This window comes from Pteronotus mesoamericanus, unplaced genomic scaffold (assembly GCF_021234165.1).
Source record: "Pteronotus mesoamericanus isolate MK-2021 breed Mesoamerican mustached bat unplaced genomic scaffold, CSHL_Meso_final contig_220, whole genome shotgun sequence".
Classification (NCBI taxonomy): domain Eukaryota; kingdom Metazoa; phylum Chordata; class Mammalia; order Chiroptera; family Mormoopidae; genus Pteronotus; species Pteronotus mesoamericanus.
In genome coordinates this window covers 3,006,459-3,078,547 of record NW_026555091.1, presented here as the reverse complement: position 1 = coordinate 3,078,547, position 72,089 = coordinate 3,006,459, and positions in this window count along the sequence as shown.

The window sequence follows — 72,089 nt, the reverse complement described above, 5'->3', positions numbered from 1 at the left end:
ATAAACCATATATTAGATTTCTAAACAATACTTTTAGTCTGGTCTCCGGGGAAGGAGAGTCGTCAAGACTTACTTAAGTCACCCCTGCAAAGTGTATGTAAAAGAAGCCGCCTGCTCCTGGCTCCGTTGCTGTAGAAGCCGGAAGTCTCCCCCTCTCTTCCAGGGATGGGAGAGAGGAGACACTGCTGTTCCCACACGTCCCCTTTTCTTGTTATTTCCCAATTTCTCTTACTTTGACAGAGGTAGGAGAGGTGACAGTCCCCAAGGCTGCCTCCTCCTGGGGACCCTGACAGGTGTGGGGGGGCATGGGACATCTCTAGGGAAAAGTAGCCCAAAGCAGGCGGTGGTGTGGATGGGGAGGGGAGAAGGGGCAGGGGCCAGAGAGGAGAGGAACTTGGGGGAAAGAGGTGACATTATTAGCAGATAAACTCAGGATGGGGAGAACGACCCTGTTGCTGCCACTACTTGGTGATGTTTTCATGGGGTCCCTTTCAGCAGACTGAGGAGTAATAGCATATGTTACAATAAGGACTTGTACCTGTGTGGCCTTACTAGCCAATGGAAAGAACAAGCTCAGTACCAGAAGCCCGAGGACTTTGGACTCTTGGACTTTGATGAACAGTAGTATGGCTCTGTGCCTCAGTTTCCTTGCCTGTCAAATGGGAAGAGGTGGAAATTATGAGGGCAGAAGGAGTTCGTGCTAGTTGGGCGGAGCCCCAACGAGCCTGCCGTGGCTGCCCGAGTAGCCTGGCTGCAGCCGCTGAGGACAAGCAGAGGGTGACCCTGGGCGGGGAGGTCCGGGTGAGGGTAGGGAGTCCCGGGAAGGTGAGCTGAGGGCCATGACATGTTAACATGTTCTTTACCTGCTCCACGTCCCTGATGACGACACTCTGAAGCTGGGAAATAGGACTATGGGATTTCGGGATCGTTGCTAAAACCTGTCCTGACTCTGTTGACTCCTATGGCCCAAGCAAGTCCTGGCTGCGGGCTGGAAGCGAGGGTGGAGTGCCTGATAGGAGCTCCGTCTCCGCCACAAAGGGCCTGCTGATTTGCAGAGTGGAGAGACCCCAGGACGAGGCACTGACAGCCAATGGCTGCTCCGCTAAACCTGCCAGATGTTCTGGATGTTCTACCTGCTAACGATCAGCTCTAAAGGTAAGTTCCTTGTGAAGCTGTTTTTCTACAGAGAGTGGGGATGAGGAGGTGATGGACAATGATGTGACCTTGGGTGAATTTCTTGTCCCCTAAATGTTGGTGTGTGTGAGCCACCTGTCTTAAAGATCTGCCGTTGACACACACAAGACTTGGATCTTACAAATGGCTGTCATTTTATGTCTCTGTCTTTGAGCTCTTGAAGATCAGGGATCATGTTTTGCTCCCCTCCCCCTGCCCCCGCCCCCGCCCAAACCAAGCACCTACATAAATAAGGAAGGAAGGAAAGAAGGAAAGGTAAGGAATGGAAGCTGGTTATCTATCTGATTTGGCAGGGAGGAAGAGGTCAGGATTTCTGCTAATCCCTCATGGCCTTCAGTGACTTTAGAGGCAGACCCATAGGCAGTGAGGCTCAGGGTTCTTATCTGGATTCTTGGGAGTAGTATCCGCTCTAGGGAATGTGGGGAAAACAGGATGTCCTCCCTCCCCGCTCCATACCCTCTCCACCTGTGCCTCCTTCTGAGCTGGTCACTCCACCAGACGGCTATCTTGTCAACAGTCAAGGGAATTGACCATCACTCAACTCGAGTGACAGACTGCTTTCTGACCTGAGGCCCTGGGGCCCACCTATACGTCAGGTAACCTGAAGTGACACACAGGCCCCAGCAGCACCGCCCCCTCACAGCTGCCGGGTGCTGACGACCTCCAGGCATCAGGGAGGGCAGGGGACCTGGCACCCTGGGGACTTCAGGGTGCTTTAGGTGTGCAAACAAGGCACAGAGGGAAAGAAAGAGGGCTGCACAGACACAGGGGAAAGTGAGCACAAGCACTGAGGGAGGAGAGGCTGGGGGCGAGACTTTTAGCCGGCGTCCTGACCTTGGTTCTAGTCTTGCCATCGCTAAACTCTGTGACCTTAGAGAAGTCACCACGTCATCCTGAGTCTCTTCCCTCCTCTGCACAGTTAGACGGTTGGCTGTTTCGGAGTGGACAACCCATGCTTTGCATGCAAAGTCAGTCTTTAAGCACAAATGAGAAATGAACTTGAATCAGAGGTTCTGCTTCGGAGTTGGCCTTGAGGACCCCTGTGAGCATTGATTCAAGTCACTGGTGGGTGCATAGCAAAGCATGTTCCTCTTAGTGACTCGTTTAGATGCGGTTCCCAGGAGGCTGGTGTCTCAAACAATCTCAGGCATAAAAATACGAACTCTGGGAGAAGAGGCTTTACTATATATATCCCTTAAAAAAAAAAAAATCCAAATTTGTATGCTATTTTCGTCCTTGACAAAACAATGCCACCTGAAGGTATTTGCTCTAATTAGATTCCTGCTGAACAACAAGTCCTATGGAATAGCAAGTGCATTCAATAAGTCACAAACGACACACTTCATAGAGCAACTTGGGAGTTTAACTGTTCCACCCAGATCTGCCCTGGTGGAATCGGGACGTCTAGTTAGTTCATCCTGCCTAGAAATGACATGCTCTACAAGTCGTTGTGTATAACATTGGCTTTGACAATTTTGATAGATTACTATAGAATGTTTGGGAGCATGCATTCTTTTAGAGACCTTTTGTTCAAATTCTGAAAAGTCCCTCCTTTAGGAGAGCGAGGAAAACAAGCTTCTAGCCCTGTGTCTGGGCTGTCAATCTGAAATTCCATCCTGCCTGTGCTCAGAGGGTCAGAACATGGGTGGACGTTTAATAACTAGACTTGGACGGGATCTAAAGGGTACTGCCACATGCAGGATAAGGACATTCTAGGTCACGCTTGCACGCATGGAGCAAAACCAGAGAAGACCACCTTTTGGGATGACGACCCATGGGGTGACTTGAAGGGACTCTCCAGGTGCCTCAGACCAGTATCTAAGGCTTCTCCCAACACTAAAATATGCCCATTCTATGGGAACGAAGCACCGAGTGGCCTGGAGAGAGGAGTGTCTTTCAGGAGAAGTGTGACACAGTGGGCACTCCATAAAGGGACAGGTAGGTCACACCATGAAGCACAGGGCTCCTCTGAGCAGGTCTGCGCAGCCCCCAGGCCGAGCCCTGGAGGCCCCTGTGGTTCCCTGCCCACCGGCCCAGGGAGCCAGCTCCAACTCCTCAGCTGTCCTCCTCATAGGGCTCCTCTCCTGGCTGATGGCCCTGCTCCATCCTGTGGCCCCACCCTTGCCCTGTCCAGCCCTCCTGAAAGGTCTCTTGTGTGGGTGGACATGTGGAGCGTGGCTTCCTTCTGACCCCTGGTTATGGACTTAGTGGTCCATGAACTCCTCAGTCTGCTTCTAAGGCCAGTCCCAGCCCCCTGCTTCCTGCCCATGCCCCCAGTACCTCCCCAGCCCTCCATGCAGCGATCCAGCCTCTGTCATAGGACTGCGGAGAGACAGAAAGGAACTGACAAAAAGGTTGAGACAAAAAAGGAGAGGGAAAAAGGAACTGAAGGAATGAAGGGAGGCTGGGTTTGACACCTAAAATCACCCTGGTGCTTGTAGTGGTGACTACTGTTTTCTGCATTCCATTCTTCAATGTCAACAAAAATGAAAGCTTAGATACTTAGCTAAGCCTAGATTCCTCTTGGGGTTGTGGACTGACTTGCACCTGAAGCATCCTAGACTACCTGGCCACAGGGCCTCTTGATATTCTGAGAGGCATTCTTCGTCTTGGCCAGGAGAAGGACCTTCCGTAAAAACTGGTCAATATTCCTTAGGTTACTCCCAGTCATCCGGGTCTCCTTTCATCACAACAGTGCGAGTGTTGTAACAACAACGACGCTCATCAAGCTCTGTGTACCAGGCATGTGACATGCTTTTTTTTAATCCTCCCAGCAGCCCCATGTGGTAGGTGTTATTGTGGATCCTCCCTCTTTACGGGTGAAGAAATCAAGGCAGAGGGATGATCTTTCTCCAGGTTGTAGAGAGTGACTTGGCAGGGTTCAAGTTTGGGTAGAGATAGTATGGCACTGTTCTCTCGGCAGCAAAACTGACTTGCTTGGCAAGGCAGGGCTATGGGGAAAGCCGCTTTCTTTTGTGGTTAAGAGATTTCAAGTGGAAGATGTGTAGTTAAGATGTGGTGGCGGAGGGAAGAGGACTGTAGTTCCAGAAGCTGGTCCATTGTCTCAGCTTATTTCTGAATCCTCAGCAGCAGGTTGGCCTGGGCAGTTCTTTGATCTGGGAGCTTTTCCAGCCTTGGCTGCCAGCTCGCTTCAGGCCCCTGAATGGGGAGAAAGGCTAGGAACGGAGAAAATGGGCATGGGGTAAGAGATGACACCACACGGCTCCAGCTGACGAGTTAATGTTTTAATTTAATGGATGGCCGCTGTCCCATGAGAGCCCACTGCCGTGTCAGAATGGCATCTGTTGAGCTTGGCAAAGAGACAGACCATGTCTGTGTGGGCTCCTTCGTCTCCCAAACCAGCACTTTTTTCTTTATTGTCCCTTTGATGGGTTAGAGATCCTAATGAGAGCAGTGCAATAAATCAGGCCCTTGGGCACTGACACTTCAACACACACGGCTGAGCTTGCTAAGCACTGGTGGATATTAACCAGTTGTTGGAAATTCACTGAGACATTCCTCAAAGACGCATCTAGGGAGGCAGTCCCACCAGAGGCCCCATACCAGATTCTGGCCCCGAGTGTATGTTCCCAATAATCGATCTCAGATAGTCCCTGACTAATCATACCTCTCCAGGCCTTCAGTGGATTAGGCTATTGTTTGTCTGAGCTCTAGGACAGACAGAGATATGCAAGTGTTAAGTGGTGGCCTCGTGGCTCCAAGTTTCCTGTGGTTACTGCCCAGCCTTCAGGATTAATTTGGGGCCTATCTCTGCAGGGAGTCAACTGTCCTGTGCAATCCTCATTCATAACTTCCTGCCACATGTGGCCAGACGCCAAGACACTCATTCTTTGTCTACTAGGCTGAAAGGGGGAACGAAGCGGGTGGGAGGAAGGGAGTTAGGGAGGCCTTATCTTCAGAGAGCTCCCCCATGCCTTCTCTGCACAGGATGATGAGAAGAGCAAGTCAGCCTCCTTGGCATCCTGGTAACCAGCTGGGATTGAACAGGAAGGAGGCAATGCGTGGGGGAGGGGACACTCCCTTCCAACATGGGCTTCGGAACTGGCACCTGGAGACGTCAGAGGACAATACCAACACATTTCTGAGCCTCTCCTAAAGCTGGGCTCTGTGCTCATGACTTTAAAGGCAACATTTTATTTAAACTTCCCTTCAGCCCAATGACCTTGTTTGAAGTAGAAACTCTTATAGCTTAGATTTTAGAGAGGAGGAAATGGAGGCCAGGAGGTTCAGCTCGGGGCCTATCACATAGCCAGGAAGACGCTGACGCAGTCTGACCCGGACCCCCCGTGCTGTGTGGGAGGGGCAGTTTCGAACATGTCCTGGGCAGCTGTGAATGTGACGGTTCTCTTTTTGAACCCCTGCCTCCTGGGGAGGGTCCTGGGTCATGCACAGGCTCCAGAGCGCCCGTGATGGAACTGGCGCCCCAAGGCCAGTGAAATAAAGCCGTGGCATGAAGTGATTATCACAGAGGGCAAATCCTGAACCTGCTCTAATCGATGTGTAAGAGGTAGATGATTGGCAAGCTTTGGAACTCGTAGCTCCTATTCGCCAGATGCCACCTGCACTCCTTTGCATGGCTAATCCCGGTCTACCTGTGGACCTAGCTCTTCATTGTGCCTCATGCGCACAGTGCTCAGCTTCCTTCTATGATGTTAGGTGTTGCTTTGGCTCTAGCCCCGGCCATCCTTCCTTCCGTACCCACCTCCTAGGTTCTTGCACATATGTCGGGTCCTGTGTGGGTGGACTTGGGTAAGGGGAGAACAGGCCGTGGTTCCTTCATTGTGTGAGCCTAGGCTGGGATGTGGTCAGCAAAGATTGTGTGAGGGCCTAGGTCATATGTCTAAGTTCAGCATCCAGCTCCGCCAAGTATCTTAACTCTGCTGAGTCTTGGTTTCCTCTTATATAAAATGGGGACAACAATAGGACCTGCTTCACTGGGATTAACAAAGATTAATAGCAGAGATAATTTCTGTACAACCTTGACCCAGTCTCTGTTGTGTAGTGAGCTCAAATAGACATCAACAGTTACTATTTCCTGACTTTCTGGGTTTACTACCTTTTCATGGCAGCCAGAGTTTCTTGGCTTAGTGGCCCTGGCTCTTGAATCTGTGTTTGGTTGTTGACTCCCTGACCACATGGTTGCAGTTTTGACCTGGCCCAGATTACATGCCCCCAGCAAGTCCACACTGGGGCAGCTGGCTGGGCTGCACACTCTTGGGTCCAATCTGAATAGGCATGTTATCCAAGAAGATATTTGAATGACTAATCAGCACAGGAAGATATGTTTAACATCATTAACCATTAGAAAAATCCAAATCAAAATCACAATGTGATGCCCTGACCAGTGTGGCTCAGTGGGTTGGGCATCATCCTGCAAACCAAGAGTTGCCTGTTTGATTCCTCCTCAGGGCACACTCCTGGATTGCAGGCCCAGTCCCCAGTTGGGGGGGCGCGCTAGAGGTAACCAATCCATGTTTTTCTCACACACTGATGTTTCTCTCCTCTTTCTTGCTCCCTTTCCCCTCTCTAAAAATAAGTGAATAAAGTCTTTTTAAAAAACCCACAATGTGGTGTCATTCACACCCACTAGGGTGGCTATAATTGAAAAGACAGATAATAACAAGTGTTGATGAAGGTGTGGAGAAACTGGAACCCTCATGAATTGCTGGTGGGGATGTAAAATGGTATAGCCACTTTCAAAAAAAGTTTGGCAACTTCTTAGAAAGGTAAACAGATGTCTACCATATTATAAGCCAAAAAAATTCACTTTTGTATGTATCTACCCAAGAGAAAGGAAAACATATATCTACACTAAGATTTAAATGTGAATGTTCATAGGAGCATTATTCAGAATAGGCCCAAACTGAGACAATTGAAATACCCTTCAGCTGGTGAACAGATGAACAAAATGGGGTATGTTCATAAAATGCAATCCAGTTCAGCAATCAAAAGGAATGAATGTACACTAATACATGTTACAACACAGAAACGTGGATGAAGCTTCAACACATTCCTCTAAGTGAAAGACACAAAAGAGTACATATTGTATGATTCCATTTATGTGAAGTTTCTAGAAAAGACACATCTCTAGAAACAGAAAGCTGGCCAATGGTTGTCTGGAGCTGAGGTGAGAATGAGGATCAAGGGCAGGTGGTCATAAGGGGGCTTTTTGGGGTGATGGAAATGTTCTAAAATTGGATCGAAGAGATGTTTATACAACTGTATAAATTTAAAAAACAATTTTATTAAACAGTATACTTACAATGGGTAAATTTTATGGTATATAAATTATACCTCAGTAACAATAAAATGTACTTGGCCAAGATCACGCAAGCAGCAGAGTAGGGATTTGGACTCAACACTCCTGGCTCTTCTTGATGGCCTTCCCCATCTGTTCAGGTGTATGGCTTGTCTCCTTGACAGATGGGCAGCTTTTGGAGGCCACGCAATGTGCCTTTACATCTTTGGGACTCACCTCACAGTGTTCTCAACAAATTCGTGGAGCAGAGCTGATAGGCCCTCCTATTATGACGGGATTGCTCTGTGCTAGAGGGAACCGAGCAGGGCTGCTGTTTCTCCAAACGCTGCCCTGGGTGTTGAGACATGAGGGGTAGATAGTCCATCAAAGGCGAGCCGCCTGAGGAACAATGTAGTGACAGGGCTGGCTGACAACGAGAGACAAAGAGCTGTGCTGTCGAACACTGCCCAGAGCAACCTGTCTCTTCCTGCTCAGCCCAGCCGGCTGTTAAAAGGACCACAAAAGGCTGCTGGGGAGATGACAAGAGCTTAAGAATTTGCTGAATGTGTTACCCTTGATAGCAAGAGTAAACCCGAATGACCTTCCCGGGACACACAAGGGAGATTATTAATATAGGCCAGACCGGAGTCCGGGCAGGGGGCGGAGATCCGTGCTGGAAGACCTCACCGTGGCCTCGCACATATTCGATCCACTCAGGACAGTTAATGACTTTGTTGGAAAAAAATTGTCATTTTGTTTTTCACAATTTAAAAAGGTGTTATCAGGAAAAATTATCCCAAACTTGAAAAGGGTACAAAGAGACTACTCGGTGTCCTTTCAGTGGCTTGCTGGGCGTTGTCTAGCACACCCTATAAGGTGTGCAATTTTCAACCAGCTTTCTCGTCATGGCACTATTTTCCAACAATTGGGGTAGCAGTTAACTTGTAGAAAACTTGATAATAATTCAAATGTTTCCTTTCCACTGCAATGCAAAAGAATTTCATCCAATAAATACAGAAAAGATAACCAAAAACATTACACTTCTTTGACCTTTCAGATATTAACCAGTTTTGCATCTATTCGCAAATTTATTTCAGAATTCCTGGTTGCCTATAGAATCCTCTGTTCAAACTTTTCATTGAAATAGTCTTAACATCTTGTGGGGTTTTTCATTAATTTATGAGTCAAATAAAATCTTTGACACATTCTTTTTATGTCTGCATGAAGGCCATATTTTGAACTTTTTGAAGATCCTTTAGCAATGTTCATAGACACAGTTCAGGGTCAGAGCTATGGCGACTACTGTCCACGAGCATCTGATCAGATAACGGAAGGTGTTCCTCCCCCTCCCTCTTCCCCTAAAATCCCCCTGTTCCTTCTCTGTCAGGCGCCGTTCTCTGCAGCGGGAGGCTCTTTAACCTGCACACGGGGCTAGGTGTCTTTGATCAGAGCGCTTGCAACACTCTCTGGACTTGCTTTTCTCATAACACTGTCCCAGGGCTGTCCAAACGTTGGGCATCTCTGGGCCACGCTGGAAGGAGAAGAGTGGTCTTGGGCCACACGTTAAATACACAAGCACTAACAAAAACTGATGAGCAAGAAAAGGTTTGAAGTAAATTTGCAATTTTGTGTTGGGCTGCACGCACAGCTATCCTGGGCCGCAGTCCGGACGGCCTGCTAGGCACACCCACCCCAAAATGGTACAATCCAAACAAGGGCAACAGTCAGACCAGTTCTAGTGTGTGGTTTCTAAAGAAGTAGTGGGCAGAGTAGACCCTGCTACCCGTTCCGGCCATGGTTACCTGCCGCGAGCTAGAGCATTATCTCATGGGGGTCGGCAGACAAGCTTGAGGACCAGGTGGCAAGCATGGCCTGGGTACCAGCTTGGAGCCCCTCTGCACGTTTTGTAACATTGCAGGGCAGGCTGTTTCCACCTGCGGTCAAACTGCCCAAAGCTCAGGTGGCTACACCTGGTCCAAGGAGCTCAGAAACCAGTAGGGGTAACTTTTTATGTCAAGGTTAAACAATACTTCGCCTTGGGAGGGTTGCCCCGTGGGTAGGAGCATCGTCCTGTGTTGATCCTGTCATGACACTTCCCTTGCGCATTCCATCCCTGGTGGAAGCGCACATGGGAGGCAGCCGATCAATGTGACGCTTTCATATCAGTTTTTCTCTCTTCTCACCCCACCTTCCTCTCTCTCTGAAATCAATAAATATATCCTGGGTGAGAGTTTAAAAAAAAAAAGATTAACAATACTTGTACACTTAAAAAAGTTGTTGAGGGCAGACCTCACGTTCAGCGTTTTTACCACAGCAAAACAAAACAGCACTAAACTGAACTGCAGAAGGGCATGAAGACCCTTCGGACGTGATGGATCCGTTTAGTTAGTGCCTTGACTGCGGTGACCATCTCACGAGTATAAGCACGTGTCCAAACTCATCAAATTACACACGTTAAACATGTGCAGGGTTTTTTTTTTTTTTGTATTTCAGTTATATCTCAATAAAGCTGTTAAAATTTTTTAATATGAAATTTTTAAAAATTAATAGTGTAATTGTGCTCAAATAGTCAAGGGTCCTGAGCAAATAGAACTTGTTGAACCAATTCAAACCCATTGCAAGTATTCAAATGAACATATTCTAATTCTTACATAGGCACTAGCACTGCTTTTTGCTGTCAAAACAAAGTCTCAGAGAGAGAATGCCTTTCCTGTATTTTAAAAAATGAGTTTATAATTTCCTTTTTCTAGTGTTCAGGTAAGATTTAGCTTAATATGAGCACTCTTGTGAAATACTGACACTTCACTTGGATGACAATGGCCTAACTATTTCCCCAAGCTGAGTGAGGATGGCTTTGTACATTTGTAGAAAATGGGAAAATTTTCATATTTATAAAATGCTATTATTATTTAAAAGCAATGGGAAAGAAAGGCACATGCATACATGCTTACATATACATAACAGAAAATTAACACAATAACAAGATTAATAAGTTCACACTAATAATGATTTTTAAACTCTCATCACAAGACAGGTAGTTAGAATTAATTAGAAATAATTTTAGTCTCTATATGTTGAATCACTTTATCATACACCTGAAATTAATATATACCAACTATACTTAAAATAAAAAAATTTTAAATTTATATTCTGTTCACAAGAGATACACATAAATTGATACAGAAAGTTTAAACATAGAATTTTAAAGGAAATAAAAAAAACCATACCAATGCAGGCGAAGAGAGAACGACGTTGTCGATATTAATATCAGACAAAGGAAAATTAAAGGGAAATTAAATGGAGCAAATATCTGAATTAAACAACATTAAAAATAGTTTGCAACAATTATTCATATTTCTTTAATTGCTAATGGAAGTTGAGAGGTTTTCATTTTTCATTAGTATTGCATTTTTAAAAATAAATTGCCTCTCAGGCACATCTGGTGGGCAGATGCTGTCCTCCCAGAGTAATGGTCAGTTGTGATCTAAAAAGCCAACATGTAAAAGTCATTTTTACTACATTTTAATATTGAGCAACATAACATCAAAACATCTACTGGAAACTGTTAGAGATAAAGGGAGAACTGACTAAAGTTTTTGTTGTAATAAAACTTTAATACAGTCGGCTCAATCACAAACAGAGCAGGTAGGGAAAAATACATAAGGATATAAAGAGAATCTAGATAATATGTTGAATAATTTTTGCTTAATAGATCCGTAAGGTATAATAGATCCATTTATAGATCTATTTATAATAGATCCATTTATAGATCCATTATAGATCCACAATAGATCCATAATAGATCCAAATAGGAAAAAAAGTATTTTCAATGTCAATGGACTATTTAATAGAAGTTAATCATTTACTAAGACAATAACTAAAGAGAATTCAAGACATTACAAAGAGTAGGCATTGTATGGGATATGTTCTCTAGCCACCATGTGATACAACTAGAAATAGAAACAAATGTTAAAAAGTTTAAAGCAAATGTTTTAAAACTTGAAAATTTAAAAAATGCATTTCCAAACATTAGTGAATGAAAAAAATAAAAGTCATGGTTGCAATCTACTTAAAAAAATGACAGTAAGAACATTATCTCTCAAACTCTAGGACATTGACAAAGTTTTGTGGTAGACGTTCTTTCCAATTATTCACTACCTTCCCTGTGATGGTGATTTGATGTCCCTCCCCCCACCTGACGTTTGCTTGGCTATTGGAATGTGATGGAGTAACATAAGTCCTGTCCAAGTAGAAGCCTTAGGAGCCCTGCCTGCTTCAGCCACTACCCCTCCCCTTCGGTCCCTGGCCCAGCACCTCCTGGGGAAGGAGGCCCCTTCCTGAGCTGGCATCTCAGAATGAAGACATTGGTCAGAGCTGCAGCCACAATGCAAAGAACGTATCAGGTGGAAAAGGAAGAAACTTTGGATGTTGTAAACCAGTGAGACTGGGGGATTATTTGTTCCTGCAGCGTAACCTAGCAAATGCTAATTCAGCTATACACAGGGAAGAGAATCAGAATCTCAAGTGCGTTTATTATTAAAAGTAACAACAAGAACAAGCATCTCATTCTAGAATAAGAGAGAAATATAAGGGAAGCAGGGAAAGCTAGTGTAAAGTTTAAAGCAAAATTAATTAGAAAAGTGGAGAAATGATAAATCCAAAATCCATTTTTTTCAATGGGGCCAATTACATTGGCAAACTCCTCACAAGTATAATCAAAGTAAGAGGTAAGAGAAAAGAGAACCAACCCCTGAAATTGAAAAAAAATATATCAATAATGAGAAGTGGATTTGGGCAAAGATACAAAAGAGATGATGAAAACTTTTAAGAAAGTGCAATGTACATCTCTATGCTGATGAATTTAAAAGTCCTAATTAAATGTATTTAAAAAAATAAAAATACAAATGATCAAGTTTGTATAAAAGAAGTTGAGAGTCCATAAAAAACCAAAAGCAGGGGAAAAGTGGGAAAATTGTTACAGATCTATTGTTAAAGTACTGGGCCCAGAGGGGTTTACTGACAAGTTCTTTCATATCTTCAAGGCACACATAATTCCTGCACTATTAAAACAATTAAAAAGAAGGAAAATAAAATCTTCATAATTTATTTTAGAAAACTAGTATAACCGTGAAATCAAAATGACATATCAGAATCTAAAAAAGAGGCAGCTATAGACTAAACGTACAACTGTATACGCATAATGACCCCATGTGAAATATTAGAAATCGAAACTAGAACTATATTTAAAAATATACTTGTCCAAATGACTTTATTCTAGAGGTATATGAATGATATAATTTTAGGAAATGTATTAATATAATTAATCATGTTAGTGGAAAAAGGAGAAATATTAGTGGCAAAATATCAAAATATGAAAATATTCATGTCAAAGAACATTCAATAAAATCCAAAATCTATTCCTGATTTTTTAAAAAACCTCTAACTTAAGAATTTTAAAATTAATATCTTGAAATTAATAGCAGAGAAATAAGAAACATTTTCCTTTAAGTCAAAAAACAAGACAAAGATACCTACTGTAACCATTATTATTAGGCAATATTCTGGAATTTAAAGAATGGCCATATGAAAATCAAATGAGAGGTATGAATATTGATAGGAAAAATTTTTTTGCAGGAGACAATTGCCTTTCTGGAAAACTAAGAAAACCAGATACACTCTAGAATAAAATAAAGTCCACATGATTTATAAAAATAAAAAAAATGAAAAGAGTTAGAAAAAAAGTGTACACACACACACACACACACACACGCACACCAGAGTCTTGGAGTATGCACAATAATACCTGATATAAAGAGTGAAAACATTGATATATTCAATTCTCAAAAAACATCTATGTAGCAGAAGACACGAAATAAAACTGAGGGAAATATTTAAAACCCACCCAAAGTATTAACTCCCTTGAGAGATAAAAACACTAGCAAACTGTTGGACACTTTCATACATTCAGCCACTCTCTGTTGAGCACTTACTCTTTGCCAAGGCACTGCTGTAGGTGCTTGAGGGGCATAAATGAACAGATAGGAACTCCTGCAACTACAGCTTATCTCCTCAGGCAATTTATATTAAAAATTGCAAATACTAATAAAAAATGAAAAAAATCTTGACCTCTATTAGCATGTAAAGAAACATGAGTGAGCCTGGCTGGTGTGGCTCAGTGAACTGAATGTGAACCAAAGGGTCGCTGATTTGATTCCCAGTCAGGGCACATGCTTGGGTTGTGGCCAGGTCTCCAGTAGGGGGCACGTGAGAGGCAACGATACATTGGTGTTTCTCCCTCCCTTCCCGTCTCTCTAAAAATAAATAAAATCTTTAAAAAAAATTAAAGAAATGTGAATGAAAATGTTTTATTTTAATTTTTCACTATTTAAATCAGTAGAGATTTAAAAAAATCGATTATATTCACTGTTGCAAAAATGTGAGAAACACCTCTTATATTCTTTGGGAGGACTATAGATTAATGGAAACTTTCAGAAGGCTTTTTGACAGTCTTAAGAAGATCAACTAGTGGTTCTTCTTCTAGGAATTTATACCAAGAAAATAAACATGTAATTGCAAAAACAATTTAACTACGAGGATATTTATTGCACAGAGCAAAAATGTTAGACACAATCTAAATTCATTATACACACAATGGAGTAACACATAAGAAATTACATTGTATAGGAATATGTAATGCTACAGAAGTATTATTAAATAAAAATGCAGGTTACAGTATGCACTGAATGATTCAATTTTAAATAAAAAATACATATACACATATACAACTTTAAAATGTTGAAAGAATAGACGTTAAAGTATTCTGGTTCTTTCTTAGTGGTATAATTTTAAATACTTTTAATTTTCTTTCTTGTGACTTATGTAGTACAGGTTTTTTTAACTTTAAAGGAAAACATTGTTTTTCTTTAAAGCAAATGTATAGGTTAGAGATATCCGTATGTCTTAGAGGTTTTATATTTTGTTGGCTTGTATTTAATTATCGTGGACCCACCTCCCAGGTTCTGAATTGGCCCGCCTTTGACGCGTTAATTCTCGTAGGCCCTGGAAAGGCTCTCAGGAGAGACCGGTTCTCACAGGGTGGGATCAGGGTGAAGCAGCGCAGGTGAGTTGTGCAACCGTGGGATTGGATCCCATCTTTAAAAATGTTTTTTTTTTTTTTTATATTTTGTTAATTGTGGATTTTTGCGTTAATTTTAATTTTTAAAATATTTTATGAAAATATTACCTTCCTTGACTACCGTTTTTGACACCATCCCTCAAACTTGGCACGTGAGGTGAGCACCTCCCTCTCTGCACCCTCCTCCCAGCCCAGCTCCCCGACAGCCCTTTACCCCCCCACCACTCTGCTCCACAAACAGCATCTCTACATGCCCTGCTCCGCCTCCTGTGGAGCAGCTGCAGAGCCCTCCTGGCAACCTAGGAGCAAAGGTCCGTGCTGTGGGGGGAGGGGGTGGGGTGAGAGGTGGGAGCAATCCCAGCCATTCCGTGAGCACCTCCTTTGACCTGCTCTCTGTGCAAACGTTATTTGAATGCTAACGATGGCCTGATGGATGGGTTGGGGAGCAGAGAATCCTGTGCATCGCTCAGAACCACTCTTTCCTCGCATTAGCAGACTTTCCTAATGGCAGCCATACACATGGCCACATGTCCCAGACTCTCTCGTAGCCAGGTGTGGCCATGCTTAAGTTCGGGACAAGAGAGAGCAAGGAGGAGGGCTGTGGAAGTTGCAGGACTTGTCTATGAAGGGGAAGGCCATTGCCTTCTTTCTTTGCCTTCTTCCTATGCATGGAATATGGGTGTGAGGACCGGAGTGGCAGCATCCATTTTGGACTGAAAGATGAAAGCCACCATTGAAGGCGGTAGAGACTGGTAGTAAAATAGACTTCTAAAAGCACTGTTATCTTAGGGTTCCTGGTATCTGAAGATCAACTGGATCCTAAATCTGATTGACAATACTGTGATGTCCCCCTTGTAGATGAGGAAACTGGATTCAGAGAGGTTAAGTATCTTGTATGGTTTGAACAGCTATTAAGGGACAAATCAGATTCTGAAACCAGGATGTCTGACTCCAATGCCCTGGCTCTTAAATCCTGCGCTCTTAAAGTTCCCAGCTCCAGGAAGATTTCCGAATCTGAGCAAAGGGCTTCGAGTCCTTGATATCAGATGCTCATTCTTATGCTCTTTTCCAGCCAAAGCCCTAAACCCCTCTGGGACTTCAGCATTGGAAATGAACAGGAAGAGAGAACAAGGGAACAGGAATTCTTCATAAGTGCGTTCTGAGTTATTGCCATACCTTGCTGTGTCCCTGGTCCACTGCGTGACACCAAAACGGTGCATTTGCATCTGTCTTCAGGGATCAACTATTGCTACTCAGGATAAAGATGCAGACTTAGAAGCCGTCCCCCGGATGTATGGGTAAAAAAGCTTTTACCAGCTCTCTTCCCCGACGAGTGGCCAGTGTCTCAGCATTAATGCATCTGATGGCACCGAGCCTTGGTGGCCTGAGCGAGGACAGTCGCCAAGCAGGGATCGAAATCACATTTTTATTTACATTATTACTTTTCCACAGCTTGGTTTCTTGTGGGCTTTTGATCTATTAGGCCACACTATTTGGTCTGGACAGAATCCTTGAATTACTTTATTTTTTTCTACTAAGACACTCAAAGGACTTGATAAACGTGTAATCAAAATATTCATCTATTGTGTCACTATTTCAGGTCTAAAAGTGAAGCTGCTTCATGTGCACAGCATACAAGACAATTATACATTTTCAAGGATAGACTGTAATTTTTTTGGAGAAAAATGATCATTGTTATTTTAGGAAAGACCTTGTTAGAATGGGTGAGCCTGGACCCTTGCTGTAAAATGGAAGCATGAAATCCAAGCCTTCCTGTAAAGTAAACTCATATTGTTGTTAAAATGTGCAGTCATGGCATTAGTAAAACAGACTGTCCTGAATAAAACACAGGGTTATCCTGTACAATAGATGTGGAAAGAGGATTATAGGTCATTGCTCTCCTTTATTGTAAATATGAGGTTGTAGTTACTGCCAAACTTTTTGACAGCTTCTAAGGAGTCCATTGTTAAGCATCTTGCAACTTTTCTTACAGTCCCTGCTGCCACTGCTGTTCCATGGTGCTCTGTCCTCCTCACACACTGATGACCGCGACAGAGCCTGAGCCGTCAAAACAGAACCCCAGGGATTTGTCAGGGCACAAGTTCCGAGTCATTCCTTCTGATTTTCACTTACTGTCACACAGTGAGAGAGTAAAGATTCACCGAATTTCTCTTTTGATGAATAAAACTTAAGGCAATGTTCTTAGAGTGGCAGCTTAGTTTCAGAAGAGCAGCCCCATGCGGGCTTCTGGGTGTAAACTCTGTGTGATCTCCTGTGGGTTTCAGGAGCAGGGGACAGGAGGATGGCCCAGAGGAGAGTGCAGTAGCTGTATCCATGGTAACCGAGCTGGAGGAAAAGCAGGTATCCTCCCTTCTGGGCCAGCTGGGTGTCATACAGAATTTCCCAGAATTCCTTCCCTAGTGTGGTTCAGAGTTGGCAAGCCACCAGAGATGTGCGTAACAGTGACACTGCAGTCCTCACATCCCTGAGGCAGCTGTGCACCTTGTTGATGATGTACGGGCTCAGCTTGTTGGAGTTCATCCGCCAAGATGACAGAGCCTTGCGGTCCCACAGGATCTCCCCCTTCAGCTTTTTTGGGCTGCAGGTATGTGTGGTCCTGAGGGGAGTGTCTGGCTTTTTCTGCAGATCACTGGTGTCAACAAGATGAAAATCCTGAGAGATGGACATGGACCCCCATTTCCCCTTGTAGTACCATTGGCTACTCAGACAACTTTTGCCACTTTTGTCATTGTTTTGATGGGGGAAGGATTTTCAGAGGTCTTAACTCTACCTTTTTCTCAGACATCACCCAGGAATGACATATGATAAAGATAATCTCAAATTATACTCCCCCTCCAAAAAAAAAGAACAGAAAAAGATAAAGATAAAAATAAGATGAAACCCCTCAATCATCAGTTTAGGTATCCCAACCTTACTAACGTTTGTTAAATAAGGGGTAGTAATTAGGGCACACTGCTGTCTCATTACATAGACATTGAGGAATCTCAATCTTGCTGTTTTCTCAATTGTTTAAGTTTCATAAGGGCTACTTGCCTAGGACCAATAAAGGTGCCTCTTGAAAAAGTGTAAAAGACATTGAGACAAGCAAAGAGGGCCAGTCCCCTCTTTGGACAGAGTTGGGTACCACACAGAAGCATTCACCAGACCTTTTCCAACAGTCACTCTTTCTTCCAGGAACATACTTCCCTGGCACCAGCCAAAGCTTTGGGGGAAGGAAAGTAGAGATGTTTTTCATCCTTCAGTCTTCCTCCCACTTTTTGTCATCTCCTTACTCTGTCACCTGAGGACTTAGGACCCCCTTCACCCTTCAACTGAACAGTCTATGGCAAGATGCTCTGGAAAGCCCAGCCCTCCCCACATGTCAGCCTTGGAAAATCAACCCCACTTGTCCTGCTGCAATGGAATTAGCTCTGGCAACCCTCAGCAGCTCCTGGGTAATGGGCTGCATGTTCATTATCCTGGACTTCTCAGATTCTGTACTCTGTGAATGCCAAGATTATTTTTATGATTGAATGTCATAGTCCATGTTCCCAGTTGCAAAGCAACCAGACTCTACTCTGATTAGTTTAAGCAGCAGGAGGATTTAGTGAAGGATATGAGGGAAGAAAGAGAGTAGATGCTCAGTTGCAAGGAGCTCAGCTCCTTGTAGAGAAAATGGCCTGATGAAGAAACCACTGTCTCTGCTGCTGCCAAACACTAAGTACCATAGATTCATCTTTACTGCACCAGCTTCTTCCACTTGTGCTGAAGCCGTTTCTGCTACAGGATCTAGTAAATGTAAATTTTGCCCAGGTGGCCTGATTGGTGGACACCTAAGTCACATGCTATGGTCTAGCTACAAGGGAAGCAAGTAACTTCAACTGTAATTTCTACTCTGGGAGATGTAGACATTTCAGCTAATACAGGGAGGTCATTTAAAAGTTGATTGGCAGCAAGCATATGACAAATGTCCATTACAGGCCTGGCGTTCTTTACTATGACAAAGCTGTGCTTTCCTTAACACCTAAGCCTCTAAAATGACAAAATTCATGTTAGACGAACATGAATGTGGTGCTGAGAAAGGCTGACAAGTCAGATATTTTCAATCAAATTCTCACCAAAAGTGTTATATAAGACTTCCTACAATCAGCGCATGTTCAATCTTCTCAAACATTTAATGTGTTAATAGGTGAATAAATGTTGCTATGTAAAGTGTCCTTTTCCCTTTAATGAGAACACCAAAGACTATTTTAACCCAAAGTTTTGGGTTGAACTTCTAGGTTATCATTTTCACACCCAAAGGTGTCTACCTTCTTACCCAAGAACATCATTTATTTGTTGCTATGGCAACTTTGTTTCCCCATGGGCACATTATTCCAAAAATATTTTTTTTTGGTAATTGTTTTTGGGCATAAAAAGCAAGCAGGTAGTTGACACTCAAGTAGTAAAATGGCCATTTTGATGATCAGTTGGAGACATGAGAACAGAATAGTTCAAGTCAGGACTGTTCCAGAAAAGTATTATATGATTTTGGTATATACCTATACCTATGGTACAATGGGCATAGCATTTGCTCCAAGAAGTTTTACAGACATTAACAAATTCATCAGGCATTTATTTTTCTATCATTTCTTGAGTGTCTACTATGGGACAGACACTGAACTAGGCTCTTGAGTTATGCTCCACAAAAACTTTGCAGTTTAATAGCAGGAGACAAATAGGTAAGCAAAACAATGCAATAAAAGTTAGAGGTTCACCCTGGCCCATGTGGCTCAGTTGGTTGGAGCATCATCCTGTAACTGAAAGGTTGTGGGTTCAATTCCCGGTCAGGGCACATACCTAGGTTGTGGGTTCCATCCCCAGTCCAGGTGCATATGATCCCTGGTTTGGGTGCATCAAGGAGGCAACCGATAGACGTTTCTCTCGTGTATCAATGTTTTTCTTTCTCCCTCCCTAAAAACAATGATAAAATGTCCTCAGGTGAAGATTAAAGAAAAAAAAAAGCCAAGATAGGGGAGTTCTGAGTGGAAGTCACACTGACCTCCCTCCAGGACCAACCTGGAATTACAACTAAATTGTGGAGAAATCATGTGGAACAAACAACTGAACCACACTGAGAAAGAGGAGCCTTATAACCTCGGAGGCAAAAGAATTGGCTTTAGTGCAATCTAACTGGTGAGGAGTGCGGTAGAGACTTGAGAAGGTGGGTGGGATGCCCACAGGTGGCGGCGCCAGAAGGATAGTGAAACGGCCAGTTGGATCCCCCTGAGAAGAGTGGGGTCTAAACCAAAAGCAGGGATCTCTAGCCTACAGCACCAGAGCCCAAAAAGTACACAGAGAACAGCGAGCTGTGAAAAGCGGCAGGATTGCTCTCTGCCAGAGGCTGGTGGCTGAGACACAAAGAACTGTTTAAAGGGCCAAAGCATAAATTTTTATTTGCAGCCACTTACCCTGGTCTTCAGCAAAGGCAGGGGCAGAGTGGGCTAGAGATGCCCGAGGAGAGACTGGGGAAGGAGGCTTTGGGGAGAGAACTGAGAGTAGCCAGCAGGATCTCTGTGCTGACTCATCCCCCACATGACAGCAGCCATCTTGCTCAGGCAAAAGCCACTCCCCCTGAGTGGCAGCAGCATCAGAGGACCCAATAACCTTGCCCCCAGGAGGGACTCTGCCCCACCCTGAGCTGTCTAAGGTAGCCTGCTGAGTGCAGAGTAACTAGATTAACAGCTGAAGGAGACAGCCACAGACAGTAGATTCCTGGAAGTCTCAGACTGCCTAAGGTCAGACAGGGACGACATCTGACATCATCAGAGGCAGATCCAGAAAGTAAAAACAGTGGTCTCCTACCATAGAAGTTCACACTACAAAGTCAGGAAATCAAGACAAATCAACTTTAGAAGCAGAAGCAAAAAAGAAGAGTCTCACAAATAATGGGAAGACAAAGAAATGCCCCCTACTCAAAGGAAAAGGAGGAATCCCCAGAAAGAGAACTAAATGAAATAGAGCCAGGTAAACTATCAGATACTGAGTTCAAAACAATGGTTCTAAGGAAACTCAATGAGCTCAGTGAGCTCAGAGAGAATCACAAAATACTACAAGGAAACTATGAGGAACTCACTACAAACTATATCAGCATGAAAAAGGACATAGAAATTACCAATAAGAGACAAGAGGAAATAAATACAACTTCTGAATTGAAGAACACAGTAGAAGGAATCAAAAGCAGGATAGATCAGGCCAAGGATCAAATCAGCGAGCTGGTGGACAAGGTAGAATAAAGCTTCCAGAAAGAGCAAGAAAATGAAAAAAGACTGAAAAAGAATGAAGAGGTATTTAGGGAAATTCAGGACAACCTGAAACATAATAATATCTGTATAATAGGGATACCAGAAGGAGAAGAGGATGAGGAAGGGATAGAGAATCCGTTTGAAAAAGTAATGATGGAAAACTTCCCTAATTTGAAGAGAGAAAAAGTCACACAAGCCCAGGAAGCACAGAAGGCCCCACTCAAGAGGAACCCAATGAGGCCCACTCCAAGACACATTATCATTAAAATGGCAAATATCAAGGACAAACAGAGAATCCTAAAGGCAGCAAGGGAGAAAGAGGTAGTAACATATAGGGGAGCCCTGGTACAGCTAGCAGCTGACTTTTCAACAGAAACACTGCAAGCCAGAAGGGAATGGCAAGAAATATTTCAAGTAATGAAAAGCAAAGGCCTGCAACCAAAACTCCTCTACCCAGCAAGGCTCTCAATTAAAATAGAAGGCAAAGTAAGGAGTTTCCCAGAGAAAAAATGTTTAAAAGAATACACCTCCACCAAACGAGCACTGCAAAATATGGTAAAGGGACTGCTTTAAGATGAAGAGAAAGAGTCTATGAATACCCAGTTCCTTTCACAGTTGCCAATACTTGATATTACCAATATTTTTTAATATGTATTAATCTGATTGTGACAATGATGTGTTATTTTAATTGTTCCTTTATTATTTGTTGAAACTAAACGTGTTTTTGTATATTTCTTGCCTATTTCTAATATTTTTTAAAAGGTTTAAATGACTTTTTGGTGTCCTTTATCCATTTTTTGATTAAATGTTTGCAGAATTTTTTTCCCTAAAAAAACAAAACAAAACAAACCATTAACCCTTTTTTAGATATGTTGCAAATACTTTCCTATTCTATTACTGTCCTTTAACTTTTTTATATGTATATTACTGTACAGTCTTAAATGTTTAATATAGTCATATTGTCAATATTTTACTTTATAGCATCTGGGTTTGATTATTTTACTTCAGGGTAAGAAGAATATTAGTTTGCATTTTCTCCTAAAACTCCTTAGATTTTACATATTGATTTTTAACTCACCTGAATATTTCTTGTATAATGTATGAAATAGGGCTCTATATTTGTTTTATTTCAAGTAATAGTGGTCCATGCACCTTATTTGTTGAATAAGCCTTATTTTGCCTGCTGATTTGAAATATCAACTTAACCATATATTACATTGTTAGATATATATGTTTGTCTCTAGAATGCTCATCATATTTCATTGATCTACTTGATTATTTCTATGCTGGTGTCATGTTGGTTTAATTGTTGAGACTTTATAATGGTTTTAAATTTTTAAATATTTTATAATGGACTTTGACACTTAAAAAATAAATAAAATCAATCTACATTTAAGAAAGAAAGAAAGAGAAAGAGAGATGGAACTCCTACCTTTTGAGACAACATGGATGGAACTGGAGAATATTATGCAAAGTGAAATAAGCCAGTTGATGAAAGACAAATACCGTATGCTCTCACCTTTAAGGGGACTCTATTCAACAAAATAAACTAACGAACAAAATAAACCGCAGGCATGGAAACATGGAGCAGACTGAAAGTGACCAGAGGGGATGGAGGAAGAGGACAATGGTGGAAAGAAGGGGAAGGGACTAGAAAAAGAACATGTATGAATGACCCATGGACATGGACAACAGAGTGGGAACTGACTGTGGGAGTGGGGGTGGGGGTGGGATGGGGGGAGGTGGGTAAAAGGGGAAAAGTTGAGACAACTGTAATAGAAGAAACATGATTTATAAATTAAAAAATAAAAAAGATCTCCAAAAAAAAGAAAAAAGTTCTAAGAAATCTACAAGTCTACTTAACGACACACTGCCTTATAATTAAACAACAAAAGTAAATACAACTCTTCCCTTCTTAAACACAGAGTAACTACAAAAGTCGTTAATATCTTGCCCCAAGGCATTGCAGCTCTCCATTGAGAGAATTTTAAAGTTTCCTGTATCTGCTGTTCTGTTTAAGACTTAGTTTTACTTTTCAGCAGTAAAATGTCTATATGCTCCTAGAGCCCATGAGGCAGAAGAGTTCACATAAATACACAGGAAAGCAGTGTGATTATATGAGCTTGTGCGCATGATGGATTTGTAAGGAGAAGCTCTTAGCTCAGTCCCTTCCCCATTCTCTCTCAGGCATCTAATCATTGACAAGGACTTTTTCAAAAGAAACCAACTTATACCCTAAAATCTTCTGGAAAGTCTAAGAAAGACACCTCTCCAGTATTCCTCCTGAATTTCATTCATTCCCCTGTCCGTCACCTTAATTCAATGGCATAGTGTTTACCAACTTTCTTCTGTCTCCTGCCCTGCGTTGAGGGTTCTGTTCTATCCTCGGCCCCTTGGCCCTGGAAGATAAGCCACCACATGAGAGTGAATAGACAGGAAACAGACCAACAGAGTACACAGAGCAGCTTCCTCAGTAGGACTGCAAGTTTCAGAGTTAGATAGGCTGCCTGGGTGTGGAATCTGCCTATGCTACTTACAGCTTATAGGAACCTGAACAAATCACAGACTCTCTCTAGGCTGTAGTAGTTTCATCTGTACAATGGGCGTAGTTAAGGGAATGTGTCCCACAGGCTTGCTGTGGGACGGCGGCTTGGGACAACGTGTGAACAAGATGTAGCGCACACTCGGCAACACAGCGCCAGGCCCATGGCTGGTCCTCAGCGAGCGGTGGAGTCATCGTGATGGATGTGTCAACGGAGAATCATGTGCTTTGATGCAGTGGGCACCCTGGTAGTTTGGGGGGCGCTGGCATTTCTGGATCGAACAAGTTGTACACTTGGCCTTTGGCTGCTATTTGCCTATCTCTCATGTTCCCTTTCATAATATGGAATCAGTGGCTCTACCTGTGCCCAAATCTCCGTGCATTTTTGACCCTTTGAGATGGTGTTTTTTTCTTACTGCTGTAGTTCAAATTTTTCTTTCTCTGCTTCCCACTACCCTGAATGGGTATTTGGTAAGAAAATACCCCCAGCTTAATTGAAAAGCCCAGCCTTTTAATTCATCGTGAAACATAGAAATCTGATAAACTGGCCTCATTAAATTAAGAGCCCAGTATCTCCAGGCTGCAGTTTGGGGAGTGGAGGGAGTGTGGGCAGGTGGGATGGGGGTGGGAGGTGGTGGGGAATGGCAAAAAATGGCCCCACGGCACCCCAAACACAAATACAACGCACTGTCTTAAAATGGCCAGTTTCTTTTGTTTCTGCTCAAGTGGAGGCTCATTCTGAAATTGGCCCAAGTGGGCAAAATGCAAAGCCCTTCCAATTTGTCCTGCTTTGTAACATTAAATTGGGAGGGAGCACGTGGTGGGGGTGGGGGTGGGGGTAGTTTCATAATATAGTAAGTGGAACCTTTTAGCTTCAGTAAGTGAGTCTGACTCAGGAATGTAGGCGATTGTATCTCTAAAGAAATCAATATTAAGATGCACAATTGCTCCCCTGGTATCGAAGGAATTAGATGATCTACATGCTAAATGACAAGCCTCTTGATAACAGGGATTATGCGACCTGCCTTCCCAGCCAGGGCTGCTGGGCTGGGCCTTCAGGTCCCTAAGGCAGAGATGATCTAATTAGAACAACAAAGACCAGGTCCGTTTTCGGAGCAGGCAACCCTGGTGGTGGCTGGGTGAGGGGTCGGGGGCTGTGCTGGGTTTCCCGTTGGCGGGGAGGGGCTCCCCCAGACCAAGAGCGCCCAGGTGGTGAGTTGCTGGGCAGCGAGGAGGCCAGGACAGGCGGCCGAGGATGCCTGAGGCCAGCGCTACGACAAGAGTTAATCTGCACTTTGGCCACACTGGCTCCTAGGCCCCAGCCAGACTTACCCGGAGGAGCGAGCAGGCCTCCAGACGAGGCCACACTCAGAGGCTGTCCCGCTAGTCGCAGGAGAGAAGGAACGTGGGCCCTGCACGTGGGCCGTGCAACCAGGTCCTCTACCTCCTCTGTGAGTCTCCAGCCTCCCCAAGGCCCAGGCCCAGGCCCCGGTGGAATTTTCACCCATCCATAGCGAGAGAGACAAATATGGCCATGAGCAGCAAGTTTCAGGAAACGAAACTTCTTTCATTTCCAGATCTGTCCTCTGTTCCGATATTGTATTCTTCTCCTGTTTGGGGTGGTAAATACTCCCTTTTAAAAAGTGAAATGATGGTGATAGTAGCTGGGAGAATTTTTCTTGCTTTTGGTGTTTTTCCTTTGGCGTGTTTTTAAAAAGATTTTACTTCTTTATTTTTAGAGAGAGGGGAAGGGTGAGAGAAAGAGAGGGAGAGAAACATCAATCTATTGCCTCTCCATGTGTTGCCTCTCGCATGCCCCAAACCAGGGACCGGTCCTGCACCTGCCCTGACTGGGAATCGAACCAGCAGCCTTTCAGGCTGAGGGATGACATCTATCCCACTGAGCCACACCAGCCAGGGCTCCTTTAGTTTGTTTTTAATGCTCTTACCTGGTATGGCCAGAGGTTTCTATGGATTCAAAAAATATTCGTTTTTGAAGTTTTGTCAGACTTTGAAAAACAAAAATCTAGGAAACCGTCTTCTTAAACAGATTTCTCAACAAATATTTTTAAAATGTAGCCTCATAGGTTCCTTTTTCTTATGGAACAAAAAATCAGCCCTCATTAGCTTTGCTTCTAGTTCCTACACCCTCGACCTCTTTCGGCTCCCAGGGCGGAAGCTGCTTTCAGGCCCGTGGAGTTCTCAGGCCATGAGGCTTCATCAGGATGGCAGGTTCCCATTTTTTAAAAGCAGAAGGGCCCCTTCATGTACTCAGATCACGCAGAACCTCAGTAGGTACCACAGACCTGGACTAGGGGAGCTCAGAGCCCTGCCTTCCAGGTCTCTCTGTCAAATGCCCTGCCCCTCAACTCTGGGGACCTGGGTCCTCTGTGGGGTCCCGGGCTGTGGAGGGTGGGGTGCTCAGTTCTGGATGAAGGGAAGGCCCTCCTTTCTTCTTGCTGGATGTTCATGACGTGGAGAGGCTGAACTGGCCCATCACTTAAACGTAAACCTTCGAACCCTAGAAAGTTGAGTGTACACAAGGCAAACCTTTACAGACCCAGGGCAGTGGGAATGATGGGTGATTTACCCTGATTTATTTGAGGGACCTTTCCACTCATCTAGGGGACTACAGGTAGCATCCCTGAACACAGCTCAGCCCAAAGGTTCTGTTGATACTGCCACTCAACCTGGGCAATAAAGGAATGGAGCTGAGGAAAGATGGAGAGGAAGGGCTTCGCTTATCTGCTGACTAGTTCTATGGGTAAACAAACACCAAGAGTCCTACCTAGAAAGAAATTAGAAAAATGTGTGAGGGAGCCTTAACGATGAGAAAAGGTCCTGAATTTTTATGCTTCCTGTCCCCACCCTCTAACACCAATTCCTGAGTTTCTTAGAGAGGGCTACTGTATAATTAATACATTGATTTGGTATTGTTTTTATTCAAAATTACATTACTGATAATTGTGTTTTCTCTTTTGGTAAGAACAAGCTTGCAGGATATTGCTAAGGGAAAGAGATTACAAACATTTTTGGATGGAGAGAGAAAGCAAGAATCTTTAGGGAAATTATCTCTGTCTGACTTCCTTGCTAAGTTCTGAAGACCTGCTTCTAGAATAAATGACAGTTAACATCTGTGCAGCTTGAGTGAATACTGTACTCAGAAGGCTTAATAATCTCTCCTTAGTGAAGTGCCAAGAATTTATATTAAATTAATTTCCGTAAGCATCCTGTTGGGTTTGCTTTTCAGAAAATACTGCTGTTGTCTGACCCTCACTATGATTGAGTTTAGAAGGAGGTCACACCTGAGTGAAATGAGAGGGGAGGAGGCAAAGCAGAGGGGATCCCCAAGTTTCACTTCTCCTCTAACTGTGATAAAATAGACATGTCTACTCTAAACATGCAAACTAAATTTGTTATTCACTTTGGCTTCTGAGGTCAATTGTTGGAAACCTATCGTGTTTCTACTATTCTTGGGGGTACCAAGGAATCTTTCCTAGTTGGGGAGAAAGGGCCAACACAAAGAAATAGAGCAGATGCTGAGCAAGACTGTAATTAAATGCTAAATCGTGTGGCCTGTCACAACATAGTTGATATCTGTGTGGGCTGTACTAGTCTGGAAGGCTCTGCAGAGCAATAGGCCTTGCGATTTCATTTGGTGGATGGGGAAAATCACGGAGAGTATTCCAGGCAGGAAAACACAAAAGAAGAAAGCTCAGAAGCAAAAGTAAGAATGACATAGATGTGGTTCAGCGGGAAGGTGAGCCAGAGTCTGACTCCAGCAAAGGACCCTTGTTTAGGAGATAAATAAAATGAGGTTAGACGAGTAAGACAAGACCAGATAAGGGTAAGCCTTCCTGTCCAAGCCTGTGGCCCTTCATTCCTTTGTTCACGAAAGATATCACTATTCACGGGTGGCACTATGTCCTTTGTATTGCTCTTCAGGCAGCCACTGACAACTGATCAGTTTGGCCTCCAGGATAAAAGCTATTTTCTATTCCCATCCCTGGCCAACACCTTCAGGCTCAATACATAGGAAATGGGGAGCCATTGAGTGAAGAATAGATGAAAAAAGAAGGCATGAGGCCCCAAACTTCCCAGATCCCCTTCGTCTCAACCTTTCCTAACCCAGGTATGTTGCACTGGAGCTGGCTAGATGTGGTGGGAAGAACACTGGACTAGAAACCCTGGGACTGGAATTCAAGGTCCAATTTGGCCACTAACTCCCCCAACTTGTGCCTTTCCTCATGTGTAGAATGAAAGATTGAAGTGGACTGATGGGTAAGGTCTGTCCTGGCGTGGACTCTTCAGAATCCTACAAATGCCAACAGAAAGGCAGCCCAGCTGTGCTCTGCTCGGACCTCCCCTGGGGAGGAACTGGAGGGTGGGACACTCCAGGCCAGCCATGCAGGGGAAGAGGGGGCTGAGGACCTGGAGAACGCACACCCTGAGTGAATTGCGCCGGGGTGACTGAGCCTCAGTGTCATTAGACGCTGTGGGTGTCAGATGACCCATATGGTATGGACGGTGGTTCAGGCGCCGTGAGGTCTCTCAATAGGAAGTTGATGAAAGGCCTCATCTGGAAACAGCTTTCTGGGAGGTTCAAGCCTAGTGGAAAATTTTTGTACATCATTGTTTGCTTCCCTCTGGATCACATGTGCATGTCCTCAGCTTCCTGTGGCCAGTTGGCAGATGTCCCCACCCAAAGGGACCTCACAACAAAGCAGCCTTTCTCCCTGACGATGTCCCCTGCCTCCCTCCGAGGTATGCATTGTGGGGACATGGGCTGTGGCGGGATGACGTCATGGCTCCGTTTAGGGGGCTGCACGCCCTCCATCCGTGGAGCGGACCGGAGGTTGTGACTCCATTTGCCATCTGGATATCAAGACATCAGCTCTTGGGAACCAGCTTGCCAGTAGCTTTGGTTAAACTTCAAGAATGAAGATAAGGCGGAGAGGCTTGGAGCCATGGTATTTGACTGTCTAGCTAGGCATTTTGCAGGCCTGAATTGGCTTAATTTATTAATGTGTTTGTATTCAGGCAGGGACACCATGAGATCCTGTGTTTTCCTCTTGAAATGTGCTTTTTCTCAAGCTCCCTGCATACCCAGCTGAAGGATTCAACACGGCAGGAGTGATGTCTGTCTTTTCATTTGCTCACTTGTAGAAAGATCTTTGATGGATGCTTAATAAAACAGATACCCTTTGTCTATTGTCACTTTTAAAATAACATCTTGGGACACGTGGCTAGAGATAATAAAGGGGAAAACGATGTATTCGTTGCTGACATTGTGCATTTCATAGCTCTGGGATACCCAGTAGTCTTGGACAGGAATCAGGAGCTTATTTAAAAGGAGCTGAACTTGTTTCTCTCCCTCTCTTGAGTTGAATTTTGTCCTATCCATCCATCCATCCATCCATCCATCTATCCATCTTTGTCTTTCCTCCTGTCTACCTGTCTGTCCATCCATGTGCCCATCCATCTATCATTCCATTCATCTACTCATTCCGTTGTTTATCAAACATCGCCTGAGTTTGCCATGGAAAGTAAGACAGGCCTGGCCCCCGCCTCCATGGGCTCGCAGCTGGAGGGAGCCCTGTGCAGGCCAGCTGTGTTGGTGGAAGCTCTCACAGGAGCTGGGTCACAGGCGCAGCCAGTTTTCTGTAGGTAGGGTAGGCTCTGCCTGGGGGTCCAGTGCTTGTTGCCCAGAGTTTCTGGTCTTTCAAAAACCAAGGAAAATTGTTGCAGAGCCATGGAGTTTTTGACCCTACCTTTGGGATTTATATATCTAAGCCACCCGACTTAGATATATTCTTTTGAGAATAATGAACAGAGTTGGAGTCTTGTAGACCCTCTGTCCTTCAGTGTGGTGGGTAGAGCATAGGTTTGGAGCTGTCCAGCCGGCCACTCACAGTGGCCTCCCTGAGCCTGAGGGTCTCTTCCCTCCATTGCAGGCGATAATAGCCTCTCATCTGTGTTGTCATTGTGAGGACCACACGAGATAAACAGCAGTGGTGATAAGCACAGGGCCTGCCATGTTACAAGCCCTCAGCAGACAGGAGCTCTTACTCTTTTTTTAAAGATTTTTATTTATTTATTTTTAGAGAGAGAGAAAGTGAGGGAGAGAAGAGGGAGACAAATGTCAACATCTGGGAGAAACATTGATCAGTTACCTCTCACACACCCCCAACCGGGGACCTGGGCTGCAACCCAGGCATGTGTCCTGACTGGGAATCGAACTGGTGACCTTTTGATTTGTGGGATGATGCCTAGCCCCCTGAGCTACACCAGTCAGGGCAGGAGCTCTCTTCCTCATTAATCCTAAGTGTGAGTGGGGACAGAATTCTTTTGCTTTTATGAAGGTGTTAGTGGAGCTCAGTAACTAAGATTTGGGCTTTATGCATTTTCCATTTCTTAGCAAAAATTGAGTCCCTTATCAGACTTTTACATCATAAGAAGCAATCAAGGCAGAGTTTTAAGCCAAGTCATGATTATCTTTCATGTAATAACTTACAGATAGGACTCAATTGCTCTGCAGTGGACATCACCATTCTATGTGTGTGTATGTGTTTTTTGGGGGGTAAAAAATATCTCTTAAAATTTTACCTGAATTATACCTACATAATTGAAAGTAGTATCAGTTCTAAGTACCGTATTTCCCTCTTATCTGCAGGGGATCATTCCAAGACCCCTGGTGAGTGACTGAAACTGCAGGTTGTACCTATACACACTGGTTTTTCCTATACTTACCCGTATTTTACAGCTTCTCTTTGGCATAGTCCAATAGCTGGTGATGGCACCCTTGTGCTTTGGGCCATCATTAAGTAAAATAAGAGTTACATGAATGCAGGCACTGTGATACGGGGACAGCGATTTGATCATCCAGACAACGACTGAGTGACTAACAGGCGGGGAGCGTGCACAGCCTGAGTGCTCAGGACAAAGGCATGATCTGTGTCCTGGGCAGGGTGGAGCAAGATGCTGCGAGATTTCATCACACCAACTCAGAACGGTGCACAATTTGAAACTTACGGAAGGGTTGCTTTCCGGCATTTTCAATGTAATATTTTCAGATGGTGGTTGACCATGGGTAACTGAAACCACAGAAAGTGAAACTGTGGGTAAAGGGGGACGACTGTATGAGGGAAGGAAGAAGCAGGGAAAGAACGGAGGCGTTTTCCTTCCTGGTACACGTGTGAACTACACAGCTGTGGACGGGAATGGGGAGGGGGCCCGGGACCAGAGCAGCCTGTGTCTGCTAAGCAAAAAAAAAAAAAGAGAAAAAAAAAAAGAAAGAAAGCAAGAAAGCACAGGTGGGCCTGCTCTGGGCAGAGGGCTGGGCATGGCTTAGTTGTTTCCTGCTCGGCGTCTCACAATCCTGCAGTCAGCCTGGCACTGGGCTCCATTCTCATCTGAGGGCTTGACTGGGGAAGAACCCGCTCCCAGGTCCATTCAGGTGGCTGGCAGAATTCATTTCCTTGCAGCTGCGGGGCTGAGGCGCCTGACTTCTTGATGGCTGTCAGCAGGAGGCGAGCTTCAAAGCCCAGAGGCCGATTGCAGGTCCGCACACAGCCACCTACCTCATCAAGCCAGCAAGGAGACGCTCCAGCAAGGGGACTCCCTGAGCAAGACAGTCTTTCATGATACAACACAGTCACGGGAGTTCCAGCCGTCCTCTCTGTCATATTCTGTTGGTTAGAAACAAATCACAGGTCCTGGCCACACTCAACGGGAAGAAATTATACAGGTGTGAATACTAGGGGCGAGGTCACGAGTGCTCTAATGACAACGAACAATTGTAAGCTCTCACCCCCTCACCTCACCCCCTAGAGTCTCTGCCTCAAACCAGCCACTTCTAAAGGGAGTCCTCACTTTTCTTGGGCTCTCTCTCTTTTTTAATTGTTATTCCATTACAGTTGTCCCCATTTTTTCCCATTGCTCTCCCCGGCCCTGCCCAACCCCCTCTCCCACAGTCAACCCCCACCCTGTTGTCCATGCACGGGCCGTCTTGGGCTCTCTTCTGAAAGATCTGGTCCTCACACCCCCTCTCCTACCTTGTCCTCCATGGACAGCCCCAGCCACCCTCTGGCACTCTCTTCTTTGCAGTCACCATGCACACAAGACCCCTCAGGTCACCCTCAAGCATCTCCTTTCCCCCCTTAGTCACGTAATTACTGCCGTGCCCTGTCAATTAGTTCCCAACTGTCACTCCAATAAATCTGGTCTCCCTTTTTCTTCGCTGTCAGTGACACCAGCTGAGTCTAACTTTTCCTTATCTTTTGTTAGAACTGTCATGGCAACCCCCCAACCAACTTCTCTCCCTCCGTGTTGAGCCCCCAAATCCGTTCTCACGTTCCATCTTCCCCACCACCATCTCCCTCTTCATTCCAAGTGGTACACGACATGCTTTCCCTCCTGCGCGGCGCTGTTCCATGCCTCTCGGAACACCGTTTCATATCTCCGCGATGCCCTTCTCCCACCCAGTCCCTACCATTTCGCCCGTCTAGAAAACACCAATTCATCCTTCAAAGTTAGCCAGGATCCTGGGGAGTTTTTCCTGACCACACATAGAGTAATTCACTCCCCTAACATCCTCTTTTGATTGACTTCTGCTTACTTTCTGTTTGTGTTTTCACTTGGCTTTTATTTGTCAGACACATCACTAAATGCACCACGCCTGGTATTTCTGGCACGTTGACCTCTCCCTCTGCCCTACTGTGCTTGAGGAAAGAGTGGCAGTTTTTAAATCTTCATCTTCCCAGCATCCAGTGCAGCACTCTCATGCTTGGTGATCCATAAATGCTGGTGGACTGAACTAGTGGTTGCACAACTATTTGGCCAGCTTTGGGAAATTTGTCAAGTGTTACATAACATAGTGACTATTTTGGGGGGACTATTTTAAATTTGGTTCTCGACTTTTACCTTCAGCCTTTTAGAATTCACTTATCTGCTTGTTCCTTCCTCAGCTAATTCTCAATTATTGTTAGTTCTGTCCAGTAGAGCTCAACCAGCTGCATGTTTTTTAGTCAGGAACTTACATTGTTTTTCTTTCCAAGCATTATCTCAATCCTGTGGCCACAGAGAGCGTTCCACAATAAAACCCACACTTTTCAAACAAGCATCTAGCCTGGAGAGCAAGAATTCAAAGATCTCCAAGTTCTGACGTTTTTCTTCCGTTCTCCAAACCGTTGGGTCCCAGCAGAAGGACAAATATCTCTGCCACATGCCCTCTCCCGTAATGTCACAGGGCATTGGGGCCCAGACACAGTGCCGTGGTGGGGGCCACCAGCTCTGTGGTGAGGACTGGGCATCTGCGGGGTGTGGAGGGCACACCCTGAGTCACTGTCCTTGGCTCGGTGTGTGGGTTCTGGTGCCTGACTCCTCACTTCAAATCCAGCTCCATTATTGACAACTCATGTGATTGTGAGCAAGCTATTGGTCTCTCTGTGCCTCAGTTTCTTCACCTGGAAGACTGGGCTGACATTCACCATCCTCGTAGGGTTATTGTGAGAGGAAAATAAAATAATGTATATAAAATATTTAGGACAGAGCCGTCCATATTCTAACGTGGTAAGCATTCACCACAGATTAGCTACTATTTTTACCCCAAAACTTAACTTCTACATTTTTGAAAGGCCATCAAATGAGGTCATCATAGTTTCTGGAATTGGTTCTCCTCAATTTTTAAGTTGTGAATTTTCAGAAGAGGTATCAAAATTAAAAAAAAAATCAGTTGCTCTAATAGAACAGTTTTCTAGAGGATAAAACTTGTTAATCTGCTTCATTTTTCATGCCTAACAGAATGGACAATATCTCCTGTTTATGAGATTTGTTATACAAATCACTTTTGCAGAATTCTAAGGTTTCTCTGAATTCAAAGTTCCTCTCTACCTTTCTTATGCACGATTTCTTGATTTAGGTCAGTGTCTTCAATCTGAGACTGGATTCTTTCATCTGCTGTGTGACCTTTGACGTTTGTTTTCACTTTGTTCTTCTCCAGCCAGCGTTCAGAAGGTTTCGATTGGCTGATTTGGGTCTCTCCTTCCTTCGGGTCCCTCCTAGGGCCATCCCTGGGAAGAGGTCAGGGTTGCAGGCGTGCGCGCCTCTGCGCTGAGGTGTGCAGGTGGAGACACAGGACAGTCTGCTGTGCGACGGGAGAAGGGGTGGAGGAAGATGAAAGGAAACCACTGGGGAAGAGTGACTTAGAGACAGGGCCACCACACCGCAGTGACAGGTGCGTGATTGAGGGAGCCCCGCCGTGTCTGCTGCTCTCGGCTCCCCTGCGCATCCCAGGAGAGCACGGCAGGGGGAGGGGCTCAAGGCTCTTGGAAGACCTGATCCACTGACCTCATGCCAGGTGCTGGCTGGGGTGCCCGGGGCCTTGATCTCCCTCCTTCACCCTGTGACGTTGGCGGTGGTGTCCCTGCGGCACAAATGAGAAACTTGCAAGTTTTCAAAAATTGCACTCTTATTGAGGGCCAGAAAGGGGCTCAAACACCGGGTGCTCAGACCGCAGAGTCTGTATTCCTCTAGAATGGACTCCTGTAGCTGAAATAAAAGTGTAAGGCTCGCACACCGTTTGATGCGGAGACAGCCAAGTGTGAGAACGTACATCTCACGCAATTCTCTCTCTGGAGGTCTTGGGACTGTCACTCTGACAGGCACCGAGATACTTTCCCGAGCACGGGGTGGTTGTCAGAGGAGTTTTACAAAATCTGTTGGACAACTTTCCCCAGGAAATGCCTATCAGCTAAAATGATCCGAGATAAGGGTGAGCAGATGTCAGGATAGACCACCAGGGAGGCGAGCAGCCGGAGGAAAGCTGGAAGGATTCGGAAGGGAAGGAGGGCCAGGCAGACTCGGGTTCGGGAGGCACCCGCAGGACCCACGCCTGTCGGAGAGGGGGGCCTGTTCGTGCTCTGGGGCCCCTCCCCTCCAGGCGGAGGTTCCCGAGAGGCTGCCCACGGCCGCCCTGTGAACGGAGAGGCCGCGTTCTTCTTCAGCAGGTCGTCACCACTCCCCGCTTTCAAAGAGTGGCAGTAAGAGAAGGGGGGGGGGGGCGCGCTCCGCCCCGGCGGAGTGTGCCGCGGGGTCGGGAGCGGCCGGCCGTGTGGGCGCAGAGCAGCAGAGCGCGAGTGGAGGCGGCCCCGCGTGGGCTGCGAGCGGGTCACGCAGCAGCCTCGAGCTCCCTCGCGTGCCGGCGCCGGTCAGAAGGCTCGCAGTCCAGACTTCCCGGGCGAAGCTTGCTTGCCCTTATGTTTGAAAAAGCCTGTTACATCGATTTTAGCAACTGGTTAACTTTAGACGCCTTCCATTTTCTGCGGCAGCTTTGAATCATATATATATATGTACATACTCACATATATATTTATGTATTATATAATATACTGTATTACATACTGTATAATATATAATATTCCTATCATATATTTTATATATATAAAATGTAATATATATATACTCATATGTAAACTAGATTATGATATATATTTTTATATATCATATATTATATACAGGGCCTGGCATAAAGAATGCTCCTTTTTATTACAAAATCTTTTGTTACAAAATCATAAACATGTGATTCTGTAGCATAACAATATCATAGTCAAGCACGCCATATGACATCATAGGTGAAATGTTCAAGTTAAAACTATAAATTATCATGCCCACATTATTACCCTACCAACCACACTCAAGCAGGCCTTCTGCTGGAACCTGTATATTATGTATTAATTATATATTGTATATTACCCATATATATTCTGCTGGAGTTATAAATAGACTAGTGATGCTGTGTGTCCATCAGGACCAAGAAGCTAATAGCTTAAAGAAGTGTTGATATTTCTGCTCTCAAACTCACGATTGAGTTACTTAGCTGCTCTATTCAGGGCTATTAGCAAAACGAAAGGGTGTTAGAAAGAATCCATCAATGCATCCCAGGAAAAATTGTATCGGCACACAAAATTTTGAAGTACTAACTACCCGCAGATCAGGTGACAATCACAAGTTAAACTTGGGTAGCATGGTTAAAGGACCTGCCAACAGAAACATGGGGCTATGCTGTAATCAGCTTTAGTCAACTAAGGAGCATGAACTACCACCTCCATGCATTCATTTAACTTCCATTTACTGAAACACTCAAAATATTTAGAAATTTAGAAGTCCTCAAAATAACTTCTTTCAAATTACCTAAGCATTGATACCAGGCATAAATTGTTGCTTTGAATTTTACATAGATTTTCTATTTAATTTATGGAAAACCTGGGATAACTGCATAGGCAATATTGTATCACCATGATATTACTGGCACCTAGCATGCATTGGGTATTCGAAAAAAGTGTTAAATTAAATTGACTCTATTTAAATTTAAGAAGTATTCATTGTGTGTATAAATTTATGTGCACAGGTTTGAAAATACAGCCAGGAATTAATCACTTCCAACCTCTGTGTAAATGTCTTGAAAGTGACATTTAATTTCCAATTAGCAGTATAGATGCGGGAGCCATTTGACTAATGAGACTCAAAGAGTTACAGTGTGTCTTTGATTGACCAATGGATTGTGACTTGGATCGAATTGTGTCTGCTGTATTGTCCTGGAAAAGTCTATTATTTTGTGACTTGCGCAGACTGGAGATTTACTGGCCTGGATGGTTGGATGGTGTGGAAAGAACTAATAGAGAGAACATAAAATGTTTGACCTCAAGCACATTTCAAAAATGTGATGGCGTTGATAGCCCTTTGTGTTAAGTTTTGGCCCTGCACCTTCCCGTTATACGTTTTGGTTTTTGTTGTTTTTTTTTTTTTGAGGACCGGAATGGCCAAGTGATGATGACTCTTCATCAAAAACTCATATTTTGCTGGCATTACACACATAGATTGCATTGTGAGCACTTCCATCTGATTCCAAATAACATACATTAAGAGGTTTGTTGTCCAGTTTCCAAAGGGAGGTTGGAGAAGCAGGAAGCTCCTCTGTTTTAATTTGATTGATTAGTGACCTACATTCTAGATGGTATACCTCTAAACATGCAGGAAACCACCTTTTCTCCGGTTAGAGATTACTGAGAAAACCGCCCTGTTCGAAAGATGTGAATAGTCATTAATTAATTAACCATATTAATCGAGTTGTTATAATGTTTAGCAGGTCATTAGGCCCTCCCAGCCATTTTCTGAGGTAGGCATTGTTCTGGTTATAAATTGCGGTGTAACAAGTTACCCTAAACTCAGTGGCTTAAAAGGACACCCCACCCTCTTTTTGTTGTTGTTGTTGTTGTTGTTTTTATTTATTTTTTTTACAGCCACTTCAAATGAGCTTTCACTGACCCACGAGTGAAGAAATCTTGGGTGCACATATGAACGTGCAAGAGGAGCAAAGTAGATAAAACAGGCAAACCACTACAGCGTCGGCATTAGAAGCAGAGGAGAGACACCTGGCTGGGAGGGCCAGGGGAGGGGTTGGAGACAGGGGCCCAGAGGGCGCCGCATAAAACACAGCAACAAGTGCTGAAGAAATATCGGTGACTGGCTAACAGCGGGGATGGGGCTCCGGGCACAGGAGGTGCAGAGGAACAGGGGATTAAGAAACAGAGAGAGCAGGGAGCTACCCACTGAGTGGTGGCCGGAGCAGGGTGGGTTTGAGGACAGGCTGGGGCTGAACGTGTCGGGGCGCCATTCTTCTCGGTCTCCATGTCTGTGAAGTGGTGATAACACTCGCTGTGTTGGTTCATTTCAAAGTGAGGACAAGAGATCATGTCTGTGAAGCCCTGTTGTCTAACAAATATGGAACGAAAGTGACAGTTTTTTTTATTACCCTGTAAGTGTGGCAGAAGGTGAATACAGCAAGAATTAAGGTCTCAGATGGGGGAAGCGTCCTCTCTGGACTTACTTCTGTGGGGCCCGTGTTTGTAGACCCCGTTTCTGAAGTATTTCCTGGAAGTAAGCGTGGGGATCCATCACGGAAGTCCATCACGGGGTCCAAGTAGACAGCGTTCGTTTGCTCGTGACATTCACATAGAGTCTCCTAGCTGGTTCACGTGGGAAGTTTCCCAAAGATAAAAAGGGGCGAGTTCAGGAAGCACTGCTGTTTGCTCTCTCGGAGAGGTATCATGCAAGACCTGAATTGCGGGAAGATGCCTTCTGGTTTTTCCTCTGTCCTGTTCTACAATGATGTGGTGGGGGAGGGGAGAGTGGCTCAAGGGAAATGAGCAGGGAATGGTGGTGGAAGTCGGGGTTGGTTTAGAGCTGGCTTTTCTGAGCTGGGGGAGAAGACATGATGTCTTTTTTATTTTCCCCCCTAAACAATCTCTATTTCATTAGGTTAAATCTGGATGAGTTTTTCTTGATTCTGTAGAAACATTCTGAAAGAATCCCAATCGTCTCTCTGGGTTGCTGGTATTGTTTTCTACCCTCACCAGTTTCAGTGGGGGTCTTCCTGGGAGAGCGGGAGAGGCTGCATCAGGCTGTGTGAACACTTGCCACGTCACCCCCAGACGCCTGTGGTCCCCTGTGCTCCTTTCCAGTCCCTGCATGGAGAGTGACTTCTCGAGCAGGTGAGGTGGGGGGTCAACACCGGAGGGTGACCACACAGCTCAGAGCTCAAGCCAGGGCCGGCAGACTCTGCTCCCGGCTGGAACCCTGTCCCTTCCTTCCTCAGGAAGGCTGACGCTTGGCCCTTCGGTGGGAACCAGACCTGTGGGCTGCAGGCGACCCTGATTTGTGCATGGCCATTGGGGACTTGATTGGCTCAGTTAAGGAACAATATCAGGGACTGGACAGGAGCGGAGGGTGGGCTGGGAAACAGGATCGGTGGCTGAGGGGATCTTTGTATCTCTTTTTATCCCCTAAAGGGATAAATAAACACCCTTCAGGTAAACACCAAAGCACGTACCATTCAATTCAAGTTCTTTTGTCTTCCTTCATGTTGGGAAAAAGAAACTTCTTTTCTTCCTCTCTCTCATTTCCTCCCCTCTCTCCAATCATTGTCATTCTTTCTCTCATTCCCTCCAGTTTTGTTATCTGATTTGTCTTCTTTTAAAGAAAACTGGTGGAAGGCAAAAGAAAGGGACCCCCTCCCTGTGCGCCTTCCCCCCTTCACTGCCCGCTCCCTGACCTGCTGTCCATTCATTTGAGCACCGTTTGCCGCCCAGAGAGAACACAGATTAGCCCGCAGGTTTTTAACCTTGATCCTCCTGCGTCAACGGCCCCTTCTACAGAGGCCTAGAGAGACTGGGCAAACAGACAGGGCCCCCCCCCCAGGCCTCACATCTGCACAAGCACAAGGGGCTCCAGTGGCCTCCCCTGGGAGTGAAGCGGGGCCAAGAGTGGAAGCAGAGTCCGGCATACGCTGCCTCCCCTTGAGAACACGTACTCCAAATCTCCACAAGCAAGAGAAACCAGGTAGTTTCAGTTCCAGGCCGTGTACCTGCATGTTTACGTGTTGCTTTAACACAGAAATGAAGCTTTCCTCACTCAGGGGAGGGCTCTGGTGTTTTAAGCCTCGTGCAGATTTTGTTCTGACCATCGACTCTGCTCTCTACATGTATGTGGCTGCGCTGCTACAAAATGAGTGGGGTTTGAGAAGGTGAATAATGCCCCTTGCAGGGGGAGGAGCAAATTCTGGTGCTAGGAGAATTAAGCAAGCTGTGCACACAAAACTCGACATGTAGGAAGCTCTTGAGAACGAGAGGAAAACTTAGCTCATCCCAACATGGAACAATGGTATATTTTTGAGTAAAAATGTATGTGTTGGGTCCATGAAGGCGAATAGCACACAGATGATTTTTTCCTCTTCAGATGGCATGTCTCCGTATCTACATAGTTGGCCAACAGTCACAGTTTCACTCCCGTCTCTGGGCTGCTGCGGAGTTTGCCTAGGTCTTCCAGAAGGTACCTGCTGTTTTTAGGTCTGGTCAGAACACCTTTGAAACGTTGGGGCCACCCTTAGTCCTGGCCTTCAACCCTTGGCTAAGAGAGTGATGTTTTCAACCCAAGTTCCCCTCCTGAAGATGATGCATATATTTAATTCTTAACCCGGCCTGGCCATTGGTTCTATGTGGCCATTCTCTTGTGAGTCCCAAATTGAATTTGTATGGATCGCTCATGCAAAAAGCCTTTTAGAGAGAGTGGTGGGCAGACTTGTGGGGGTGGAAGGGAGGTTTGGCCTGGGATGAGTCTGACTTTGAATAAACTCTCTCATTCTCTCAACTCTCTCTCCCTTCTCTTCACCGCATTCCATGAATGGTAGAGGTTAAATGAAAGTAGATTCTCTCTGTAAGGGGGGTTTCCGGAAGCAGGATGGATGGCCAAGGACTTAAATAAGTTGGAGAATCAAAAGGACATAACACTTTGCTTTTTTTGGTTCTTGAAGGCAATAGAAAATGGGAGTCTCAGGAACCCCTGTGTTTCCCCCTTCTCTTCCCACCATCACGCGCCCTCGAGAAAATTAGTTGTGTTTGTTCCCTTTCCAAATGTCTAGTATTCAGGCAAATCATTTCACCGTGACTGCTGGGGGCTCTGGCAGGACCTGGAGACAGGCAGTGGGGCAGGAGAGTGAGGCCTGGAGCTGAGTGCCCGCGGGGAGGACAGCTGGGGGGAGTGTGTGCCGCCTCCACCCAGCCCAGGAAGGTGGGGGTTTTATTTCATTCCGTGGCTCCCCACAGGGGAATTCTAGGGCCTGGGGCAACCTAGTGTTCATCATTTTGACACCTTTCCATTGCGCGTAAGGTCTTAACAGCCCTCCTGGGTCTCTTCACATGTGTGTCCCCCTCGCCCCCCTCCCCGCTCGGAGGCCTCTCTGCCTTGGTGGAAGTCGCATTGCTGGGCGCTGTGAGGAGATCCTCTTAGAAGCAGCTCACATCCAGCGTCCGGAAAGTGCACGTGCTTTCATTTGGGAGCAGACAGGGAAGAGCCCCGGCAGTGTCCCTGGGAGGGTTTAAATCCCAGCTGGTCACACTTCCGCCGTTTGGGCCTCAGTTCATATGGACTACAGATCAGAGAAGGTCATAGCTGATCCTAAGGCATTGTCCCAGGGATTGACGCGCAGGTTCTAGGTCTGCACGTGGCAGCGGTCGGTCCTCCCGATCTTCCAGGCTCTCTGCTTGTCGGAGAAACACAGTCCAGTCTCTGCTTTGTCAGATCAAAATGTTCCTGCAGCGAAGGCAGCCGGCCCGAGCTCCTGTGCAAGGAAGTAGTGCCTTCCTTCTCAAAAGAAATCGCTGCTTGGGCCCCCAGGAGTGTCTGGCAAGGGCCCCAGAAACCCAGCTTGTACCTTCCCAGTGGGTTGGTTACCAAATTTACCCATAAAATTCCCAACAGAAAAGGACCACAGCGGGATGCAGGTCAGAAATTCATATGGAACTGGGTGTGTGTCCTGTGTTTGATTAGTGCTCCTGACCCTAGGGCCTTTTCTGCCCTCACCTTTGGGCTTTGTGGTCTGCTCGTTAGTTCTGGCTTCTGTGCCATCCTAGGGCAGCCGCAGAAATCCATTCCGGGAGCGCTTCCAAACTCGGCGTGACAGGGGCCAGTCTGGCGTCCGTACCCTGCAGCTGCGGGCCCAGGACCCGCTTCCTCACCTCTCAGAATCCCAGTCCCTCATCCGGCAAACTCCGGGCCTGCGTATCTAGCAGCGTGGTTAGAGGAGCACACGGGACATAAGGCCTGACGCTTTTCACCGTGTGGACTGACGCATTCATTGCGCCCGGATCTTCTCTGGACGCGCGCGCATGGCCTTTCTTCACCGATGGGGGACTGCGATCGGTGAGACAAAACTGGAAAGCTTGCAAAGACAAGATCAACTGCAAGGATGGGTTCCAACCCAAATGGCGAGCCTGTCATGTGAAGGCTGAGTAGCTCGGTCTGACGGAGAGCACTTGATGACAGTATGTGGTTACTATCACATTTAGGACAGCGTTTCCCACAGAGCAGGGTCCTCAGCAAACACTTGTGGAATGAGTGACTGCATGACTGAGAATGCTCCTCCATTCCCTGAATACTTCTGAAGGCGACCAAGTCATTTAGCATAATTTTTTTTTCCATGCCAGGAGTTTTCTGGTGTAGGGACTGAGTTTAAAGAAGGTTCCCTCAAATGCCTCACCCTCCCACCACGGCTCGTGGTGCTTCCCACCTGGCAGGCCGGCGGGCACTTCCCTGGTGGCCTGGGTCACAAGTCCTCAGGCCATGAAAGTCCAACTCCGTTCGTGAACCGAGGCACGTGTTGCCTTCAGCCTGCGCGTGCCTTTTCTCCCTCTGGGTTACCTACCTTCTAAATCTGTCTGTTAACTTGTGAGCGGCTCACGTAAGAGGCCAGGAAAGGACTTTGAGAAGCGTAAAACACGGTGCGCTTTCACAGAACTCGCATTCTCAGTTCTCACGTTCAGGTGACACGGAAGGCTAAGGGAGCCTTCTAGACTCCAGCACGGCGGGGCAGGGGGGTGGCCATCTCCTCCCTGTCCCTCCCACCTAATAAAGGGACAGCAATTCCCCCGTACTGTTCCTTGTGCCCCGTGGAAGGTCTCAGACGCTGCTCCCGATTTCCTGACTTCCTTAAACACCTGTATCAGATTTCGTTGTCCTCCTCTCTGGGGGTGAGTCCATTTTATAATTTCTTGGCCACTTCAGTGTGTGTTGCTGTAAAGCCCAGGGTTTGCTCTCTTGATTCCCTTTTACCTCCCACACCTTTTTCTGGGGAACTGAAATGATGCAAGTGCTTCGTGCAATTTTCTTCCTGCAAGAACACCTGGCTGTCTCAGGCGCCCCTTCTTTGACCCTTGATCTTCTTTCTGCGGAGGATTTTCAATGAATCCCTTAAGCCTGTTGGAATCCCCTCTCTTAAAATCCATTTACTTAATTTGACCCCCTTCTGCTAGCTCCAGCCCTGATCTGTTGGGCGGCCTGGCCCCAAGACACCCTTTCATTTTCAGTCTTGTTACCCCAAAGGAAAAGCGTCAGATTGGAAGAAATAACAAGCTTTTCCTTTCCACGGGCTTGCGAATGGCTTCACTCTTGCCACCTTGCAAGGAACTAGTGATAGAAAGCTTGCTCGCTTTTTGGTCTCAGGAAACATTTTCACTTGCTGGGGTCAGATATTTCAGTTCAAGATCCATAGCATCTTTTCCCAAATGATTTAATTTTATTCCTCAAAGTCACAAGTAGCCCAAGAGGTGATGCCCCTGCATTGTAGGTTTTGGATTTGAATTAGGGGGACATGCTTTCAGCAGATTGCCCTCTTCCTTAAAGAGAATCAGATGTGAACACCAACCCAAACAGCTCCAGTCTGGTGCAAAACTGCAATTTCATAATCCATGGTCAGTTTCCATTCTTGACAATAGAATGAGCTGCCTGCCTGTGACCTCCCTCATTCCCCTGCCACCTGCTCACACACACTCACCACCCTGTGTTCGCATGAAATGTCCATAAAGTGGCGCTGATGCTGGCGGGCTGAAGCTCGTACCCCAACCTGCTCGCCTTACGTCCAACACGGCTTCCTTGGGATGGGTCGCTGTGCTTAAACCCCCTGTCTCGGGATGGGAGGAGCCAGGGGTCCCTCCAAATGAAAGTCTTATTCAGGAAGCTGTGCGCATTTCACATGCAGCAGTGATACCTGGAAAGTGTACAGAGGACTTGTCCTCTCTGAAGCAATCAATTTGTAAAGCGCGGGGCAGTGCCGCACCTTTTGGAGCTAAGCCCGCCTGCGCCAGCGCAGCCGAGTGCCGAGCTGGAGGACCGGTGACTTACGCTGCGGTGGATGCCCTGTATTATTCATCAGTTCCAATAGCGTCTTGGGGCCTTGGGCTTGTTACGATTTTCCTATTTGGGAGAAACAAACACACTGGAAATTGAGGGCTCATAAGACTGGGTTCAGTTGGTCTGCAAATTTTTTGATACGGACAATGTTGTCTATTTCTTCATCAGTTTTCCATTGTTCTGTTAGGGAAAATCATGACATCGAGTCAGTCTTTTCACTCCGTGTTTCTCCCCCTCCCCCAGGCTCCCCTATGCCCTTCCCTCCAATAAATGACTTTTGCTTTACAAGGGAGGCATTTGGGGCCACTTTATCCCTTTTAGGAGACGAGAGTACTATTAAGTAATTGGTCCGTCGGTGTAGTGGGTAAAATTTCACAGTGTGGGAATACCTGCTGCTCTGCCTGTACGTTATCACTTCCCCTTTCCCTACAGATTTCCGTCTCGTTCCTTCACACCGCACCCCTGGGGCGAAGGCAGTGGCCGGTTATTCCCCGTGACTCCCCAAGTCTGGAACCAGGACGCAGCGGGATATTTTATCTAAAACCACCCAGGGAGTCAACAACACATGCTCTTATGAGGGCTTGTGCTCTGCTTGGCGTGACAAAGTAAGGACTTGGGTGACCGCCTTTTCCTTGGCTGTGTTTGTCTCAGCGCGCTTGCTGCATTGCACACAGAGGCACAAACGCACAACAAAGAGCGGACAAACAGCACGGGTGCCCTGGGCCGGGAGTGGGCGGTGATTTCTAGCCCAACTCTGTTATCTGCCAAACTGTATGGCTTCAGGCAAAGTCTTTGGAGCTCTGGGGTTCAAGCATCCTCTTCTATAAAGTCAGAGAGTTGAAGACTATGGCCTCTAAGGTTGTTTTCAGCTTGAGCCATTTGCTTTCTTATGATTGACGTGTGACAGTCACAGGTTAAGTGGGTTCTGAGAAAGATGAGAGTCCACTTTGCCTGGGACAGTGCCGCTTTACATCTGACCTCTCAGGGTCATTATTAATGGTCACTTTCAAAGATGACCCAGTGTGAATGATACTTTTAAATAAACCAAAAATATGGTAGATGGACCTGAACTTTTAATCAAATATCAACAGAACTGCTGAAGCTGCCAGCTAAGCCTGTGTGTTTCCATAGCAGTGTGTTTCAGAGGGCCACCCTTCTGGGAAATCAGAACTTACAATTCCTCTTCACGTCCCACAATCTCATCTGTCAACTCTATCACTAGGAGACGAACTGATGTCATTTACTCAGCAGTGTTCATTGAGTATCTATTAAATACTTACCTGTATAAAATGCACATCAGTAGAAATGTAAGCTTTGCACACCCAGCTGTTGGCAAGTAGGGACTTCGTGGGTTGATTCTTTTTTTTTTTTGCCATCCAACATGAAAATATAAACTTGATCTCTTTCCAAATGGACATTGGTGCTGGGGAGCAGGGAATTTGTTTTGTTAAAAAGCCAAGTGGACAGGGCCTTGGCCAGGTAGCTCAGTTGGTTAGAGCCTTGTCCTCATACACCAAGGTTGTGGGTTCAATTCTCATTCAGAGCACCTACAAGAAAAAACCAATGAATGCATGAGTGCGTAGAACAACAAATTGATGCTCCTCTCTCTCTCCTTCCCTCCCTCCCTCTCTCTCCCTAAAAAAACAGCAACTGGACAGAAATTTCTTTCATCTCCAAGGAGAGGAAGAGGGGTCACTAGGTGCAGCATCTGATTGTCCTGCCCATCTTTGGACACACTCTTTCCTCTCTGAAGGTTCTTTTATGCAGGGGGGTGTTATTTTGATTTTTCCCAAATGACTGTGTGGGGGGACTGGGAGGGCCAGTGACCTCATCGTGGTGTTTTCTGAGGACTGCAGCATATGGAAGCGGCACCCAGTACAGTCCCAGCTGGTGGGGGGGACGTCTTTCTTTATCTGTGGCACATTAGCCCAGACCAAAGGACTGCAAGTTCATGGCCTGCAGCCCCCACATCACCTTCCCAGCCCCCCCCAGCGGATCCTCAGGCAACGCCTGTGGAACTGGATTGTTCCCCTGACACAGACATTCCCTCTTCCAGAACTCAGACAGGAAGTCACACTGTCTGTCCCCACCACATGCTCCCAACAACGGGAAGCTGACCCCTTCACAAGGTAACGCACCGGGTCTGAACGCCTGTTTGTTGGGCCAGAAAATGCCAAGCCCTGGGCCCCACAGGCTGGGGCGGTCACTTTGCAGACAATGACGTCTGTGCACGACCAGCCTGTGTTTTCTGGGATGGCACAAGGAACCCCACAGGGCGAAGAGATGTGGGCATGAGGCCAAAATGTGAACAAACCCGACTGGTTTTGGAGGCTTCAGGGTGAAAGAGGAGAGGTACTCAGCCAGGCCTCCTAAGAGAAATTCCAGCCCCAGAGATTTCTTTAGTTTTCCTCTGCTTCCTCCTGGTGCTCCCGGGGCTGCGTGCCCTTGCTTTGCAGGGTGGCACCTTGAAGTGTGGCCGTGGGGACTGCACCCCCTCTGGCCTGCAAGCTGACTTCCGCTTCCACCCCGGAAGCATCCTCAGGCCGGTCCACACTGTAAGCTGCATCCCCAGGTTGCGTGGAAAGTTTTTCAGTAAACATTTGACTGTGACTAACATGCTGATTTACAAGTTGTAAGCAACCCTTTACCAAGGAGACAGGCTGGCAGAGGTCTCTGTGGAAGTGCATAGCAACGCAGTGCCACAGGATCCCCCACAGCCATTAACAAGCCGAGGTGACAGATGCACAGTAAAAGGTGAAAAGAGAACCGTGGGGGATCGGCCATCAACATTGGGGAGAGGGAGAGAAAGCAGGCGTGAAGTGTAATAGCTGAGCAGGGGTCAGCGGTTCAGCCCTCGGTTAGACTCCTCTCGCGTAGCCTGCAGGTCCAGACAAGGTGGCCCAGCGCACATGCTCACTGGCCTTTGGGCGCATTTTTGCCGTGTGTGATGGCTCATGAGACAGAGAAGCTCTGAAATTCTTCATCTGGTCAGAACTTGCCAAGTGTGTGCAGAGCCTTAACGATTTTAAACTATGAACTTCAAGCAAGCACTGCTCGACTCAAAAGCCATTGTCCAATGTGGGAAAGCCGGCGAGAGGGCGTCTGAGGCGGCCTGGTCGAGGCTCTGAGGGCCTGCCTTGTGTTCTAACGTCTCCCATCGTTGGCTCGTGGGGAATTGTTCCTTCTGCAAAACCAAGCGACACCAGCAGCCCTGTTGGTCCGACTCCTTGTATCAGAGAAGCGGTGGGGGCTGGCGGTGGACTGGAAAGGACCGATAGACTTGGAGAGACTTGAATTCTTGGCATTTACAGCTGTGCAATGGGGACAAAATCATTAACCTCTGTGAGCCTTGGTTTACCCGTCTGTACAACGTGGATGCCAATGATCATTGCTGAGGGTTACTGTGAGTGTTAAACGAAGTCCAACGGAGTGGCTGACACAAGGAAGCCACTCAAAATAACAGCTAACTCGGACTCTCTTACCGAGGGTTCAACGTGAATATACAGGGTCTGGCACAAATAACACCCCTTTTAATTACAATCTTATTACGAAATTGTAAGTATGTAATTCTGTAACATAGCAATATCACCCTCAAGCACACCCTATGCCATTTTAGGGGAAGTGTTCAAATTAAAACTATAAATCACCACGCCCATATTATTACCCTACCAACTGCACTCAAGCAGGCCTTATGTCTGCCGGACCCTGTATATTAAGATAAGAGGGGTGTTGGATGGTGGGGAGTGGGGTGATTTTCTGGGGGGGGATGAGACAGAGAAGGGAAGGGGACCCAGGCACCCTGCTCTCAGTGCCTGGTGGATGGACCCTCGCCTCACAGGAAGCCCAGAGCTGCTCGGGCCTGTGTCCCCACCTCTCTGTGGCTGTTCTGTCTTGGCCCTTGGTGGTGTTGCCCACAGCTGGTCAGGAGAGAAGCTACCTGCGGGCCTTGGACTGGCCCCTGCGCTTCTTGCTTCTGTTTCTTGAGGCCGATTCTGAGCTGGGGAAAGACACTCCGGTCATTGCTGCGGGACTGGCTGGAAGCAGCATACACCCTTTGGGTCTGGGACAAGCATCATTTGTGAACCAGAATAGAATTTATGCATTTCAGCCCCAGAAGGAGCAGCCAGCTTCTCCCCCTGACTTTTCTTAGGCCTAGTGTACTCGGGCGCATGGAATACAGAGGCACGCTATTTTCTCTGAAACTTCCTACCGCACTTAAATGAATTAGATGCTTTCCTAATCCTACAGGGTTTTCATTAAAAAATGGATTAAAAAAAAAAAAAGTTCTGAGAATTCCCAACCTGGTGTTGCTTTCATGGAATGTAAGAAGTTGACTTTGAAAGTGACCTTCCTGAGAAGTATCACCGAGGGAAGGCAAAGACCTAAAAATCAAATAACCATGGGAAACAGCCTTACGAGGTGTTACCAGTGAAAGAACTAAGGGCGCAAGCCCGTGGTGGCGGGGCGGCGGGCACAGATCTGCCGGTCGCTGGGGGGAGCCCTTGGCACTGCACACTGCTTCCACGAACACCGTGGTGTCATGAATTAAGATTTTTTCCCCCAGCCACATATTTCCTCTCGAAGCAATGGAGGCTCTAACAATACGATTTATTTTTGTGCAGGACATTATATCATGTCCTGTCATGATACCGTGTATCTCCAAGGACATGATGTTGCGCTTCAGAATCAATTTTTCTTAATGGGCATTTCAACAGTCCTTCTGTGGGGCAACAGTTTCTGAAGGCCAGTGTGTGGGGGAGGAGTGAGAAAGGGACCCACCTCGCGGGGTGACCAAGCTGCTTTTCTTTGGGCCCAATCGCATGGAGAACATCCTTTAAAGTCCTGTTCTCACTCAGTTTCCCAGCTCATCCATCTGTGACATGGTATGAAAAAAATATATTTGTGAAAACAAAAGATGTAAAAATTCTCTAGTTCAGGGGTCAGCAAGCATGTTCTGTAAAGGTCCAGACTGTAAATACTTTCGGTTAGCAGGCTCAAGTCTACCGAAAGCAACCACATGCACGTGGGTGATCGAGGAAATGTCCCAATAAAACTTTATTTATAGACACTGACATTTGAATTTCATGTAAATTTCATGTGTCATGAAATAGTATTCTTCTTGACTGTGTCAGCCATTCAAAAATGTAAATATAAATGGGTAGCCATACAAAACTAGGCGATGGGTCAGATTTGGCCTGCTGCCTGTACTTGGCTGACCTCTGCTTTAGGAACTGCTTCTGTATCCAAAACTGCAGTAACTACCGTTTTTCCAGCCCAATTCTTGGGCGGCATGAATCACGCAGACTGGGCTTCCTCACCATGTCACTCACTGATGACTCCACGAACGGTCATAAAATTAGGGTGGGATTTTCTCTTGCTATGGAGGCACAGACAACCCCCCCACCCAAGGAAGCAAAAAGTAGATTGTGCATGCATGCACGCGTCCCAGGAGGCCCCGGAGACCTCCACAAGCATAAGCCCTGTGGACGTGGTAGGGAGTAAGATTTGGGTAGGAGTGGGCTCTTTTTAAAATTATCAGAGGCAGCCAAGTTACACTCCCTCTGTTTAATAATCACAAAACCGGACTCACAGCTCTTATCGAACCATTTCGGTGGGGTCTGCGTCATTTCACCCGTTTCAACAAACTGTCCCGGCGCGGAGAGAGATTAGACTGCGTATGTTTACTTTGTAGAGTTATGGCTGTGTTCTCGTGGAGAGAAGGAGATAGGTTTCTCTGATGGGCTCCGTGACGGGGAAGGAGTAGCAGTCTGTGCTCAGGTGGATGGGAGAGAAATTCTGCATGGACTCCTCCTCTCTGGAGGTGCAAGTTATTAAAGTGCAGAGGTGGAGGGTGGGGGGCTGCGGAGGCTGTGGGGTGGGGAGGGCGGTGGGGGCAGCGTGGTGCGTCCTCCAGAGGGCTACAGCCGAAGGAAGCAGCCATTCCTCTCGCCTAGAAGGGGGCACAGGGACCCAGGAACAAGCAGTGTGATCGCCCAAGGTCTCCCAGGGTGAGGGGACCAGGGACAGACCAAAAAGCTCAAGGAGGTGGACCGGCCCAGGGCCCTTTCCACCCCTTGCTGGATGGAGATGCCCGCTGGCCCCTCAACTTCCCACAGTGGCTGGGCTGTGCTAGGCTCTCCCTAGGCACCTCAGGGGGCAGGCGTGGCAGGGTGACCGTGGAGCCTGCTCACCGCCTGGGGCTTGAGCGTCGCCCTCCCCCCTCGGCAGGGCCACAGCCGGCGGGGGTGGAGCCACCCCAGTACACGCCTGAGGGCGCAGCAGTCATTCCAGACCCACGCCAGCCTTCCCCAGAGGAATGCTTTAGCCAAAATCTTAAGCTGAGCACTTCAGTGGAGACTCGACCCACCGTGAGGAGCACAGGAAACTGGGGGAAATACGGAAGAATGTTTCTGAAGTGTGAAGAGGCTCAGTACGGCTGATCTAGACACCCGGGTCGGACCAGAACCCCAGCTACCTGGCTGCATCCCCCTTGTGAGAGCCTTGGACTTTGGCCTGTGCCCATTGTGCCCCCTCCCCACCCCCAGGGTGCTGCCAGGGACACATGGCACATGACTGGGCTTCGGGACAAGACCCCTAGCATCAGCTGTGTCCTCTCTGTCCCTCCTCAGGCCCCGGCTCCTCATCTGCTAAGGCCCAGTGCAGGGTGAGGTGTGTTCAGACCTTGGCCATGCTGGCTTTTCCTTTTAAATGTTGGACACTGTTTGCATGACCTTTGATCATAACAACTCTAATCGACAGTAGGCACGAAGGATGTCATGCCTGGCTGTGGAATGAGAACATGATACCACCACGACAAAAGGGAAAAACAGTGACCTAGGCACATGTATCCTAGGCGTTGACTTCAAAGCTCTTCGTGCACATTGACTTTAAAAAATTGCGCTTACTCTGGGCCAGGATTGATATGTTTTCTCGCTGAACCTTTACAAGGACCACATGGGAAAGTTGAAGCTGAGTGAGATACATTCGTCCCAAGTTATACAGCCAGTGAATGGTAGGGCCAGTGTTTGAACTTGGATCTATTTGGCTCCAGGCTCCCCATTATGCTCTAAGGCAAAGATAAGATAAATCAGCCTCTCCTTTATTTAAACCTCCCCTCCTCACCTCATCCCCAAACCCCCTAAAACCCACTTCTGTTGTTCTTTCTCTTACTGATTATACAGGGTGGGCAAAAGTAGGTTGACAGTCATTCATATGGCAAATAATACAATAATTAATCAACAATAGTACAAGAATAAACTTTGCTTTGTGTGGTTGCAGCTGTGACCCTACTTCTGCCCACTCTGTGTATCTTTCCTTTCGAACCAGGATAACGATCACAGTACCCAAGGGACAGACTCTGCCAGCCAAGGAGCCTGCACACCCCCAGAGCTGTGCAGGAGGTAGAGGATGAGCGGATCTGGGGCGAGAGCTCAGGGACTTCCTGGCAGCATGGGCTCTGCTTCGTGCTTCTCTGTTTCTCGGCCTGAGTTGGCCATAGATGGCCAGGGCCCATGGCCTCTTAGACTCATGCGCCTTCCCCCGCATACCCTATAGGAACCATGTTATCGCCAGGAACCTGTTGCCAGAAGAGACCAGGTGGACCTTTTCAGAGTTGATGTACAGTTGTGTCAAGGGAGCCACTGTGGAAGGAAGAGAGGGGGACGGTCCTCAGGGATTCCCGTGAGTACATCCAATGACACCGAATGCCTGCTGCCTCCAGTCTGTTTCCCGCTGTCACGGGGGCTGGTGAGGCGCTGCAGCTGCGCTGGGGCTGACGTCAGAGAGACTGAGGAGCAGCCTAACTGCCGAACTGGAACGCTGTGTGGATCAGGCAGAGGGGGTGGGCGGGAGAGGGCTGGGGGCATCCTCGGGGACTGGTTCTGTCCTGAGATTTCAGTTTATCTTGGGTGGAAAAGGAGTTCCCTTCCAACGGCCTAGCCAAGAATGTTGATGTCACAGGGAAAGGGAACAGAGTTTGATTGTGTCACACAGAACTGGGAACGGGCCGCTGTGCTTAGAGGGACGCCCTTATCAATTAGGTAATGTCTGCTAGTGATTGAGGAACTGTGTGAGGCAGCGCTCCAGCTGTGGGTATGGTAGCAAACATCTGCAAGTTGCACTCATACCTTGTGGGAAAAGGTTTTCTTAGACTGGATCCCACTGGTCCGAGCCCTGGAAGACTGGTACACCCAACGGTGTCCTCCGGGGCATCTGAAATAGAAGAAATGGCAGAAGTGTGGTCTGGGCATGCGAAGCAGCTATGGATGGGATTTTATTCCATCTCTAGGAGGTACATGCCCTTGTAGAGAGATGATGGATATAACCAAATTTTCTTCCCCTCTTCCTCCCAGCCTTCCTTCCTTTCCCCCTTTTTTCCCTCCCATTTTCTCTCCTTTCTCTTCCCTCCCCTCTCATCTCCCTTCTTCATTCTCTTCTTTCCTTTCTTTCCTCTCTCTTCCTCCCTTTTCTTCTCTCATCTCTCCTTCTTGTTTTCTTTCCTCCCTCGCGCCTTTCTCTCTCTCCCCTCTAGTTCCTCTCTCCCCTCCCCCACGCTCCTTCCTTCCTTTAAATACTAGTATTTCGTGATGTCCACAGTACGTAAAACACGGAGCTAAGTGCTGGGCGTGCAAAGATACAAACGGTGCCTCATCCTCAAGGGTGTTCTGGTTAGGGGCACGAATAAAGGTAAAAACTGAAAGATGTAAAAAATATGCAAAACAATGTACTGGTAGAAGTATACAAGCTCTACCATAGCCAATGCCTATGTAATTGCTTTTATTTAATGTTATCTCACTCTTTGAAAAATAACACAATGTAGTATAGGATATAACATTTAAAAATCAACAAAGTAATCCTCATTCTCACCAATCAGGAATGGAAATGTCTGAGGAATATCCTTATGTAACATGTACAGGTCTATACATGTGTATACATATTCACATTCTAAAACAAGAATGAGATATTACTGTCTATATTGTAATGTGCTCTTTTTGCTGAACATATTATTGGCATCTTTCTGGATTAACAAATATAGATGTGCCACATTATTTTTCATTGGTTATATAGCAGGAGCCTATCACATTAACTCTACCAACTCCCTGTTGCTAAGAATTAACATTGTACTCAATTTGGTGATATGATTTTTTTTAAACATAGCAATAATCATTATAACTAAATATTTACACATCAGTCAGATTATTTTCTTTGGATGACTCCCTAGAAGTGGCATTTCAGTAGAAGTGTGCACACATTTTTAAGACTTTTGATACATAATACAGCTGCAGCCCAAGAAGTTTCTATCAAAAGATATTATTTATTTAATATTTTCCAGTTCAGTAGCTGAAAAATATATCTAATTTTTAAATGAACATATCTGTTATACCTAAAAACCTGAAACATTTCATATTTATGTATTTGTCTTTTGAGATTTTATTTTATCATTTTTGTTTCTATTGATTGTGATGTTCATATATTTTATGTATAACAGTCATTAATATTTTGTCACATATATTAGGAATATTTTCCCAATTTGTCACTGACCTTTTAGGGTTTTTTTTTTTTTTCTGTCTAGGAATTTGGTTTTCAATGTGATGCAGTTGATCAATTCTTTTATGGTTGCCGCTTTTGATGTCATTTTTATAAAATACCTCTCTACCATAAATTAATATAAATACTTACATGTACTTTATTTTTGTAACTTTAATCCATCTGGAGTTAATTTTGAGTTTGGTGTGACTAAGAATGTGACTTTGTTCTTTCCAAATGATTACCCAGTTGTATGGTATTATGATCAAGTCTCTGCTTAAAATTCCAAAATCTGTAATTATATAGTTTTCTATTTTTAATATTTGTATATTTGTCACTTTTCTTAAGTGGTTGTTATAGATTTGTCCGTGTTTGTTGGTCTTTTCAAAGAATCAGTTCACTTCTCAATTTCATTATTTTTAAATCATTAATTCCTGCTCCTCTTTCAAAATGTTCCCTCTTCTCTTGTATTTTTAAATGTTTTCTCTATAGCTTCATGATTTGAGTTTATTATTACTTTATGTTTATTCTTTCTGTTTAAGGATTAAAAAATTAGGACTATGAATATGTCTGTTACAGTTTTGGGTACATTCCATACATTTTGTATAGCATATTCTCATAGGCTTTTCTTTCTAAATAATTTGTGTTGCTATTTTATTTGCTGAGAAAAGAATTCTAGGGGGAAAAAGTTTACAGCTTCTAAGTAGTTGGGGATTTAATTTGAATAATTATCTTTCATTTCTGGTTTGCTACATTGTGGCCAAGAGTACAGACTGGAGACATTGTTTGACCTTCGGGAAATTTTTGAGATTCTTTGAGAAAATCTGCTTCCTAACTGTGTTTTATTTGAGAAAAAGGGGAAAAAAATAGCTGAGTTTGGAATTCGAATTGTATTTGTGTTTCTCCTGGGTTTTTCAAGGAGCCCTCCTGAAATCTCTCTGCAGAACCAGGAACGAACTCTCCTACGCCCCCAGAGCTCTCCCGGCCTCGCGCCCTGGTCCCTTTGCCTCGTGCCGTGTTGCCCCTTGTCTCCTGTGGTGTGCCACAGCATGTCCCTGACACTGCAGGTCCTACGCTGTCCTGGCCCATGTGGAATGCAGTTCTCTGCCTTGTATTTTCTCCCTGAAATCTGTCCTCCACGCTGTTATCCATCCTCAGAAGGCAGTGGGGGAAAGAGAGACTAAGTCGGCAGAAGAGGCGGCGAGGACTGTCACGTCCATGGTCATGTGGACCCCTCGCCCTGGCAGCTGTGACCACTGCTCTCTGTTGCTCGGAACCACAGGCCATCCTTCTGATTGACGCTCTATCTTCATCTATTTATGTGTTTATCTCTACAGTTTGAATGGATTTTCATGCTCTGTATGAAACTATCAACCTAGTGACTAGGCAAGCTCAACCTACTTACATTTAGGGTTAAAGTTTGCTTATTTCATTTAAAAATCTGCCTTCTTTTTTTGTGATTTCTGGTTTTTATGCTCCCTTGATTTTTGTTTCATTTAAGTTTTTTCATGAAGAATATATCCAATTTTCTTTTATTATCCTTAGCAGGGAGTCCCTTTTAAATTCTGGTAGCTCACCATTAAGTGGCCCCAGGCCATCACGCATTGTCAGACAGGTGAGGGCAGCTTAAGCTCTGAGCTGTCAACAGGCGACCTGTGTGGGTGGCCGAGGCTCCATGCTGTTCCCATGGTGAGGGCTGACTTCTGCTCTTCGTTCTGTGGTGGAAGGTCGATTGATGTTCACCCTTTCAGTTGAGCCTACACTATTTCTCAGGCTTCTGCCCTGTGCTATGGCCGCGCTGGGAAGGCCCCCTTTCCCCGCTGGGCCTGCCATCCTCTGAACCTCTGGGAGATAAGGAGGTCACAGCTCCAAGGATGCATTGCTCCGAGGGTTCATGCACTATCGCCCCAGCGATCCCTGTCTCTGGAGACTCTCATTGCCCACAACACCATCGGCCATCACCGGTCCTCTCTTTTTGCTTTCTGGGGTCCTGTTTCCTAAGACTTGATGGAGGAAGGGGCATCGAAGTTGCTCCTGCAACTTTGGCTGCTTCATAGGTCGACCGCCCTATGGGAAGAGGAAGGTACAGCCAAAGTGAGTTTGTGCATTTGGGGAGTTCAGAAGCTGAGAGAGCCTTGCATGGTCGTCCAGAGTGGGCAGGGGGTCAAGTGGCCCTGGCTGTGCCCTCCTCTGGGGAGGGGGCACGGCCTGCGGGGAGGCAGCTCTCTCCAGTCAAGGCCGTCCCTGGAAGGGGTCAGCGGAGGGCTGTGTCCTGGCACAGCTCCACCCTGAGGGGTCTGGACAGCACCCCCAGCACCGCCCTATTCATGTGTGCTTATTCTTGTAAGTTTTGCATGTTTCCTGTCTCTTCACTAGCCTGGAAGCTTCATGAAAGCAGAAGCTCAGTCTAACTTGTCCCTAGTTCCTAGCGAAGTTTCTAACAGGCTCTCCGTACACATTAATTCAATGGGTGACAGATGAATGAATGACAGACAAATCTTTAGGTAGGGGGACAGGACTGAGGCTGAGAGGAGAGAAAGAACTGTAAAGAGGAGAGGAGTCCCCCCTCGCACATAAGAAAGATGTTATGAGATGCAAGCACACTATCAAATGATCTTCACATCCACAGAAAAGACAATAAAGACCGTAGCGTAATTCCCCACATCCCATTTGAGAAATACAGCTGGCAATTGTGGGAAGAATATTTATGACCTTCAATTCCAAAGACGGACATAAAATAGTCATCTGGTGCAGTGATTTCTCCCCTCCCGGGGCTCCCAGCACACCCTCACGATTTCCTGGCTTTCCTGCATCCAAATACACCTCTGCCTTGTGTCCGTTTGTTAGAGAGAATTCAAATGAATTTGTGGGAGATAGATGATAGATAGATAGACAGACAGATAAACAGACAGACAGACAGACCAACTGCAAGTCTCAGCATATATCTACATTTTATGTTGTTGAGATACTTGGAGATGCCTTGGAGTGTCTAGAAAATCAGCCTGTGGAGACTGTTCTAGAATTTAACTAGGAAGCTCATGGGGGTCCCTGTTTTCTTTCACTGCCTTTTACCCCATAAGCAGAGCTGCCCCCTGTGCCTGTGCATATCTCTGGTACGTTCAGTTGTGTTGGGACGTGGCTCTAGACGCATTTGCTTCTTGCTTTTCTGTTCCGGGGCTTCTCCCCTGTTCTCTGAGGACTAATGCAGTGAGCCAAGCAAAAAGAGGTGACACAGCCGATGAAGACAGCAGACCCTCAGATCACTCCCGCCTCCCCAGCCAAGGGACCAGAGCTGTGACACGCAGGTCCCCCTTGCTCTGAGCCTTGCCCAGTGTCCTCCCTGCAGAGGGAAGGACAGACAGCTTTTCTTAACTACAAGCACCCTCATCACAGACCATTTCTCAAGCACCGTTCTCCCTGGTTCCATGTTCAAGTGCAAAGTCTACAGAAGTTCCTCCCAAAGAGACTGTTCCCTGCTCGCTCTGCCCTGGGTCCCAGCCCTTCCGAGAGGAAAGGTGCCGCTGCCTGTTGAGTCTCTCACTTGGTTTAGTATTGAATCTTCACACAGTCCCACGCGTAATGTGTTTATCTCCATTTTACACATGAGTAAACTGAAGTAAAGGAAGGGTTCATCTTCCCAAGGTCAAGGTGGGGTCAAAGTAATGGAAGGGTATTCCTGACAAGGGGTCCAGCTGGAATCTCAGGGGCCTCTTCCGCCAGCTTTTCTGCCATCCCCTGAAAGTGCAGCTGACATCGGCCGCAGTGGTGGAGCCGAAGCGCCCACGGGCCCTGGTGTGAGGAAGCCTCCGAGATGAATCATGGGAAGGCTGGAGGAGCGAGGGCCGCGGGGGACCTTGTCACCTGCTGGGCAACCAGAGCCAGGTGTCAGGGGTGGGATGACAGGCAGGACAGAGCCTGTCCACAGACCCCGGGCTCCTGAGGCCACCTCCTCTCCTCACTGCCCGCCCCGAGTAGTAGGCGGCTGCCCTGGAAGCTGCCTTGGATCTGCTTGCAAGGAAAACCAAGTCCTGAGACAAGGCTTAGGCTGTTAGGAGAGTGAAAAACGGAAAACAGAATTAAAATTCATATATTTTCATTTTAGAGAAAATTATACTAAGACTGAAAAGATTTTTCAAAAATAAACAGGAGGATTTTCCCCATCCATGTTACTCAATTCCCTTCATACAAAGAAACTATGAATTGCAGAAAACAACAACAACAACAACAACAAAATCCAAAAGACCAGACCAAGATAATTGCACAAAAGGGCCTTTTACTCAGAAGTGACCCCGTGCCCCCTGAGCTGGGTGACTGGGACTCCTTTTTCAGCCCTGGGACACCTTGCACAAGGCGCAGCCCGCGCCCCCGTGGGCAGTCCTCACACGAGCAAAAACCCGCCTTCTGCGCAGATGGATTTATTCACCATCCCTGTATCAGTGCAGAGATGCAGCTATAGCACATTAAATATTTACAATTATCAGAGACAAGACAGGACACAGCACTGAACCAAGATAAGAAAACAGTTTTAAAATATTTACAATGAACACAACTTTCTCCTTCTGGTTCTTTTCTTTGGCCTGGCATTTTAGGCCTCTGATCTCTTTATTGTATTTTCTTTCCAGGCTCTCTGCAGTTTGAAAACGCCTGACAGAGCTGCATGAGTAAATCTTAAGAGGACTGCCTCATATATGAGAGACATTTGGGGAATTTTATTCCTGGGACCTCAGGCAGGAGGGTGTTGTGCGGTCTCCCTGGTGCCTGTGGCTCCTATGCCATTCAGCCTGTACCTAGCGCGGAGGCCAGTTTGCGTTACTCTCCTGAATAGTTAGTTAGTTTAGTCATCTGAGTTAACAATGTGCTAGGAATTAGTTCATTCCTAGAATGTTACACATTATCACACTCCAAAGAACAACGTCATGATATTTGACTTTAATCTCAACGATCAATGATCAAGAACAATGGAATTTAGGAAAACAGAGACTGGCAAGGTAGTTTGACCTTGTTTGATTATAAAGAGTGAAAATGAAGCTTCAGTTGTGAAGTATCAGCTATCGAGAGAGATGACCGATCTATAGCATTTAAGATGGGGCACCTGAGAATTATCAGGGCCCATGGCATTTTATTTGCTGGGCGCCATTTTTGACCTTGAAACGGTGAGGCTGGCACTCCTGGGCGCCCGGGGGTCTCCTGATGTCCTTGCTCCCCAGTGGTATCTGCCCCCTGGGCCTCTGAAGGCCTCCACCCTGAGTATGAGTCTGTGCACGTTTCTGGTGTGTATTTATATCGAGGTGGCTGTGTTGCCAGGGAGCCCTGAGAGAAAGCAGAGCGGAGATAACTTCTAATCCACCTTTCTGTGATAATGTGGCGCAAAGTGAAGAGACCCAGGGCTCCATCCCCTGGTCTGGCATTGCCCCGGGAGGGGCGGCCGGAGGGGTGTTTTTTTGCAAACCCAGCAGGCACTGGGGGTAGCTTTTGCCGTGGAAATGCTAATGACTGCACAAACTTGGTGCAGCAACAGAGAAAACTAGGAAAGAAGAGAAGAACAAACACAGAATGGGTCTGTAGGGGGCAAGACATGGATTTGAGTGACCGTTCATGAGATCTGGACACCTGGAGAATCAGAACCTGGGTGTGCTGGAACGGGCAAGGAGCCAAGAGGGCGCTGGGAACAGAGAGAGGAAGCCCCTGATCCAAGATCACAGCAGGGCTGGCGACAGTGAGGCCTGGAGCCCAGCCCAGGGTTCTTTGCTCCACGTCCCATGTCCCCAGGGGGCTCGTGGGGCCGTGAGGTGCCTTCCCTGCCAGCACAGAGCTGGCCCATGGGGCCTGCCCCCAGGCATTCTGTCCTGATGGGCGCGCGGTTCCACCAGCAGGCAATGGGTGGAAGAGCCCGGGGCTCGGTGCAGGGGTGAGATCAGAGGAGACAGGGAGGGGGCCTCGGTTCCACGCCCTGTCAAGGCTCCAACATGGTTGGTGCGGGGCAGACTTGGCTTTGCATCCTAGGCTCACCCTTGCATGAAACTGGGTGACTCGTGTAAGTTTGGGGTGCCTCCATTTTCTCATCTTTAAAATGGGGATCTGGAGGCCTTTGCAGACTTGTTGTAAGGCTTACCTAAGAACATGGACATGAACATCGTTTGTGATGGAAAATGGGCTTTACAATGGAGAGTTTAGGGTCCTGAGGAATTGGCCTTTAGCCACCCCTCTTCATCTTAAGAAGCATCAAGCATTGAGAGCTGGCCATTATTTTATCCTTGCCATCCATCTCTTTCTGCTTCCCCCTACTTGTCATAGCCTGATGCAGGACAGAGGGACATGGGCCTGAGGGTTATTAAAGCGTGACAGGTACCGGCTCACCAGCCTGTGCCCCGTGGCCCAGAAGGCACCTTCCAGGACAGTCCCTCTTTACTGGGACCTAAACAAGCTGCCCTCCAAGGTGGAGTGGAAACGAGCTGGGGACGTCCCAGGCCTTTGTCCAGAATTTCTGACATCTCTGTCACCTCATGGTACAGCCCCTTCCCCCAGGACAGAATGGTCTTTCCATAAGGAATTTTAATAAATGTCAGTGGAATAAGAAAAAACATTCAGAAATGATCTGCAACATCTGAGGAGCTGCGTTAACAAAGCAGCCATGGCTCGCCGCAGCGCGGAGCTGTTCCGAGCTCTGAATCCGGGCTTTTGGTCGTGCCCTCTCAGCAGCATTGGACTGAAAGGTGCGGGCTTGGAGCCCTGGCCCCGTTTAACGCAGGCCCAACAATCCAGCCTGATCCTGCACCGGCCCTGAAGGGGTCTTGTGTTTAGTTTTGTAGGGAAGCTATTCTCTGAGGGTTCTGGCCATGGCGCGCCCCAGGATGTTCTGGGTTCTGGAACTGGTAGGATTCCTCCAGTTCATCAAGCTGATGGTCAGATGGCGGCACGATCGGGATCGCCCTCCTGGTCTGTGGAGAGCAGCAGCCCCTTCCCATGAGCGGACAGTCCATCAATGGGGCCCCAAGTGGCCAGAGACCCTGAAGGGCTGACCATGGGCCTGGCGAGTAATAGAGCTCACCCCTCAGCCGCCGGGAGTGCGTTGGAGGAGAGAAATTATTGCTCTCTGAAAACAGACAACACAGCTCCGGCTCTGAGCTTTTCTCTTCATGGAGAATGCCTCCCCACTTCCGGCCACTTGTCCAGCTGCCCCTGTGCTCAAGTACCATCAAGCCCTTCCCTAGGAGCTCGCCTCAGCTGATAAATAGTTAATGAGTGTGTACTGTGTGTCCACAAAGTGCTTTAACTTATGTTGACATGTCCCAAAACTGAGTGAAGGCTTTGATTTGGGCTGCTTTCCACATCCACAGGAAGTCCAGGAAGGGCAGCGATGCCGTCGTCCCTGGTTATCTGTCTACTAGAAACAGGACTCCGGGCAGTGGCGAGGGGACAAGGGGCAAGGTATGTGAGTCTCAACTCCCTCCCTCTGGAGCAGAACAGGCAAGACAAGGCAGCTGAAGTTGCCTGAGCCACTGCCGGGGTCCAGAGCAAGACGCTCACATCCATGGAGGGCTCGCTTACAGGGCAGGAAGCTGGGCAGCAGCTCTGCCGTGTGGATCGTCTGAGGAGCTCTGAGAAGGCGCAGTGGACAAACTGGTGCTCAGAGCACAAGCTCCAGGCCTAGAGTAGCAGGATTGACCCTGGACTGCGGCACGGCTGTGTCTGCAGGAGACACATGAAGACCTTCAGCCACAAGGGTCTGAGTCCCTTCTCCCAGCCTTTCCAGATCGTATCGTCCTTCGATGTTCAGCTCAAGGCCACCCCCTAAAGACAAAGATCCCTGTCTCTCCCAACCACAGAGACCTCTTCCTCTTGGATTTCATGGCACTTTCCCTCCACCTTTCTCAGTATGACCCAGAAGAATGTCCTGTTCTATTTCTCCTGCATCCGAGCTGAAGCTGCTCAGAGGCAGGTTCTAACAAAAACACTCATTAGGCACGTTTTACACATCACGCCTCACCCTGAGGTTACTCTGCATCAGATTTGCTGCTTTCCAGCTCCTTGCCGACACAATGTGGTACCGGAGGTCCTAGCTGGCTCCAGGCACCAGCTCTCTCCTAGCCAAGGGCACCGCTGGCCGGGGCTGTCCAGGTGGGAGACCAGGGGGAGCCTGGCTCCTTTCCTGGACAGGACACTTCTGAGTGGACTTATGTGAAGCAATACAATTTGCTTGATGACTTTTAGAAAGTCAAAACAGGTGGAAAAGTATGTAGAAGCAGAAAAAAGAGAGAGACTCTCCTTAGGAAGATGGCTTGCAGTTGGCATTCGCCTTTCCTCGGATTCGTTCTTGACTTTGCATCCCGTCTGCCGCGATACTTTGCCAGCCAGGAAGTGGTCACCTGCTGGGTGACTCACTCAGGGCTCCTGGGCTCTGTCTGGAAACGCTCTGACTCTCTCTCACCCATCCCTGTCCTCCAGCCCCCTTCTTCCAGCTCGGAGCCTTTGTTGACGTTGACAGCTCGCCCCTGGGCCATCACTCATGCTGCCCATGGCAAACTTTGGAGAAAATAAAAAACCCTGCTCCCCTAATCGCATTAGAAGGGCTGCAAATTGAATTTAGCCCCTCTCAGTGTCCCCTCAGCTGGCTGTCATTAGGAGCAGAGGCTGGGCCTTGGCTGAGACCCAAAGACCAGCTAACTGAATTTGAGATGCTGTGGTCCTGACAGGCCAAGGGAGGTAATTGAAGAGCCGTGGGGCGCCTGGTAACATTTCAGGCCGGGATTACACTGGGGATCCGCGGCCCCCATCTGCATTGGTGTCCGGGGCACTAAAGAGTCACCCGCTGGGCTTCCAGGGGTCGGATTATTGATAAAGAGATCATCCCCGATGGAAGGTGGGGGTGGCTGGAGAGGCTGCATTCGGTTATGATGCAAAGCGGGTGCTACAGGCGGGTTGGGGGGCGGGGAAGGAGGCCCTAGTCAGTGAGGGTCAGCAAATCACCCGGAGTTAGAAATAATTTGCAGAGGGTGTTGTCTAATGAAAAGAAAAGGCAGTTTAGGGGAGACTAACAGATAAACCCCACAGAATGTGAGGAAAAGAAACACTGAGTTTTAAATTGCGGATGTTATTGACATGTTTATATAAATCTTCATATTTTACTTCCTGGATCATTTTAACTTTATTTTTTCCCCCTCAACATTAAACCCCAAGTGTGTGTGTGGAGGGGGTACTTTCAGTGATTGAAAAATGATATTTTTGTGAAAAATGTACAAAAACGTCGGCATCATGTAATTCGGCATGTACCAGGTTTGTGTGGCTGACTTAGATTTCTGAGGCCTTCTTAGTTCCCAGATCTACTGCGGTAATTTCAATGTGTTTGGAAAGTCAGTGAAATCCTGTTTTAAAGAGGCGACCTAACAGTAACTAGCCACCTTCTAGAATGAGTTTTGACCCTGGTCATGGGACTAAAAAGTGCTGGGACTGGGATTTGAACTGAGAACTGCCTGGCCCCACCAGTCCAGAGGCCTCCCTGGCTTAGGTTAGTGGTGGTTTTCCCACCTGGTATCATTACCTGAAAAAAGCCGCAGGGGCAGGATCTGCAGGTCACTCCGAGGCAGTGAGCTTAGGAATCGGCCTCCTAGCTGTGTGACCCTGGGTGGTCCCCAGTCTATCTGTGCCCCCCTGGAACGTGGGGCAAGTCACGAGACTTGCCTCTTGGGGTTCCCTGTGAGGACTAACTGAGCTCATGTCCATCCTCAGTGCGCTACGGGCCCCTGGTAAGCACCGACTGCACGATACTAAATTATGATCGTTGTTTCAGTAGGGCCGTGGAGACCGTCCGCCCACTTGCATACCTAATGGTCTAAATTGGAGAGGTCGTCACCCAAAATGAGGCTGCAGCATCATCAGAACTCTGTTTTCCTTCCTTAACATTCCCAGATTTAGAGTCAGGATACCTCGCACTTGCATTATCAAACTTACTCGTAGATGCGGTTTTTGGTGATGCGCAAAGGGTGAACTTAAGGCTTCTCCTACACGATACTCCCGTGGTTTCCCCCACTCCCTAAGGCTGGGTGAGGTGAGAGCTCTGGCTGACGGCCCTTCAGCACCCACATCACCAAGTACTCGCTCTGCCGCAGGGGTTTGATCGATTTCACCCATTCAGGGCTCGCTTTTACTCACCTGTGGGTGGCTAGCAGGTCCATTCTTAAACAAGAAGAGTACATTTAGGTTATATTTTCTGTATTCCGGCAGGCCTGTAGCATTAACTACAGCCTTAGACGTATCCAAAATATGGGTTTTGCTACATTTGACAAGACTTATTGATGTCACTAAAAGCTTCCCTGTCTGTCACTGTGTATCCCAACAGTGCTCAGGTTTCGGATTCAATGACCCTTTAGTGAACACTTACGGGGTGCCCGGCTCTGGCTTGACAGGCTTTTCCGTATTGTCTCATTGAAGTCACCATCAATTCTTTGAAAAGCCTTATGACTCTTACTTTGAAGAGAGAAAGGCAGTTTCCAAAAATTTAAGAGGGTTTTCCAGGATCCCACATTTCCTAAGCAGAGGGTCTGGGATTTGAACCCAGGGAGCTTCTTATTCCAGGATATTGTCTTGGGACCAGCCAAGCACCCTCCATGTAGTCCCCCCTGGAAAGCCATTTCCACTCAGTGAAGTTGGCACTGGTGATGAAACCCATCTGTCCTGCTGGGCTGAATCAAAGTCCTTTTTTGTGCATTAAAACAACAACAACAACAAAACTGGGCCACAGAGAGGGTAAGTGGCTTGTCTGAGGTCACACAGACAGTTTGTCCCATGTGAACCAAGACTATGTTCAAATTTGGGTCCAGTCCCATCACACTCGTTCCCCAAGCCACCAGCCCTCTGAACCTCGCACACCGGGGACCTGATCAGCGAGAGATTCCTTGGGGCCAGAAGCTGTCGGGCCAACGTTTCCTCTAAAGGGACTTTATCCTATAGTGCAGGTTCCCTCTCACTCAGATGCTGGAGATGCCGGGGGTCCAGTCAGAGCTCTGGAGTGATTCTAAGGCTAAAACCACAGGCTGATGGAGCCTGGGAGGATGCACTTCCTGGGGCTGAACTGTCTGTGGGGGGGAAGCAGCCAGGCTCAGGCGACCCACTACACTCGCATTTCTTCTCAAGATCCAGATGCCACAACCCCTGCAACTCGAGTGCTTACAAATCAGCTTGCCCCAGATTTGACTTTTCTGAGCGCTCTCTGGAGACTTAACTCAAGGTTGAAAGTTCTTGAGGCTTTTCAGAGAGAGGCCGTCTGACCCCTTGTACCCCGAACCCACAGAAGCACAAACCCCGGCTGAGGTGGTTTTCCTATGGCTGAGAATTAGGAACTGCTCGTGTATGAGGGGACTTTGAAAGAATGTGATCCAACCCCCTCACTTCATTGGAAGCCAAGGCCTGAGTTGGGGGATGAGTTCCCCAAGGTCACAGAGCAGTAGCAATTAAGGGCTCAGGAGCCAGGCTGCCGGGTCCAACACCTGGGGCCGCCGCTTGTCTCTGTGCGACATTGAGGGAGGAAATTCCTCTCTGCCTAGACCTTGTTTTCTCATCCAGATTTGGAAGGAATGCGTCCCTATGGTGGATTAGAGGTAGCTCTGAATTCTAGGATACTTTTCCACTCAAGCGATGCCACCTATTTCTTCTCTCCTTAAATCTGAGCTGACTTGTGATTTTTGGAACAGCAAAGACTAGTGAAACGTCACAGGCCAGGTACAGGCCTGGTCTCCAAGAGGATGGCCAGCTTCTCCCTTGGCTTCATGGGGCCCAAAACTGCCCCAGGAGCAGCTGCCATGCTGAGTGGAAGCCCAAGGCAGTCATTTGAAGAGGTCGTGTGTCAGGGGGACAGAGGCCTAGGGGCCCTTTAGCCCCGGCACCCCTGGCCCTTCAGGTCATCCTAACTGAGACCCAGACGTTCCTGAACGGGGATAAACTGGTCGTCTCTGTGCCTTGTCCCTGTACCTGACCCATGGGATCATGAGACATAACGATGATAATGTGGTTTTCCGCCACTAAGGGTGGGTAATTGCACGGCCCTGGGTAACCAGAGCAGAGCTCCGCGGAGGTTCGGGAGAACTGTGAGTCGATACACCTGTGAAAGCTAGGACGGGGTCCGACACAGTCGGTGTTCAACAATAGTGAGTGGTCACTCATTGCACGGCACACCCCCCACTCCGGCCCCCCTCGTCGTTCCTGCCCCTGGGAGAGAAGTCTCCAACCTCTCGCTGCGATGGGACTCCTGCCGGTGTCTGGGTGGGCCCGGAGGGGTTAAGTCCATGGATCCTGTCTCTGTCACTGGGGATGAAAATTCAGCTGCTATTGATTCCTGGTAAGCGCGATGCCCTTCCCAGGTCAGAAGAGGAACCCAAAGCATTGTTGAGCAAATAGAGTATTCTGTTCACTGCACCAATTAGGCTGACCCTAGGGGCTCCCGAGCCCCCTTCTCCCCCATTTGCCGTGACAGCTGCCATGCTAATGATCCGCATTGACATGCTAATTAAGCCATTACACAAAGTGGGGCTTTCCTAGTGTGGGCTTCAGCAGGGGAGCTGGGGAGACCCTGGGCTGGGAAGGCCTGGGGGTTGTTCCAGGGGCAGGAGGTGACATGCAGTGCCTGGGTCGTCCCCGACTCGGGCCCCAGGGGCAGCTGGGCCGGGCCACTGCAGCTGCTCCTCTGGTGCTGGTGGCAGGAGCGAGGCAGGCGGGGCCAGCGGAAGGCCCAGGACCGCTGTTGCTCTCTCTTTAGCCTCAGGAAATCCTTAATTGGGTGAAGCTTGAAAGGACTCCCCACCCCTTTATGGAGGGGGTGGGGTACCCTGTCAACTCCTCTCTGGAAGGCTTAGAGACATCGAAGGGCGTGATGGGCAAATGGGGACAACTAAGGACAGGGAGCCTTGACTACCTAGCTTCAGAGGGAAGAGCTGGGTGACCGCCCTCCTCACCAGCCCTGGGGAGAGGACCCTTTCTCTAAGCAGACAATCACGGCATGGAAATCCCCAGCTTCTTGTGCTGCCACACAGTTTACCAAGACTCAGGGGCCAGACCCGCTGTAGCCCCCTTCTTGAGAGCGCAGAATTGCGAGCTAGGCGGACTGGGCTCTGACCCGCTCTGCAACTTCACTGTGTCACCTGAGGTGAATCAATGGCCTTTCCCCCACCATAGAATGGGCTCCTGAGAACTGCCTTGTCCAACTGTGCTTGAGGCGGAACAAAACGGTGTGTGCGAAAGGCCTAAGACAGCACTTTACATAAATAATAAGTGGCTGAACCTTACTGACAATGCTAAGTTTCTCCATAAAGACGAGTTTCACCCACAGAAACAACTGGGTTGTTTGAATAGACTAGAAGGCCAAGATCCAGACATGCCTTAGGGCGCCTTCAGATAACATGAGTGCTGTCCCTGAGGGTGGTGAGGCTGTGTGTAGGGAGTGCTCAGGATATAAACAAGGAAAGACAGACAAACAGAAAATCACCTATTGGGGTCAGAGAAAGAGGAAGAAAAGGGTCCTGGCTCAGGACTACCAGGCTTCTCTCCATGAGAGGTGACTAATCAAACATTTATCCATCCATTCATCCATTCATTCGTCCATCCATCATTCAAGCAGACATTAGAGACTTAAGATAGAGAACTGAACACAGGCAAACCAGTGCCTGGCTTTATGAATATTTGGTCAATAAGTGAATGAATGACCAAGACACAATACCTGTCCTTATGACACTATGCGCAGTGGAGTATGAGTCTCTCTTGCTTTAAACCCAAGACATTTCATTCAGGCTAAGCTGTGATTTCTAGGAAACAAAGGGACATCCAATGTCCACAAGGGAACTGCACGCATGTGTGCTCAGCTGGACAGGCTCAGAAGCATAGGGTTAACAGGGGGCCGGTGAATAAACCTCAGTGTTGGACTCAAACCTGAGAATTCTCAAGTCCTATCAATATTTAGCAGGGGGGAGTGCCGTGATTGATTAGTAATGTCTGCCAGGGGCACAGGCGTGAAGAGAGATGACTCTTCATGCCAGGTTATTGGTCATCTCAGATTTATGTGAGGTCTAATTTCTTCTTGTTAGAGAATTTTGTATTTTTTCTAGGATAATCCAATCCTGTTCACCTCATACTGTGAGCAACTAATATTACAGTTTGTTCCAGGAACATGAGTTTAATTCTTTTCTTCTCCCTGCCAGTTACCTTAAGCAAAGCCACTCAAGCTCACAAAACCTGTGTTACCACGCAGAAGAAATTTGACTGCCTTAAGAAAATCTAATTTGATTACTTGAAGTAATGAAAAAGAAAGTCAAACTTTTTTGTTAATTAACTCAACCAACACTTACCAAGTGCCTACTATGGTACACACACTTGGGCACAAAGAAATAGATGGCTCAGGTTCCTCAGATGGTCAACGTCTGGAGCTCGTATGTGTTGACGAGAGTGAGCATAAAGAGACAGAACACCTGCAGACATGCTCTTATATCACCTGTTTAGAGGGGACAATAGCTAGGGAAATTAAATTTGTTATGGATTAAGCATTCTTTGGAGGGAAGCCCGAGAAGAATGTTTTTGTGGCTGCTTTCATCTACGCTGTGGGAGCCAGTGTGGTTCTGGGGACGGAGCTAGAGGTTTGGAATTGAGCTGTTGGGATTTCTAATCCCCCTTCAGCCTTGGCTGCCCGGAGGAGGCTGCCCTGTGCCTGGGAGTGTCTAGGCAGACACCATAAATTGAGAGGAGGGGAACAGTGACAAGAGGATCCCTTTGGACATCAGGATGTTCAGAGTCCTTCACTTTCTTTCTGGTGGCCAGGTCACATTTTTGAAAGATGAGATGGAACATGGGTGGAAGCCTTTTCAGTGCCTTGTGCCCTCAAACCTTGCTACCCAAAGTGTGGTTCCTGTGCCAACATCAGCAGCAACGTCACCTGGGAGCTTGGTAGACATGCAGCATCTCAAGCCCAAGTTCAGACCTACCACAGCCCAACGTGAACTTAGAAAAGATCTGGATAACTCCTGTGCACATGGGGAATGAGGAGCACTGGTTTATGTGACGCAGGCGTCCTTCGAGTCCTCTGCCTCGCTGGGTGGTCACCGTGGACTCGCTGCATCACACCTTTTCTCTCTCTCTCTCAACTTTCCTACGGGCCCTCTGTAATTAGCCTCTACCCTTCCCTTCTAGGTTTGCACCCTGATATATGCCCCTTGTCCCACTCTGCTCCTCTGTTTCTTTGGCATTAAGGAGAGCCCACCTTGGCCGCAGCCAAGTGGAGCCCATCAGCCTTGGCTCAGGGGCAGGAGGCCACTGCGTTTATCCTGCTGGTTTACCCTGTCCAGTGGATTCTGTCCCTATCACAGGCTCTCTGTAGGCTTTCTAAGAGAAAAAGAGACAGAAAAATCCATCCTACCAAGAGAGTGAGAGAGAAGGGGGTGGGGAGAGAGAAGAGGCCTTAAGGGAGTAGTAGGAGGTGAGCCAGCTAAGGAAGCTACTAGCTAAGGTGCTCATTTGCATCTGGAGAATAGGCAGTATTTACAGCTGGACAATGGGATTATGGTCCCTCCTGTTTGTTTTTCTTTTGCTATCTTTCATCCTTTGAACCATTCATTTAACAGGTATTCACTGAGAGGCTAGTTTGAGCCCAGTCTTGTTTCAGGTCACGAGGGAGGGAGGGGCGTGAGCCCTACCTGAAGCACAGGTGAGTGGGGGAGACATTCACTTGGAAGCAGCTGCACAGGCCCCGCCTCCCTGCCCTCACCTCTGTGACCTGCGAATTCTAAGGTGCCCTCCTGTGTGGGAACGCTCTCTGAAGCAGAAGGGCCCTCTGCTTTACCAGTATTTCCTTAGAATGAATTAACGAGGTGCCTGCGTTCCTGGGTGGTTTACACACACACCACAACCCTGTGGAACTGGCGGCAGACCGAGCAGCATGTGAGCGCCGAGTCGGCCTCAGACCCCGCATCTTTGCTAACGAAAGGGCAGCTGGTGGCTACAGGGATGCTGATTGGGCATTTCAGCTGTGACTTGCAGTTTGGGAACTGGACTGAATTCATCGGAAGTGGAAATATTTCGCTGGCCCCTAAAGAGAGAAACCGCCCCCCCCCCCCAACTGGCCACCTTCCTTCAGAGTAGGCACGTACTTGCTCCACCACCCTCGGGCGACAAGAGCGGTGAGCCTGGAGACAGCCGGGCTGTTGACGGGCTGGTCCACGCCCGTGGGCCCCAAGAGCAGCCATCTCTGCACTTGAGGCTATCAGGACCCCTCTGCTGGGGGCTCCGCTTCGCTTGTCCCTCCCCTTCATGAGGTCCTGGGGACTGTCAAATAAATGACAAGACTCATTTTACAAGTAGACCAGAAGTCTGCAGTGCTGAGTCCCGAGCTGATTGCCTATCTTATCTTGAGTCATCGGCCTCCCCTCCGGGCTTCCACAAACAACTCAGCCTTGGGAGCCAGGGCCCCGTGGGGTGGCCATTTCCCAGGGCTCTGCTCTTTCCTCAGCCACCGCTGAGGGGAACTTAGTAACACAGAGGCCTTGTGGCCAGAGCGTCAGGAAGGCCTGGGAGTTCAGGTTCCGAGGGTGGCTCCTAGATTCTGAGAATGATGGCAACCCGGCCATGGTGACAATGACGATGCTAGACAGGACATAGCTTGCATTCACATACAAGGTTCTGCGTCATGGGCTATTCACGCGTTTCCCCATTTTGCCTTGACAACTGCTTCTTAGGTCAAAGACTTGAGGTCCACAGAGGCTGAATAACTTTCCTGAGTTCACACACTTACTGAGTGGACAAGATGAGACCTGGACCTTCGTGGGTTGGATACTGGAGTTCCATACTCTCTTGTTTGGGGCAGGAAATCGCTGTTCTGACCACCAAACCACAAAGTATTAGCTCCAGAAGCATTCCGTGTAAAAGGGCGGGGACCCCTGCTTAGCCTCTGTCTCCTCTTCCCCTTGAGATCCTCCCACCTGTTTCTCCCCACCGCCCTTCGCTGCTTAGCCCCAAACCCACCGCTGGAACTTCCGTGGCAGACCAGAACATGAGAAACATTGGCTCAGCCGAGTTTGCACAGAGCTGTACAGATTTCTGGTCTTAGCAGAGCCAACTCTTCCTCGGGAGCCAGGGAGTATCCAGAGGCAGGGCTCCGGGATGCCACCCTGCTTAGATGGGAGAGGTTTTCCAACGCGGCAAAGCCCGTGGGCCCTGGGGCCAGGCCTTCCTGGGCTACAAGCCTGACTCCACGCTTCCAGGTTCCCTGAGCCTGAACAGAGAACCCCAGCCTTCCATAACGTTCTCACCTGTCAAAGGGGAATTATGGTCATCCTTGCTCTGCTGGGCTGTTGGAGGACTGACGGAGACAATGTGCATGAGGCACTTTGTGGGGTGTCTGGCATAAATACGTGCCGGATAAGTGGAGTCTGTTATCTGTTTGCATAGCAAATGTTAGCATCTATTTTATATACTGGGCTTCAGCCTGAGATTTCATTTTAACCATCTTCTTTCAAGCTCTCAGTAGGTGTTCTGGTTTTCTTCATAGACATCTTACATATTTCTCACAAAGTTTATTACTAGCTTTTGAAGTTTTCGGTTGTTATTTTAAATTGGAGCTTTTCTCTTACAACTCCTTTAAAGTTTTTTCAGTTATGAGATATTTTAAATGTACCAAAACAAGGTTAAAAGTCAGCCTTTCAGCTCAAACTAAGTTGGTTAACTCCAGCCCTTGCTCCACGCAGAGCATATCTGCGAGGCAAAGGACCCTGCGTCAACCCCATCCATCTAGGGGCGGCCCACCCGCATCCCTGCTGGGGCACGTGGGCGCCCGCTCCACGGTGCTGAGCAGGGTCGTTGCATTTGCTACCCTAAGGGTCCTCCTCCTCCAGTGAGACCCTATTTCGCACACCTACAATCTCAGGCACCAACCATAAATACCCAGACTGGTAACATGCTGATTGCTGCCTTGTATGCCTCCTTCTAACAGATGGAAACAAATGTATTGATAGCAATGCATATTAATTCTGAATAGTGTTCCATTTGAGGAGGCACCGGTATTTATTTAGATGAAAATACGCTAACGCTTTTAAGTTGTTTCTGATTTGTTTGCATTAAAAACTGCATGGTAATGATGAACATGCGTGATTTGCATCCTTGAGTTATTTTCTGATTATTTTAATATATATTCCATATTGGAGGACCAAAAGGTTTACCCACTTTAAAAAAAAGCAAAAACTAACAAATTGTCCTTCAAATAAGTCAAACCAATTCATACTCTCACATCTCCCCCAGCACTGATTAATATTTAAACTTTATGCAGTTGAGATTTTAATTCGTTGTCACTATACTGACCCCCAGGGTGTGGGCCCAGTCCATCAGCTGACGCGGAGATTTCGTGTAAGTCTGCATTCTAGCCCATGAGAAGGAGAGGCTACCCTGTAATTCATTTCTTCATAGATTTCATATCTTTTGTTAGATTTACTTATAGCTTTGTTGCTATGATACATTTTTCTAGCATATTTTCTAATTTGTTGTTTAAAGTATATAGGGATCTTGTGACTGTGGATGTTGATCTGGTGTCGAGTGATTATCAAAAGTTAGTTCTAATATTTTTCTGTTTAATCTACAAATAATGAATGGTAGTTTGTTTCTTTTATTTCTTAAATATTTCACTTTTTCCCTTGTCCTTTCTCATTGGCTGGACATTCATTACAATGAAGGGGTAGCAAGGAGGGGTAGTAACAGGTCTCCTTGCTTGTGTTCAACTTTGCAGCGAATGTGCCTCATGCTTCACTATGAAGCATCATATTTGTTGTTGGTGTTTGGCAAGGGAAGGGAGTGCTCTTGAATTCGTGGTTGGCTAATGGTTTCATAGCATAAATGCTACAAAATTTTATCATAGGGTTTTTTTTTTTGTATTTATGCAGGAAGTTACATGATTTGTCATCACTCATCAGAATTATCAGTTTGTGTAAAATGGGATTTGTTTTTCTTATACGTTTTATAGAACTTTCTAGTAACACCATCTAATGTTCTTTTTGCCCAGGTGATTTTTGGCTATTAATTTAGTTTCTTTAAGAGTTTCTGGTGCCTCCAGATTTGCTATTTATTTGTCAATTTTCTTAATTTGTATATTCCAGAAAGTTGAGGACTTCATTTAGGTTTCTCTTAAGATTTTGAAAATCTCTACTCCTCCTGCAGGTATGACTGCCTTTTCCTTCTTATATCTGTTTGGTTGTCCATTGTCTGCTTAAGTCTGTTTGCATCAGGTTTTATACAACTTGAAGCTAAAGGCATTCTAATGGACAGAGGAGACGAAATAGGAGAGGGTGACGTACATGGTGCTGTAGCAGTTGATTCAGCTTTTCAAGCTCTGTTCACACCCCCCATATTCTCCATCTGTTGTCTTTCAAGGCTCAGCTAGGACGAGAAGTCCTC